The 72,089-nt window shown below is 43.2% G+C and overlaps 1 protein-coding gene across 2 annotated transcripts; it reads left to right on the top strand.

The window, feature by feature from the left end:
- The first annotated feature begins 31,153 nt into the window (after nucleotides 1-31,153).
- On the top strand, nucleotides 31,154-60,741 carry LOC112204096 (zinc finger protein 850-like). Of its 2 annotated transcripts, none has more exons than XM_054686313.2 (5): nucleotides 31,154-31,389; nucleotides 58,608-58,688; nucleotides 58,852-58,978; nucleotides 59,539-59,634; nucleotides 60,427-60,741. In XM_054686313.2, exons 2-5 carry the CDS (start codon nucleotides 58,677-58,679, stop codon nucleotides 60,567-60,569), a joined length of 378 nt encoding a protein of 125 aa, XP_054542288.1. In that variant the 5' UTR covers nucleotides 31,154-31,389; nucleotides 58,608-58,676; the 3' UTR covers nucleotides 60,570-60,741. The 2 variants fall into 2 exon arrangements, with proteins under 2 accessions (XP_054542288.1, XP_063653849.1); XM_063797779.1 differs by lacking the exon at nucleotides 31,154-31,389 and adding an exon at nucleotides 33,363-33,601.
- Nucleotides 60,742-72,089: the final 11,348 nt, after the last annotated feature.

The raw sequence follows: 72,089 nt of genomic DNA, 5'->3' as shown, positions 1-72,089 counted from the left end.
CTGTAATCTTTCTCTGATAAAGAGAGTAAGCCCATGAGCCAATATGCCTGACAAATGTGTAAAGGCAGGGGCAGTGCCCAGGTGTCACTGAGAAGTCTATCTCTGCCACTACTTTCTCAGGGCCATGGAGGGTACATATCTCATGCAAGCACACACTTGCACTCACATGTGTGTATGTTTACCCTCTGGATTAGCCCAATTCTCCATTCACCTTTAGTTTTGCCTCATATTTTGGGAGTTCAGATTAGAAAACTGATGTAATCCATCCACATTTCTGGCATCTCTAAGCTTATATGGTATCAATGACCTCATGATTCTTTAGATTTATTTTTAATATCTGAGTATTTACTTTCAAGGGTTAATTAACCTTGGTGAAATCTTAAAATCTTCAGCTAAAGATATACTACATGACAGGCATACAATTTTGGAACTGCTTTGTTATGAACCTATACAATGTAAATTGGCAGTGGTCACACATTAAAGTAGCTGCTTGAACAAACCTTAATGGCACAACTTCCATCTCAGGACTTATTAAGATCCAGTGGTTGCTTAAAGAGAAATTAGTTTGTTTGCTATAATTTGTTAAGGAAATCACCATAAAATATGCCATTAGAATGCGCATATTTCTTATAAAATACCTGTGGTAAAGCTCTTCCTGTCATCCTAAACTGGAGAACGTACTGAAATTAGCTTGCGTCATGAAAGTTTAGATGCAGCTGAAAATTCAGAGACAATTGTTTTATCTTAAAAGTTATTTTCACTTTTCCATTGCCACATTTAAAAGTTAAGGTTTATAGAGAAATATTCTCAAGTGATTATAGAACAAGTGCAGGAATATAGAAGAATAAAAATATGTATTTCAAGTCATCAATTCTAATTCTGCTTCTAAAAATAGTCAGTGTGCAAAGCTGCAGTTGCTGGGGGATTGCTTCAATGAAGCTGCATCGTCACCATCAACTACATTTTCAGGATCCACAATCTCCATATATATACTTTATTTTTTAATATTATAGAGGAAGAAAGTGTAATAATTTGGTGGGAACTTCCTCCTATGTATGATATAGGAAGGTAGACAAATTAGCATCTGCCCGTGCTATGATGATCACAGGAACAATCTTACAGCTGACAATGCCAAGAAATTACTGTCCATGAATAACGTCAAGCTTTAAATTTTTGATTACTGAAATTTCAGTATCAAATATTGCAATCAAAATTGAATTTCATAAAACTTTTGATTCATTCTACAATAGTAATATTCAGCTTCAGGTGAATAATGACATTGATACTCAGCCTTTCAGTGTTTGGCCAAATATTTATTTGGTGCATCTCTACTTTATATATATTTGCAGATTTTAAAATACATTTTTCTGCGTGTATCATCATAACTGATACACATACACAAACATACACACAAAATCTTATGGAAGGCAAATGCAAACATACACACAAAGAACATATTATAGGAAAATGTGAAAAAAGAAAACATTCAAAGCAGAGAGCATTACATAAGATGACAAAACTCAAACTAAACATATCTTCACTGTTATATGTAATGAAATAAAATTAATAATTAAAGTAAAAGACTTATATTGGACAAGAAAAAATGTGTCGATGATTCTGTTAGCTCCACCCAAATCCTTTATCTGACTTTCAGTACTCTGTTCTGTGCTCCAGGAGATGAACTCCTAAGACTGTATCATTCAGGTTCCTCTGCCAGCTAGCTCCTAGTTGAATTGGATTAATATAAGGCACTGGCAGTGGGTCAGATGGCAGAAGGAGAGAGAGAGAAATCCTGATATCTATTCCCTGCTTTCTTCCTAATTCTGCATGAATGTAGTTTCTACCAGATAACTCTTCTTCACAGCACCAGCTCTTCCTAGGCTTCAATAATGCAAATTATACACCTTGTCCCTTCAGGTCTAGGGACGGTAACAGCGTTTCACTGTTTCTGGTGTCTGAGTATTACCGCAACCTTTGCTGGGGTTTTAAATCCTGCTCTAACTGAGGTAAGTAGTCCATTCACCAAAGTCTCCATTGTGGACCATTGAAGCAGATTTCTTTTTCTTTTCATTCTTTCTTTTTTAATAACAGTAATGGGGTCTCCCTATGTTGCCCAGGATGGTCTCGAACTCCTAGGCTCAAGTGATCTCCTGCCTTGGCCTCCCAAAATGCTGGGATTACAGGTGTGAGCCACCATACCAAGCCTGAAGCAGATTTCTGTTTTATACAAGGGTCCTAATTAATGTAGACGCTATTACAAAATGGAGTATGTAAGAATATCTCTTTCTTAGGGAATAACGGGTAGCTATACCTTGTACTGCCTACAACACAGAAAGAGCAGAGTGACTGAGAGGCTTCTCTGGATTTTGGAAGTAACATAACTACAGTTGTGTGTATTCAAACCTATTACAGGCTAACTCACAAGTCTACCCATTTAGAACAAAGAGCTCTTTGCAGCAGGTTCAGTCTGTGCTGTAGGCTCCTTTGCTGCGTGGATATTTTGACTCCGTAGATCTAAGTATCTGGCTTAGAGTAATGCTGTTTGAAGCTTCTAAGTAACCCCAAGAAGAAAATCACAGTTCACCTAACTAATGATTTTGGAACAAAACTGTGTCCCCTTCTGCCAAATATTTTTATCTATTTAAGAAGTCTGGCTTGTCACCATGTATCTATGTGATTTGAAGTGTTCACCATCAACTGGTTGCTATCCAAGTTATCAAATCTTAAAACTGTGCTTGAAAATTAGCAGGTTATTATAAAATGGAATTGATATGGGTGACATGAAGGCTGAACAGGAAGGGGAGTCACAAGTATATTGAATGAGCAGGTGGTTCAGACCTTTATTAGCTATTCCTGCTTAGTTATCAAATTTTCCTCAATTCTCATTCATATTCAACAGGAGAATCCCCTAAAGAGAAGGTGCTCAACAATCAGGTAGATTAGGTGTCTGATCTTTCCTGTGGATATCTATCAAGCTTTCTCCCAGTGATACTGGTGCTTACTTAGTGGAACCATGCAAAAAGTAATCATAGTTGCATGGATGGTAAATATGCATGAACTCAACACAATGGACTACACTTTAGCAACCCTGATCTGTCTACTATCACTGAGTGTCCAACTTGTCAATATCAAGGGCCAATGTGTTCCTGATATGGCACCCATTTCATAGGGACACAGACCAGGCACCTGGTGCCAGGGTGATTACATTGAATCCTTTATATTGTGGAGTAAGCAACCATTTGTCCACATAAAACCAAGTACACATTCTAGAAATGGGTTTCTGTTCTCTGCCCTCAATGCTTCTACCAGTGTCACCATATGTCACCTTATAGAATGCCTTATTCATTGCCATAACATCCCATACTAGATTGCCTTTGACAAGGAAACACATTTTATAGCAAAACAATTGTTACAAAAGATCCATGCCCATGAAATTCATGTTTCCCCACATGTCCCATCATCAGTAAGCAGCTAGCCTGATAGAATGATGCAATGGCTTCCTAAAGCTCAGTTTCAATGCCAGGTGTGACACAATATTGTTTGAAATTGTGATGCTGGCCTAACAGATTAAACTATTAGCCAATACATAAGCCATATTTCCGAAAGCCAGAATACGTAGGATCAGGAACTAAGAAGTAGAATTATTTTACCTAATATTCCATTTACAGAATTATTTTTAATTTTTTTATTATACTTTAAGTTTTAGGGTACATGTGCATATTGTGCAGGTTAGTTACATACGTATACATATGCCATACTGGTGTGCTGCACCCACTAATTCGTCATCTAGCATTAGGTATATCTCCCAATGCTATCCCTCCCCCTCCCCCCACCCCACAACAGTCCCCAGAGTGTGATGTTCCCCTTCCTGTGTCCATGTGATCTCATTGTTCAATTCCCACCCATGAGTGAGAATATGCGGTGCTTGGTTTTTGTTCTTGCGATAGTTTACTGAGAATGATGATTTCCAATTTCATCCATGTCCCTACAAAGGACATGAACTCATCATTTTTTATGGCTGCATAGTATTCCATGGTGTATATGTGCCACATTTTCTTAATCCAGTCTATCATTGTTGGACATTTGGGTTGGCTCCAAGTCTTTGCTATTGTGAATAATGCCACAATAAACATACGTGTGCATGTGTCTTTATAGCAGCATGATTTATAGTCCTTTGGGTATATACCTAGTAATGGGATGGCTGGGTCAAATGGTATATCTAGTTCTAGATCCCTGAGGAATCGCCACACTGATTTCCACAATTGTTGAACTAGTTTACAGTCCCACCAACAGTGTAAAAGTGTTCCTATTTCTCCACATCCTCTCCAGCACCTGCGGTCTCCTGAATTTTTAATGATTGCCATTCTAACTGGTGTGAGATGGTATCTCATTGTGGTTTTGATTTGCATTTCTCTGATGGCCAGTGATGGTGAGCATTTTTTCATGTGTTTTTTGGCTGCATAAGTGTCTTCTTTTGCGAAGTGTCTGTTCATGTCCTTCGCCCACTTTTTGATGGGGTTGTTTGTTTTTTTTCTTGTAAATTTGTTTGAGTTCATTGTGGATTCTGGATATTAGCCCTTTGTCAGATGAGTAGGTTGTGAAAATTTTCTCCCATTTTGTAGGTTGCCTGTTCACTCTGATGGTAGTTTCTTTTGCTGTGCAGAAGCTCTTTAGTTTAATTAGATCCCATTTGTCAATTTTGGCTTTTGTTGCCATTGCTTTTGGTGTTTTAGACATGAAGTCCTTGCACATGCCTATGTCCTGAATGGTAATGCCTAGGTTTTCTTCTAAGGTTTTTATGGTTTTAGGTCTAACATTTAATTCTTTAATCCATCTTGAATTAATTTTTGTATAAGGTGTAAGGAAGGGATCCAGTTTCAGCTTTCTACATATGGCTAGCCAGTTTTCCCAGCACCATTTATTAAATAGGGAATCCTTTCCCCATTGCTTGTTTTTCTCAGGTTTGTCAAAGATCAGATGGTTGTAGATATGCAGCATTATTTCTGAGGGCTGTGTTCTGTTCCATTGATCTATATCTCTGTTTTGGTACCAGTACCATGCTGTTTTGGTTACCGTAGCCTTGTAGTATAGTTTGAAGTCAGGTAGTGTGGTGCCTCCAGCTTTGTTGTTTTGGCTTAGGATTGACTTGATGATGCTGGTTCTTTTTTGGTTCCATATGAACTTTAAAGTAGTTTTTTCCAATTCTGTGAAGAAAGTCATTGGTAGCTTGATGGGAATGGCATTGAATCTGTAAATTACCTTGGGCAGTATGGTCATTTTCACAATATTGATTCTTCCTACCCATGAGCATAGAATCTTCTTCCATTTGTTTGTATCCTCTTTTATTTCCTTGAGCAGTGGTTTGTAGTTCTCCTTGAAGAGGTCCTTCACATCCCTTGTAAGTTGGATTCCTAGGTATTTTATTCCCTTTGAAGCAATTGTGAATGGAAGTTCACTCATGATTTGGTTCTCTGTTTGTCTGTTGGTGTATAGGAATGCTTGTGATTTTTGTACATTGATTTTGTATCCTGAGACTTTGCTGAAGTTGCTTATCAGCTTAAGGAGATTTTGGGCTGAGACAATGAGGTTTTCTAGATATACAATCGTGTCATCTGCAAACAGGGACAATTTGACTTCCTCTTTTCCTAATTGAATACCCTTTATTTCCTTCTCCTGCCTAATTGCCCTGGCCAGAACTTCCAACACTATGTTGAATAGGAGTGGTGAGAGAGGGCATCCCTGTCTTGTGCCAGTTTTCAAAGGGAATGCTTCCAGTTTTTGCCCATTCAGTATGGTATTGGCTGTGGGTTTGTCATGGATAGCTCTTATTATTTTGAAATACGTCCAATCAATACCTAATTTATTGAGAGGTTTTAGCATGGAGGTTGTTGAATTTTGTCAAAGGCCTTTTCTGCATCTATTGAGATAATCATGTGGTTTTTGTCATTGGCTCTGTTTGTATGCTGGATTATATTTATTGATTTGCGTATATTGAACCAGCCTTGCATCCCAGGGATGAAGTCCACTTGATCATGGTGGATAAGCTTTTTGATGTGCTGCTGGATTTGGTTTGCCAGTATTTTATTGCGGATTTTTGCATCAATGTTCATCAAGGATATTAGTCTAAAATTCTCTTTTTTTGTTGTGTGTCTGCCTGGCTTTGGTATCAAGATGAAGCTGGCCTCATAAAATGAGTTAGGGAGGATTCCCTTCTTTTCTATTGATTGGAATAGTTTCGGAAGGAATGGTAACAGTTCCTCCTAGTACCTCTGGTAGAATTCGGCTGTGAATCCTTCTGGTCCTGGACCCTTTTTGTTGGCAAGCTATTGATTATTGCCACAATTTCAGCTCCTGTTATTGGTCTATTCAGAGATTCAACTTCTTCCTGGTTTAGTCTTGGGAGAGTGTGTCAAGGAATTTATCCATTTCTTCTAGATTTTCTAGTTTATTTGTGTAGAGGTGTTTGTAGTATTCTCTGATGGTAGTTTGTATTTCTGTGGGATCGGTGGTGATATCCCCTTTATCATTTTTTATTGCATCTATTTGATTCTTATCTCTTTTTTTATTTATTAGTCTTGCTAGTAGTCTATCAATTTTGTTGATCCTTTCAAAAAAGCAGCTCCTGGATTCATTAATTTTTTGAAGGGTTTTTTGTGTCTCTATTTCCTTCAGTTCTGCTCTGATTTTAGTTATTTCTTGCCTTCTGCTAGCTTTTGAATGTGCTTGCTCTTGCTTTTCTAGTTCTTTCAAATGTGATGTTAGGGTGTCAATTTTAGATCTTTCCTGCTTTCTCTTGTGGGCATTTAGTGCTATAAATTTCCCTCTACACACTGCTTTGAATGCGTCCCAGAGATTCTGGTATGTTGTGTCTTTGTTCTCGTTGGTTTCAAAGAACATCTTTATTTCTGCCTTCATTTCGTTATGTAACCAGTAGTCATTCAGGAGCAGGTTGTGCAGTTTACATGTAGTTGAGCAGTTTTGAATGAGATTCTTAATCCTGAGTTCTAGTTTGATTGCACTGTGGTCTGAGAGATAGTTTGTTATAATTTCTGTTCTTTTACATTTGCTGAGGAGAGCTTTACTTCCAAGTATGTGGTCAATTTTGGAATAGATGTGATGTGGTGCTGAAAAAAATATATATTCTGTTGATTTGGGGTGGAGAGTTCTACAGATGTCTATTAGGTCCGCTTGGTGCAGAGCTGAGTTCAATTCCTGGGTATCCTTGTTGACATTCTGTCTTGTTGATCTGTCTAATGTTGACAGTGGGGTGTTAAAGTCTCCCATTATTAATGTGTGGGAGTTTAAGTCTCTCTGTAGGTCACTCAGGACTTGCTTTATGAATCTGGGTGCTCCTGTATTGGGTGCATATATATTTAGAATAGTTAGCTGTTTTTGTTGAATTTATCCCTTTACCATTATGTAATGGCCTTCTTTGTCTCTTTTGATCTTTGTTGGTTTAACGTCTGTTTTATCAGAGACTAGGATTGCAACCCCTGCCTTTTTTTGTTTTCCATTTGCTTGGTAGATCTTTCTCCATCCTTTTATTTTGAGCCTATGTGTGTCTCTGCACATGAGATGGGTTTCCTGAATACAGCACACTGATGGGTCTTGACTCTTTATCCAATTTGCCAGTCTGTGTCTTTTAATTGGAGCATTCAGTCCATTTACTTTTAAAGTTAATATTGTTATGTGTGAATTTGATCCTGTCATTATGATGTTAGCTGGTTATTTTGCTCGTTAGTTGATGCAGTTTCTTCCTAGTCTTGATGGTCTTTACATTTTGGCATGATTTTGCAGCGGCTGGTACTGGTTGTTCCTTTCCATGTTTAGTGCTTCCTTCAGGAGCTCTTGTAGGGCAGGCCTGGTGGTGACAAAATCTCTCAGCATTTGCTTGTCTGTAAAGTATTTTATTTCTCCTTCCCTTATGAAGCTTAGTTTGGCTGGATATGAAATTCTGGGTTGAAAATTCTTTTCTTTAAGAATGTTGAATATTGGACCCCACTCTCTTCTGGCTTGTAGGGTTTCTGCCGAGAGATCTGCTGTTAGTCTGATGTGTTTCCCTTTGAGGCTAACCCAACCTTTCTCTCTGGCTGCCCTTAACATTTTTTCTTTCATTTCAACTTTGATGAATCTGACAATTATGTGTCTTGGAGTTGCTCTTCTCGAGGAGTATCTTTGTGGCATTCTGTGTATTTCCTGAATCTGAACGTTGGCTTGCCTTGCTAGATTGGGGAAGTTCTCCTGGATAATATCCTGCAGAGTGTTTTCCAACTTGGTTCCATTCTCCCCGTCACTTTCAGGTACACCAATTAGACGTAGATTTCGTCTTTTCACATAGTCCCATATTTGTTGGATGCTTTGCTCATTTCTTTTTACTCTTTTTTCTGTAAACTTCCCTTCTTGCTTCATTTCATTCATTTCATCTTCCATCAATGATACCCTTTCTTCCAGTTGATCACATTGGCTCCTGAGGCTTCTGCATTCTTCACATAGTTCTCAAGCCTTGGTTTTCAGCTCCATCAGCTCCTTTAAGCACTTCTCTGTATTGGTCATTCTAGTTATACATTCTTCTAATTTTTTTTTTAAAGTTTTTAACTTCTTTGCCTTTGGTTTGAATGTCCTCCCGTAGCTCAGAGTAATTTGAGTGTCTGAAGACTTCTTCTCTCACCTCGTCAAAGTCATTCTCAGTCCAGCTTTGTTCCATTGCTGGTGAGGAACTGCGTTCCTTTGGAGGAGGAGAGGCAATCTGCTTTTTAGAGTTTCCAGTTTTTCTGTTCTGTTTTTTCCCCATCTTTGTGGTTTTATCTACTTTTGGTCTTTGATGATGGTGATGTACAGATGGGTTTTTGGTGTGGATGTCCTTTCTGTTTGTTAGTTTTCCTTCTAACAGAGAGGACTCTCAGCTGCAGGTCTGTTGAAGTACGCTGCCATGTGAGGTGTCAGTGTGCCCCTGCTGGGGGTACCTCCCAGTTGGGCTGCTCAGGGGTCAGGTGTCAGGGACCCACTTGAGGAGGCAGTCTGCCTGTTCTCAGATCTCCAGCTGCGTACTGGGAGAACCACTGCTCTCTTCAAAGCTGTCAGACAGGGACATTTAAGTCTGTGGAGGTTAGTGCTGTCTTTTTGTTTGTCTGTGCCCTGCCCCCAGAGGTGGAGCCTACAGAGGCAGGCGGGCCTCCTTGAGCTGCGGTGGGCTCCATCCAGTTCGAGCTTCCCTGCTGCTTTGTTTACCTAAGCTAGCCTGGGCAATGGTGGGCGCCCCTCCCCCAGCCTCGCTGCCTCCTTGCAGTTTGATCTTAGACTGCTGTGCTAGCAATCAGTGAGACTCCCTGGGCGTAGGACTCTCTGAGCCAGGTGCGGGATATAATCTCGTGGTGCGCCGTTTTTTAAGCCCGTCTGAAAAGTGCAGTATTCGGGTGGGAGTGACCCGATTTTCCAGGTGCCATACGTCACCCCTTTCTTTGACTAGGAAAGGGAACTCCCTGACCCCTTGTGCTTCCCGAGTGAGGCAATGCCTCGCCCTGCTTCGGCTCATGCATGGTGCGCGCACCCACTGACCTGAGCCCACTGTCTGGCACTCCCTAGTGAGATGAACCCCGTACCTCAGATGGAAATGCAGAAATCACCTGTCTTCTGTGTCGCTCGCGCTGGGAGCTGTAGACCGGAGCTGTTCCTATTCAGCCATCTTGACTCGATCAGAAACAGTACTAATTGTGAATATTAAATACTTAATATTGAGTAAAAGTAGCCAGATGCAGCAGGATACAGACTTTTACTCCAATTATGTAAGGGAAAAACCAGGCAAAACCAGACTTTACTTTAGGCTTTTAAAAAATGCACAATAAGGCCACACACTGAGGTCAGGAGTTCGAGACTAGCCTGACCAACATATAAATCCCCGTCTCTACTAAAAATACTAAAATTAGCCAGGTGAGGTGGCACATAGCCCATGCCTGTAATACCAGCTATTTGGGAGGTTGAGGCATGAGAATCACTTGAATCCAGGAGTCGGAGGTTGCAATGAGTCAAGATCATGCCACTACACTTCAGCCTGGGCGACAGAGCAAGGCGTCATCTCTAAAAAAAAAGAAAGAAAGAAAGGAAAAAATACATAATAAAATTATAAAGAGAACCAAGGAGAGAATTGCAGATATCCACTGGTAATGTGGGTATCTGTTATATATGTTACTAATAAGGGAAGGAAGACTTTAGGATCAGTTAGGGGCATACAGAGGACTTCTTGGTGGTGATAGTGCTCTATTTCTTCACCTGGATAGGTATCACACAGATGTTTATTTAATAACTGATGTATCCATATGTTTCTTTGCATATTTCACAATAAGAATGAAATAGAGGAAGGGAAGGTGAATGGAAAAAGATTTCTCCATTCATCAAAATTTTAAAGTCATGTTTTTCCTCAGGTTCTTCTCCAAGTTCAGTCTGAAATCGTGAAACCAGCCAAGTGTGGTGGCTCACACCTATAATCTCAGCACTTTTGGGAGGTAACAGAGTGAGACTCTGCCTAAAAAAAAAAAAAATAAAGAACAACAGAGTGCTTATCAGGTAGAGAGGAAGGGAGGAAATAAGGACATGTGGGTCAGAGATACACAGTAGCAGATATGTAGAATGAACAATCCTATACATCTATATACAACATGAGGACTATAGGTAATAAAATTGTACTGTATATGGGATTCATGCTAAATAAGATTTTACCTTCCTTTGCCACACCAAAAAATGTGGGTATCTGCGATAGATATGGTAATTTGCTTCACTACAGTAACCTTTTTACTATGTATATGTATTCTATATCATTATATGTGTACCTTAAATATACACAATAAAATTTATTTTAAAGAGAAAAAAATAGCCAGGTGTGGTAGATCACGCTGGTAATCCCAAAACCTTGGGAGGCCAAGGTGGGCAGATCATGAGGTCAGGAGTTTGAGACCAGCCTGGCCAATATGGTGAAACCCCGTCTCCACTAAAAACACACACAAAAAATTAGCCAGGTATGGTGGCACGCACCTGTAATCTTAGCTACTCAGGCAGTTGAATTGCTTGAACATAGGAGGCAGATGTTGCAGTGAGATGAGATCTCACCATTACACTCCAGCCTGGTTGACAGGCTGAGACTCCACCTCAAAAATAAATAAATAAATAAATAAATAAATAAATAAATATATATATATATATAGAGAGAGAGAGAGAGAGAAAATTTATGAAAGTATGCACAACAAAATTAAAATGTTGACTCTAAAGTGAGCTACTAAGTGACTGGGGTGCATGAGAGAAAATGTTACTTAACATTTTTATACCTGTTGAATTGTATCCTATGTATGCATTATAAATTTAAATGTGCAATAATGCAGATAACTGAAATGTGGGTATGCTTTGATTAGGGCTTTGCATTTCCCATTTGCTCAAATTCATTATGATTCTAGATGCATATGAATAGAAATACAAAATGTAAGGAGACACGGGACTTCTGATAGCCCTTTCTTCCTTCCACATTTTGTGTCTCTGGCTGAAGTTTGCCATATGAGTCCATATGGCTAATGAGCAAAATATTTTTCAGATGGATACATGTGACCAAGCATTGCAAGTTAAAGATATTTCTGAATCTTGGACCTCTTATTTACAGTGAAGCCCCCTCCTGCATAGTAAAGCAGAGAGCAATGTAAAAGCTTGCTGCATCAATAATCAATTTCTGGTGAGCAATAATTATAGGTAATGTAAAATGAGACAATTATTGCTTTTCATCTTTTCTTGAAAGAGCTCTTACAGTCCATGATTTTGAAAAAAATAATCTAAGTTCACTCTTTTCTTTTCTATAACAAAAAGACATTATCCAGTAGAAGTTCAAGAGTAAAATCTGAAGGCAGCTTATCTGACCTGGCCACATGGTCTTGCCACTTGTTAAATATAACTTTCTAACACTAACTTCTCCAGACCTCAGATCTTCAAATCTCTAAAATGAAATCCTAGTAGTACTTGCCTCTAGAACAGCAGCTGAACTGAGCATTTTAGGGAAGGAACAAACATACACATGATATATGTATATATATATAGTCAGATTATGAACCCAGTATAGCCCAGAATGCAAAAATTTCTCAGTAACAGAGATCCCCAAGAGAAAAATGTGATTTAGCTTATCTCAGTGGCCTTTCATGTGGCAAATGAAAAGTTAAAATCCATAATGAGAAATATATGGGCAGCCAGTGACACCATCCATTCAATGTAGACTCTCAACATCTCTGACAGTCATTCCCTGTTGTACCCCAACCTGCTTATATAGTGGGGTGATATCACCTTTTGATCATAACATACATAAACCTCAAGCCTCAGTAAGAAATATTTATGGACAACCAGATATTTTGTGTTTCCAGTCAAAACTCAGGTAGATCACATTTTATGTGACAGGAGAAGGCACAGTCGATGCCCAGTTATCCCTGAGATCATCTCTGCCTGCAGCTTCCTATCATCATAGCAAGCTCTTTCCCTGCAGTCCACCATCTGTATCTGCCCTTTGCTATATAGATAGCAAAAATTAAGCATCTGAAAAGATGCTCAACACCATATGTCACTAGGGAGTTCAAATTAAAACAACGATGAGATACCACTAGGCTGGCTCAAATCCAAACACTGACACCACCAAGTGCTGATGAGGATATGGAGCAAAAGGAACTCTAATTGATTGCTGCTGGGAATGCAAAATGGTAAAGCCACTGTGGAAGGCAGTTTTGCAAATTCCTGCAAAACTAAACATATGCTTACCATATGATCTGGCAATTGCATTCTTTGGTATATACTCAAATGACCTGAAAACTTATATCCACTCAAATTCTGCACATGAATGTTTATAGCAGCTTATACATAACCAACAAAGATTGGAAGTAACCAAGGCATCCTACAATAGAGAAATGGATAAACTAACTGAAACATTCATACAATGGTATATTCTTCAGGAATAAAAAGAAGTGAACTACCAAGGCATGACAAGACATGGAGGAATCTTAAACATGTATTTCTAAGTGAAAGAAGCCAATGCAAAAAGGCCACATAGTCTAGAGTTCCAATTATATGGAATACTAGAAAAGGCAAAACTAGGCAGATGGTATTATAAAAAGTTCAGTGGTTCCCAGGGGCTAGAGCAGAGGGAAGGATGAATAGGTGGAACACAGAAGATTTTTAGGGCAGTGAAACTTTTCTGTGTGACCCTATAATGGTGGATATGTGTGCTTAAGCATTTGTCAAAGCCCATAAATGGTAGAACAAAAACAGTGAATCTTAATATAAGCCATGAACTTAATAATATCAATATTGGCTCATCAAGCATAACAAATGTACCACACTAACAAGATGATAATAGAGGAAGTGTGTGTACTGTGGTGTGAGGCAGATATTAGAGCTCAATATGCCTTCTGCTCTATTTTTCTGTACACCTACAACTGTTCTAAAAATTAAGTCAATTACTTATTTGTTAATTATTATTTTTTAATTTATTTTTCGAGATGGAGTCTCACTCTGTTGCCCAGGCTGGAGTGCAACAGCACGATCTTGGATTACTGCAAACTCTGCCTCCCAGGTTCAAGCGATTCTGCTGCCTCAGCCTCCCAAGTAGCTGGAATTACAGGCACCCGCCACCATGCCTGGCTAATTTTTTGTATTTTTAGTAGAGACGGGGTTTCACCGTGTTAGCCAGGATGGTCTTAATCTGCTTACCTTTTGATCCACCCATCTTGCACTCCCAAAGTGCTTGGATTACTGGCATGAGCCATTGCACCAGGTCTTATTTATCTTTTTGAGACAGGGTTTAGCTCTGTCACTCAGGCTGGAGTGCAGTGGTGAAATCATGGCTCAATGCAGCCCCAACCTCCAGGGCTCAAGTAACCCTCCCACCTCAGCTTCCTGAGTAGCTGGGACCACAAGCGTGTGCCACCATACCTGGCACATTTCTTAGACCTCTGAAAAGATGCTCAACACCATATGTCACTAGGAATATTCAGTATTCAACTAGAGGCTTCAATGGGCTCTGAAGTATCCCCTCTTGAACTCTATAAAAAGCGTATTTTCAACTGGCAGAATGATAACAAAGGTTTACATCTGTGAGATGAATTCACACATCAGAAAGCATTTTTATAGATAGATTTTCTCTAGTTTTTATTGAAGAATATTCGATTTCATGTTATAGGCCTCAATTTGCTCCAAAATTTCCCCTTGTAGATTCTACAAAAAGAATATTTCCAACCTGCTGAATCAAAACAAATGTTCAATTCTGCGAGATGATATGCAAAGCTTTTTCACAGATATCTTGTTTCTAATTTTTATCCTGGGGTATTTGGTTTTTCACTATAAGCATCAATGGGCTCTGAAATGTCCCTTTGCAGATTCTACAAAAAGAGTGTTTCCAACCTGTTGAATCAAAATAAAGTTTTAACTTTGTGAGATGAACGCACACATCGCAAAGCATTTTCACCCATAGCTTGTTTCTAATTTTTATCATGGGTTATTGGTTTTTCACTAAATGCCTCAATGGACTATGAATTGTTGCCTTGTAGATTGCACAACCAAAGAGTTTCCAACCTGCTGAAGCAAAACACAGGTTTAACTTTGTAAGATGAATCTGCACATTGCAAAGCATTTTTACAGATAGGTTGCTTTGAGTTTTTATCAAGAGATATTTGATTTTTCACTTTATGCTTTAATGGGTTATGAAATCTCCCCTTGGAGATTCTACAAAAAAAGTTTCCAAACTGATGAATCAAAAGAAAAGTTCAACTTTTGAGATGAAATCACACATCACAAAGTATTTTCAGAAATAGCTTCTTTACAGTACTTATCGCAGGATATTAGATTTTCCAATATTAGCCTCAACGAGCTCTGAAATGTCCCTTTGTAGATTGTACAAAATGAGTGTTTCCAAACTATGGAATAAAAAGGAAGGTTTAACTCTGTGAGATTAATCCACACATCACAAAACATCTTCACAGATGGCTTGTTTCTAATTTTTATTGTGGGATATTCTTTTTTTCACTAAAGGCCTCAAGCACTCCAAAATGTCCCTTTGTAGATTCTATAACAAGAGTGTTTTAAAACTGCCGAATCAAAACAAAACATGTAACTCTTTGAGAGGAATCCACACATCACAAAGCATATTTTCAGATCACTTGTTTCTAGTTTTTAAAGCATGATATTCGGTTTTTCACTATATGCCTCATCGGGCTCAGAAATATCTCATAGTAGATTTTACAAAAATAGTGTTTCCTACCTGCTGAATCAAAACAACAGTTTAAATCTGTGAGATGGCTCCAAACCTCGCAAAACATTTTCAGAGATAGTTTTTTCCTAGTTTTTATTGCAGGATATTCGGTTTTTCAGTATAGGCCTCAGTGAACTCTGAAATGTCCATTCATAGGTTCTATAAAAGTGTGTTCCCAACTCCCAGTATAAAAGGAAAGGTTTAACTCTGTGAAATGAATCTACACATTGGAAAGCACACAAATAGCTTGTTTCTAGCTTTTATGATGAGACATTTGATTTTTTACTATTGGCCTCAATGGGCTCAGAAATGTCTCTTTGCAGATTCTACAAAAAAAAAGTTTTTCATTTTTCTGAACAAAAATAAAGGTTTAATTCTTTGATATGAAATCACACATCAGAAAGAATTTTCACAGATAGCTTGTTTCTAGGGTTCATCACTGGATATTGGGTTTTTCACTATAGGCTTCAATGGAGTCTTAATTGTAACTCAATTCTACAAAAAGAGTGTCCCCCAACCTGCTGTTTGTAAATAAATGTTTACCTCTGTGAGGTAAATCTTCACATCATAAAGCATTTTCCCCGATAGCTTGTTTCTAGTTTTTATCTCGGGATATTGATTTTTCACTATAGGCTTCAATGGGATTTGAAAGATTCCTCTGTAGATTCTACAAAAAGAGTGTTTTAACCTGCTGAATCAAAATGTTTAACTTTTTGAGATAAATCCACACATTACAACGTATTTTCACATATAGGTTTTTTTTTTTTTTTTTTTTTTTTTTTTTTTTTTTTTTTTTAGATGGAGTCTCACTCAGTCCCCCAGGCTGGAGTGCAGTGGCACGATCTCAGCTTCCCAGTTTGATGCCATTCTCCTGCCTCAGCCTCCCGAGTAGCTGGGACTACAGGCGCCCGCCACCAAGCCAGGCTAATTTTTTTGTGTTTTTAGTAGGGACGGGGTTTCACCGTGTTAGCCAGGATGGTCTCGACCTCCTGACCTCGTGATCCACCCGCCTCAGCCTCCCAAAGTGCTGGGACTACAGACGTGAGCCATTGCACCTGGACAATAGCTTTTTTTACTTTTATTGTGAGATATTGGTTTTTCACTACAGGCTGATATTGGCTTCAAATTGTCCCCTCATGGATTCCACAAACAGTGAGTTTTCAAGCATCCGAAGCAAAATAAAGGTTTAACTTTGTAAGATGAATCTGCACATTATTGCTGGATATTCAGTTTTTCACTGTAGGCATGAATTTGCTCTGAAATGTCCTATTGAAGACTTTACCAAAAGAGTGTTTCCATCCTGCTGAATCAAAAGAATGGTTTAACTCTGTGAGATGAAATCACCCATCGTAAATCATTTTCAGAGACAGCTTCATATAGTTTCTATCTCAGAATATTTGGTTTTTCACTATAAGCCTCAATGGGGTTTGAAATGCCTCCTCATAAATTGTACACACACACAAAAAAAGGAGTTTCCAACCTGTTGAATCAAAACAAATATTTAATGTTGTGAGATAAATTCAAATATCACAAAGCATTTTCACGGATTTTTTTTCTAGTTTTTATCACGGAATATTTGGTTTTTCACTATAGTCTTCAGTGGGCTCAGAAATGCCCCTTGTAGATTCTACAAAAAGAATGTTTCTAACCTGCTGAACCAAAAAAAAACTTTAACTCTTTGAGGTGAATCCACACATTGCAAACATTTTCACAGGTAGCTTGTTTCTAGTTTTGATCACAGAATATTGGATATTTTACAGTAGGCCTCAATGGGATCAGAATTGTCCCCTCTTAGATTCTACTAAAAGAGTGTTTCCAAAATGCTGTATAAAAATGAAGGCTTAACACTGTGAGATGAATCGACACGTCACAAAGCATTTTCACGAGTAGCTTGTTTTTACTTTTTGTCATGAGATATTCAGTTTTTCAATATATTCCTCCATGGGCTCTGAAATTTCCCTTCATAGATTCTATGAAAAGACTGTATCCAACTGACTGAATCAAGACACAGGTATAACTCTGTGCAAGAAATCCACACATCACAAAGCATTTTCACTGTTAGCTTGTTTCTAGTTTTTATCACCGGATAATTGGTTTTTGACTATAGGCCTCAATGGGCTTCAAAATGTCCCTTCATAGATTGTACAAAAAGAGTGCTTCAATCCTGCTGAATCAAAGCAAAGGTTTAATTCTCTGAAATGAATCCACACATCACACATCATTTTCCAATATAGCTTGTTTCTAGTTTTTATTGTGGGATATTTGGTTTTTTACTTTAGACCTCAATGGGCTCTGAAATGTGCCTTCTTAGATTCTACAAAGAGTGTTTCTCACCTGATAAATCAAAACAATGGTTTAACTTTGTGAGATAAGTCCACACATTGCAAAACATTTTTACCAATAGCTTGTTTCTAATTTTTATCATGGGATATTCAGTTTTTTCAGTGTAGGCCTCAATGGTCTCTGAAATGTCCCCTCGTAGATTCTACAAATAGAGTTGTTGCAACCTGATAAATCAAACATTTAATTCTGTGAGATAAATCTATAAATCTACACATCTCAAAACATTTTCACAGATAACTTGTTTCTGGTTTTTATCATGGGATATTTGATTTTTCACCATAGACCTCAATAGGCTCTGAAATGTCCCCTCATAGAGTCTACAAAAAGAGTGTTTTCAACCTGCTGAATAAAAACAAAGTTTTAACTCTCTGACATAAAATAACAAATCATAAAACATTTTCACAGTTGGCTTGTTTCTAGTTTTTATCATGCAATGCTCAGTTTTTCATGACAGGGCACAATGGGCTCCAAAATGTCCCTTTGTACATTCTACAAAAACAGTGATTTTGGCCCACTGAATAAAAACAAAGGTTTTATACTGTGAGAGGAATCCACACATAGGAAGGAATTTTCACAGATAGCTTATGTCTAGCTTTCATTGCAGGATGTTCAGTTTTTTCATATACTTCTTGATGGGCTCTGAAATGTCCCTTCATAGACTCTACAAAGAGAGCATTTACAACCTGCTGAATAAAAACAAAGGTTTAACTCTGTGAGTTGAATCCAGACATTGCAAAGCATTCTCATATATAGCTTGTTTCTAGTTTTTTCTTGAGATATAACGTTTTTAACTTTAGACCTTAATGTTCTCTGAAATGTGCCATTTTAGTTTCTACAAAAAGAGTGTTTCAACCTGCTGAATTAAAACAAGGTTTAACTCTCTGATATGAACTGACACATCACAAAGTGTTTTCACAGATAGCTTTTTACTAGTTTTTGTCATGGGATTTTCAGTTTTTGCAAATGGCTTTCATGTACTCTGAAATGTCCCTATGTAGATTTTACAAAAGGAGTGTTTCCAACCTACTGAATCAAAACAAGTGTTTAAATCTGTGAGATATATCCATACATTGCAAAGCACTTTCACAGATTGCTAATTTCTAGCTTTTATCATGAGATACTTGGTTTTTCACTATAGACCTCAATAGGCTCCCAAATGACTCTCATAGATTGTACAAAAAGAGGGTTTTCAAAGTGCTGAATCAAAATAAAGATTTAACTCAGTGAGGTGAATCCACACATTGCAAAATATTTTCACAGATAGCTTGGTTTTGTTTGTTTGTTTGTTTGTTTTGTTTTTATCGTGGGATATTTCTTTTTTCATTATAGGCCTCAATGGGCACCAAAATGTCTTCTCCTAGATTCTACAAACTGACTGTTTCCAACTTGCTTAATCAAAACAAAAGTTTAACTCTGTGATATGAATACACACATCCCAAAGGATTTTTACAGATAGCTTGTTTCTAGTTTATATCTCCTCGTATTTTGTTTTTCACTGTAGGTTTCAATGGGCTTTGAAATGTTTCTTTGTAGATTGTGCAAAAAGAGATTTTCAAATCTGCCAAATTAAAATGGATGTTTAACTCTTTGAGATGAATTCACACACGGCAAAGCATTTTCACAGATAGCTTGTTTCTAGTTTTTATCATGGGATATTCGGTCTCTCACTGTAGTAGTCCTCAATGGACTCTGAAATGGCCCTTAGTAGATTCTACAAAAAGAGTGTTTCCAAGCTGCTGAATCAATACAAATGCTTAACTCTGGGAAAGGAATCCACACAATGCAAAGCATTTTCACAGATAGCTTGTTTGTAGTTTTTATTGCAGGATATTCAATGTTTTAATGTACTTGTCCATGGGCTCCGAAATGTCCCTTCATATATTCTACAAAAATAGTGTTTTCAACCTGCTGAAAAAATAACATATGTTTAACTCTGAGAGATGATTCCTCAAATCACAAGAACTTTTCACAGATAGCTTGTTTCTAGTTTTCACTGTGGGATATTTAACTTTTCACTATAGTTCTCAATGAGATTTGTAATGTCCTTTTGTACAATCTGCAAAAAGAGGGTTTCCAGCCTGCTGAATCAAAACAAAGGCTTAACTCTGTGAGATAGATCCACACATTGCAAAACATTTTCACAGATATCTTGTTTCTACATTTCATCGTAGGATACTCGCTTTTTCCAAATACTTCTCCAGGGGCTCCATATTGTCCCTTTGTAGATTCCACAAAAAGAGTGTTTCCAACTAGCTAAATCAAAACAAAGGTTTAACTCTGTGAGTTAAATCTACGCATTGCAAAGCATTTTCACAGATAGCCTGTTTCTCATTTTTATCACAGGATATTCAGTTTTTCACCGTAGGCCTCAATGGGCACTAAAATATCTTCTCATAGATTCTAAAAACAGACTGCTTTCAACCTGCTTAATCAAAAGAAAGCTTTAACTCCATGATATGAATCCACACATTGGAAAGCATTTTCACAGATAGTTTGTAGTTTTTTTCTCCACATATTTTGTTTTTCACTATAGGCTTCAATGGGCTTTGAAATATTTCTTTGTAGATTCTGCAAAAGGAGTTTTTCCAACCTGCATATTTAAAACACCAGTTTAACTCTGTGGCATGAATCCACAATGGCAAAGCATTTTCACAGATAGCTTTTTTCTTTTTTTTTTTTTTCCTGTGGGATATTTGCTCTTTAACTGTAGGTCTCAAAGGGCTCTGAAATGGCCCTTCATAGATTCTACACAAAGAGTGTTTCCAACCTGTTGAATCAAAATAAATATTTAACTCTGGAAGATGAATCCACACATCAGAAAGCGTTTTCAGATATAGACTTTTATTGTTTTTATTTTGTAATATTCTGTTTTTTACTATAGGCATCAATGGGTGTGAAATATCCCTTCATGTATTCTATAAAATAGTGCTTTCAACCTGCTGAATAAATGCAAAAGTTTAAATCTGTGAGATGCACCCGCACATTGCAAAGCATTTTCAAAGACAGCTTGTTTCTACTTTTATCATGAGATATTTGGTATTTCACTATGGGCCTCAATGGGCTTCAAACTGTCCCTTTGTAGCTTCTACACAAAGAGTGTTTCCAATCTGCTTAATTAAAAAATGATTAACTCTCTGAGATGAATCAACACATCACAAAGAATTTTTACTGATAGCTTGTTTCTGGATGTTATCGTGGGATAATCGGTTTTTCCTCAACCTGCTGAATCACAAGAAAGATTTAACTCTGTGAGATGAAATCACACATCGCATATAACTTTCAGACACAGCTTTTTCATAGTTTTTATCACAGGACATTAAGTTTTTCACTACAGCCTTCAATGGGCTTTGAAATGTCCTTGTGTAGATTGTAAAAAGAGAGTGTATACAACCTGCTGAATGAAAACAATGTTTAATTCTTTGAGATGAATCCACACATCCCAAAGCATTTTTACAGATAGGTTGTTTCCATTTTTTATCATGAGATATTAGGGTTTTCACTATAGGTTTCAATGGGCTCTGGAATGTTTCTTCGTACATTCTAGAAAAAGAGTGTTTCAATTCTGATTGAATTGAGTGTTCTGATTCTGCCGAATCAGAAGAAAGTTTTAACTCTGTGAGTTGGATCCACACATTGCAAAGCTTTTAGCTTGCTTCTAGTTTCTTTCATGGCATATTTGGTTTTTCACTATAGGCCTCAATGGGCTCTGAAATGTTTTTATGTAGAATCTACAAAAAGAGTGTTCCAAACTGCGGAATTAAAACAAAGGTTTAAATATGTGACATTATTTCACATATCACAAAGCATTTTCACAGATAACTTGTTTGTAGTTTTTATCACGGGATTTTCTGCTTCTCACTATAGGCCTCAGGGGTTCGAAATGTCTTTCCTTAGATTTACGAAAAACGTGTTTCTAGCCTGCTGAATGATAACAAATGTTTAACTCTGTGAGATGAATCCAGACACTGCCAGTCGTTTTCACAGATAGCTGTTTTCTAGTTGTGTGTGTGTGGGATATTCGCTTTTTTACAATATGCCTTAAAGGTCTCAGAAATCCCCATTCGTAGATTCAACAAAAAGAGTGTTTCCAAATTGCTGAATTAAAACAGAGGTTTAACTCTGTGAGATGAATCCAAACGTTGCAAAGCATTTGGACAGATATCATCTTTCTAGTTTTTATCACAGGATAATTGATTTTTCATTATGGGCCTCAAAGTCTTTGAAAATGCTCTTCATAGATTCTACAGTAAAAGTGTTTTCGACATGTTGAATCAAAGGTTTAACTCTAGGAGATGAATCAACACATCAGAAACCATTTTCACTGATAGTTTATTTCTAGTTTCTATCGCGGGATATTCAGTTTTTCACTATATGCCCCAAAGGGCTCCGAAATGACCCTTCATAGATTCTACAAAAGAGTGTTTCCAACATGCTAAATAAAAAAAAAAGTTTAACTCTGTGGGAAGAATCCACACATCACAAACCATTTTCACTGATAGCTTGTTTTTAGTTTTCATCCTGTAATTTTTTTTTTTTTTCCTGTAGGCCCCAATGAGCTCTGACATTTTCTCTTTTTAGATTCAACAAAAAGAGTGTTTCCAACTTATGGAATCAAAAGAAAGGTTTAAATTTGTAAGATGAATCCACATATCACAAAGCGTATTCACAGATAGCAAGCTTCTAGTTTTTTTCTGCAGGATATTCTGTTTTTCACTGTAGGCCTCAATGGGCTCTGAAATGTTTATTGGTAGATACTACAAAAAGACTGTTTTCAACCTGCTGAATCAAAAGAAAGGTATAACTCTTTGAGATGAGCCCATACATCCTAAAGCATTTTCATAAATATCTTACTTCTAGTTTTTATCGTGAGATATTCTGTTTTTCACTATAGACCTCCATGGGCTCCAAAATGTACCCTTGTAGATTCCACAAAAAGAGTGCTTCCAAATTGCTGAATTAAAACAAAGGTTTAACTGTGTGACATTATTTCACAGATCACAAAGCATTTTCACAGATAGCTTGTTTGTAGTTTTTATCGCAGCATATTTGGTTTTAAACTCCAGGCCTCGATGTGCTTCAAAATGTCTCATCTTAGATCCTACAAAAAACATGTTTCCAACGTGCTGAATCAAAACAAGAAGTTGGCTCTGTGAGATAATTCCATGCCTCACAAAGCATTTTGACAGATAGCTTGCATCAAGTTTTCATCGCGGGATATTCCATTTTTCTCTATCGGTATCAGTGGGCTCCAAAATGTCCCTTTATAGATTCTACAGTGAAAGTGTTTCTAAACTGCTAAATTAAAACAAAGATTTAGCTTTGTGAGATAAATCCAGAAGTTGCAAAGCATTTCACTGATAGTTTGTTTCTAGTTTTTATCAGAGGATAGTCAGTTTCTTACTATAGGCCTCAATTTGCTCTGTAATATCCCCTCTTAGATTCCAGAAAAGGAGAGTTTGCAGCCTACTGAATCATAAGAAATGTTTAACTCTGTGAGATAAAATCACACATTGGAAAGCATTTTCAGATGTAGCTTCTTTGTAGTTTTTAATTGCGGGATGTTTGGTGTTTCACTATAGGCCTCAATGGATTTTGAAATTTTCCCTCATAGGGACACAAAAGAAGTGTCTTTATCCTTCTGAATCAAAACAAAGTTTTAACTGTGAAAAGAAAATCCACACATAGCAAAGCATTTTTACCATATCTGCCAACAAGTAAACTCTATTTCTCCCACTTTTATCAGAGAGCTGCATGATTCCTATAGGATGAGAAGCAGGCAGTGGTGTCTGGATTTGCCTGGTCATCTAGGATCTGTTACAATCATCTGCATGTTCTTTTTCATTGTGGAGGGGATCTTTTATTGATCTGTTGCTAGAGGGGACTGCCTCTCTCTACAGATCTTTTGGCTGCCAGGGATTTCAGGGAGCAAAAAGTACTTTGGGTAGGCTGGCTGCACTCCAGGTTGTAAGTAGTAGTCTCACTGTGGGGGATTGGGGTGTTTGCAGGAGGCTTTTGGGTCCTCTGGCAGGAATCCTTGAACATGGCTTGGACTCTAGCACAGGCCCTCTCATTCTCCAAGGCAAGCATTGATTTTTCCATTGCTTTCATGAGGAGTCCATAGTACTCTTCATCAGCGCTCCTAAACACACTTTTTTGGCTTGCAATTGCCTCAGACAGCCACTGAGACACTCTCTGAACTGCATCTGCACCCGTGAGATCAGTTCAAAGTGTGAGACTCTGCTTCACCTTGAATTTGCCTTTGTCATGGTTCCTGCCTTTCCCAGAGATCCATGTCGAGAAGCAGGAGCCCCTGTGAGGCCCAGGATGAAGGGAGGCAGTGAGCTCAAAGGCCCTGCCATTTTCTGCTGACATCTGCCTCTGGGGTCTTGGGTATGATTTCATCACCTGGACACCCCTTAACATCTCAGCAGACTGTATCCCCTTCCCCCATGGGACCCAATTCTTGCACACAGCCTCTTTGGGGAATGGAATCAGAGGAACAGTTTCCAGCGCCCACATCAGAGTCTCCAAGTGCCTCCCCCTCCAGCAGGAACTGACCATGAAGACGGCCGAAGGGGCCTGCCTAGAGGGTGTGGGGGTGAGTCTTTTTGAAATTTGCCCCCCTCCGTGATGTCTAGGTACAGCCCACCTGTGTTCTCCAGGCTGCCATCTCCGAAGAGGAGCTTCCTGCAGAAACAGACAGCCTCTGAAGCTGCTGGGATGTGTGTTTCTGTGGGAGTGTTTCAAATTGTGGATATCTGCGTGTGAGTGTGGTCATGTGAGTGTGTATGTGTGTGTGTCTGTGTGTGGGGTAAGTGGAGTCTGCTGAAAGAAATGTGGCTAATACACTGCAGCAACGTTTTTTGTCACCCCACCTTCCGGTGGCCTGTCTCTGTGGCTCTGCTTGGGCTGAGGGTCTCCATGTTCTTCATTTTTCCATGGCTCCTGAATCCACAGTGAATTGGAAGAATGGCTGACAACGGCAGGGGTCAAAATCACCTCTCCTTGCCAAAAAGCCACATTTCTACAAAGAAGAGAAGCACACCACACCCCAAAACAGACAACTCCCTGTGCTTTATTGTTCTGTGGCAAACCCAGGGCCAGAGCCCAGCAGTCCTGTCACAGGGCTTCTTGAATTTACCTTGATTTTTGTTTGTAGCTGAGCAGGTGCTTCAGGTCATCAGGGAGGCATTCCTCCATTGTCTCGGAATTTTATTCTGGGACACAGAGTGTGAGCAACAATAAGGTCAGATAGGGGTGAGGATACAATCTGTTGAGGTGTGGATGGGATCTCGCACCTTCACCTGCAAAAAAGGTGCAGACAGATGACACAGAAGTTGCTTCCAACTGCATCCCCTCATTCCCTTCATTGCACAGTCAACAGCAGGGCCTGCTGCCCAGGTGGGATGACTCAATCGTGCAGGGAAATGTTGGATTGCAAACTGGGGCCCTTCTGGCCAGCTCCAGAATTGAGCTTTCATTCCCGGAGCCACATTGGAGTGAGATGGATTGATGCTGGTTTGGATGTGGCCTCCACACTGGTCTCCTCTTTTCCTGACTTCCATGTTCCTTGTGGACCTAGAGTTTCCTAGGTCTGGCTCAGTCTGACTTCCATGTTCCTCATGAACCTGGGGTTTTTCTGGGTCTGGCTCAAAGTCTTCCACACTAAAAGTTTCCCAGTTCATGGAGGATGATTCTCATGGGAATCCATTGCATGAGTGTTTTCTTATAAACACTGTCACATTTTAATGACTGGGCAGTTGTGATACTTTTGGAATCATAAATTTCGATTATATCCACCATCAAGGTAACTCTTGTTCTCCCACTTCTAAAGGACAGCTGCATGACTCCTGTAGTATGAGAAACAGGCAGCTTTGTCTGGCTTTTACCTGGCAATCTAGGCTCTGTTTCATGTCATCTGCACTTCCTTTCTCATTGTGGATGGGGTATTTCATTGGGCTGTTGGTGGGTGGGACTGAATTTCATTGTGGATATTTTGGTTGTCAGGAATATCAGAGAGCAAAAGGTATTTTTGGTAGGCTGGCTGCACACCAGGTTGTGGGTAGTGGTCTCATAGTGGTGGCTGGCATTATTTGCACTTTGCCAGAGGCTTTTAAGTCCTCTGGCAGGAATCCTTGAACATGGCTTGGACTCCTGCACAAGTCTGCTCATTCCCCCAGGAGAGCCTTGATTTTTCTTTGCTTTAATGGGGGGTCCACAGTGCCCATCAACAGCACTCCTGGACATTATTTTCAGGTTTCAAATTGCCCCAGACAGCCCCTGAGACACTCTCTCAACCTCATGTGCACCTGTGAGAGACCTGTTTTAGGTGTGAGAACACTGCTCCACCTTGGACTTGGCTTTGTCATGGTTCCTGTCTTTCCCAGAGGGCCGTGCTGAGAAGCAGGGGGCCCTGTGAGGCCCAGGATGAAGGAAGGCAGGGGGTTCAAGGGTCTGGCCATCTTCCACTGACACCTGCCTCTTGGATCTCAGATATTATTCCATCAACCAGAGACCTCTTAACAACTCATCAGACTTTATTCCATCCCCAGGAGACCCAATTCATGCACACAGCCTCTTTTGGGAATGGAGTCAGAAGAGCAGTCTCCAGAGCCCACCTCACAGTCTTCAAACTCCTCCTTCTCCTGTGGGACCCTACCATGGAGATGGCTCATGAAGTCCCTATGTTCGAGACTATTAGCGTGCTGCAGTGGGTTGCTGCAGGCAGCCTTTTTCTGGAGACTAGGCCAGCACTAGATGTAACATTTTCCTGAGCTTTTCCAGGCTTAAGCCCTGACAGCCAGGTGCCTGAGCCTGCTTGGTGAATGCACATGTGACAGTCAGGCCACCAGGCACCAGTGGTGAGCAGCAGCTCATGTCACAATGAAGCCACCATTGCCTCGTGACAAGTCCCTTCATCTTGGCAGAGAAGGAGTCCTCTGTGGATGTGTGTCAGCATTGAACTCTCACCTGTCTACTCTGAGGGCTCTATGGGATATTCCCACAATCCTAGGAGAGGGCAGTGGTGAGCCAGCCTGAAGAAACATCAAGTGGAGCCCCAGGAATAAACCACGAAATCCCTAAGGATCAGAAAGGATACCCACTATGAGTCAGGCCTGCCTAGACTGTGTGGGAGTGAGTCTTTTCGAAACTTCCCTCCCTGTGATTTCTAGGTACAGCCCGCCTCTGGTTTCCAGGGCTGCTCTCTCTCAGAAGGGGCTTTCTGCAGAACCATGCAGCCTCAGGAGCTGCCAGGCTGTGTGTTTCTGTGGGAGTGTTGTGAGTGTTTGAATGTCTGCGTGTGTGTGTGTGGCTGTATGTGAGTGTGTTTGTGTCTGTGTGTATGTGTGAGGGGCATCTGCTAAAAGGAATGTGTTTAATGAACTGCAGCACTTTTTTTTTCAAGTCCCTTCACCTTCTGGTGCACCTGTCTGTGTGGCTGTGCTTGGCATATGGGGCTGCATGTTCTTTGTTTTTCCATGATTCCTGAGTCCACGGTGAATTGGGGGGATGATTGAGGCTCACAGGTGTACAAATCACCTCCCCATACAAAGGAGCCACTCTTCTGGAAAGAAGAGGAGCACACCACTCTCAGGAGCAGACACCTGTCAGGGCCTCATTGTCCTGTGGCCAACCCAGGGCGGGACCCTAGCAGTCCTGTCCACAGGCCACTTGAATCCAATTCGAATTCAGTTTGCAGCCGAGCAGGTGCTTCACGTCATGAAGGGAGCACTCCTCCAACATCTTGGGATTTCATTCCAGAACTAGGAGTGTGAGCAGCAATAAGGTCAGATACAGGTGAGCATACAATCTGCTGAGGTGTGGATGGGGTCCTGCACCTTCATCTGCAAAAAAAGATGCAGGCAGATGACACAGGAAGTGCTTCCAACTCCATCCTTGCATTCCCTTCATTGCACAAGGTGTCCACAACATGGCCCTGTGGTCAGATGGGAAGACTCCAACTTGCGGGGAAAAAAAAAAAAAAAAGGTTTAACTGATACAAAAAGGTTTATCTCTGTAAGATGAATCCACACATCACAAATTATTTGCAAAGATAGCTTCTTTCTGGTTTTTATGCCGGGATATTACGTTTTTCAGTATAGTCCATGATAGGCTCTGAAATGTCCCTTCATAGATTTTACAAAAAGGTGTTTTCATCCTGTTGAATCAAAACAAAGGTTTAACTCTGTGAGATAAATCCATTCTTCACAAAGCATTTTCACAGATAGACAGTTTTTACCATGAAATATTTGGTGTTTTACTTTAGTCCTCAATGTTCACAAAAATGTCTTTTTTTTGTATATGCTACATAAGGAGTTTTGTCAACCTACTGAATGATAATAAAGGTTTAACTTTGTGAGATGAGTCCGCACATCACAAAGCATTTTCACTAATAGGATGTTGCTAGTATGTATCGTGGCATATTCAGTTTTTCAATATACTTGTCAGTGGGCTCCAAAATGTCCTTTCGTAGATTCTTTAAAAAGAGTGTTTCCAACGTGCTGAATCAATATAAAGGTTTGCCTCTGTGAGATAAATCCACCCACTGCCAAGCATTTTCAAATATTGCTTGTTTCTAGTTTTTATCTTGAAATACTCATTTTTCCACTATAGGCCTCAGTGAGCTCCAAAATGTCCCTTCATAGGTTGTACAAAAAGAGTGTTGCCAACCTGCTGAATCAAAACAAAGGTTTAAGTTTGTGAGACAAATCCACATATCAGAAAGCATTTTCACAGATAGCTTGCTGCTAGTTTTAATCACTGGTATTAGGTGTTTCAGTATAGCCTTCAATGTACTTTGAAACGTCCCTTTGTAGATTCTATTAAAAGAATGTTTTCAACCCGGTGAATCCAAACAAAGGTTTAACTCTGTAAGATGAACCCACACATGGCAAAGCATTTACACAGATAGCTTGTTTCTAGTTTTTATTGCAGAATATTCAATTTTCCACAGTAGGCCTCAATGGGCTCTGAAATATCCCTTTATAGATTCTACAAAGAGTTTTTCCAACCTGCTGAATCAAAAAAAAGTTTTATCTCTGATAGATGAATTCACACATCACAAAGCATTTTCACAGATAGCTAGTTTCTAGTTTTCATCGTGGGATATTCAGTTTTTTACTACAGGCCTCATTGGGTTTGAAATGTCCCCTTGCAGATTCTAGAAAAATAGTGTTTCCAACCTGCTAAGTCAAAATAAAGGTTAAACTCTGTGAGATGAAACCACACATTGCAAAACATTTTTACATATAGCTTGCTCTAGTTTTTATCATGGCATATATGGTTTTTCACTATAGGCCTCAATGAACTCCAAAATGTCCCTTCCTTTATTCTACAAAAAGAATGTTTCCAACCTGCACAATCAAAACAAGGTTTAACTCTGAGATGATTCTACACATTGCAAAACATTTTTACACATAGCTTGTTTCTAGTTTTTATGCTGGGATATTTGGTTTTTAGTATAGGCCTCTATGGGCTCCAAAATGTCCCTTCATAGATATTACAAAAAGAGTGTTTTCAACCTTCTGAATCAAAACAACGGTTTAACTCTGCAAGATAAATCCACACATCTCAAAGCATTTTCACAGATAATTTGTTGTCAGTTTTTATCAGGGATATATTTTTTTTTATAATAGGCCTCAAGGACTCAGAAATTTCATATTTTAGATTCTACTAAAAGAGTGTTTCCAAACTGCTGTATATAAACATAGGTATAACTCTATGAGATAAATCCACACATCACAAACATTTTCACAGATAGCTCATTTCTAGCTTTTATCACAAGATATTCAGTTTTCACTATAGGCTTCAGTGGGCTCTGAAATGTTCCTTTGTAGATTCTACAAAAGAGTGTTTGAAACCTGCAGAATGAAAACAAAAGTTTAACTCTGTGAGATGAATCCACACATCACAGAGCATTTTCACTAATAATTTGTTGCTAGTTTCTATGGTGGGATATTTAGTTTATCAATATATTCATCCATGGGCTTCAAAATATCCCTTCATTGATTCTTAAAAAAGAGGGTTTCCAAACTGCTAAGTCAAAACAAATGTTTAAATCTGAGGGATAACCCACGCATCACAAAGCATGTTCACAGATAGTCACTGGAACACTGGCCTTTCTGGAAAAGCCACCTTTTTGGCACCCCTCCCCTCATGCCCATGGCAGTGGCACAGTGCTGTATCCTGCCTGGTCTTTGGCCTCTGCTTTGTCCTTCCTCTTGCTCTGTCTCCCCTGTTTCTGAGGGGCCTAGATGTCTCTCGCTCTGGCTGAATATCTTCATCAATGATCACATCCCAGTCTGTCTGGAAGACACATCCTGGAGATCCCTGTCGTGATTGTTTCTCTCTTTCAACCTGTTTCTGCTTGATAGGGCAGGATTGAAGACCCTGGAGCTCTTGGCTTCCATACTTGTCTCAGACAGGGAAGCTTCCTTCCTCTCCGTGTTTCACCTCATGGGTGGGTGGATTGCCTGGAATGAGCACTAGGCGACCGTGACAGTCCTTGTCTTCTAGGACAGGTGGTGTCGCATTTCCTCTGCACTTCATGTCTCATTCGTGAGAGACATCTCTCCTCTGCTCCTGGGTGGACTGACTTCCTGGATCTTTTGACCGTAAAGAATGTCGGGGAAAGGAACCAAAGGGACTGGGCTGGGGCTGGGGCTGGGGCTGGTTGCAGGGGAGGTTGGGTCAGGGCTACCTGGGACGTGGAGGTTTGGGGGTGGGGTGAATTTTTCAGAAACCTCTTTAATCCTCTGGCAGGCATTTCAAAATGTGGCTTGGACTCAGGCACAGGCCCCCTCCTGGTTCCCAGGTGTTCTTTGATTTTCTTTGGCATAGATGGAAAGGTCATTTGATCCGCCCTTCCACCGGACACATGCCTGGACAGCATTGTTGGTTTCACCATCGCCCCATATGCCTCCGGTGACACACTTTCACACCATCTGCTCTGGGATGTGCCAGTGCCACGCTTGGTCACATGGGCCTCACCTCGGGAATCGCCTCTGTCTTTGTTTGCACGTGTCCTGGAAAGCAGTGTCGGTTTGGAGGAGCCCCAGGGCTTTTAGAAGCGGGGCAGGCCACTGCTCTTTCAAAGGGAGAGGGAGGCAGAGGGCTCAGGGATCAGTGAATTTTCAGCTGACACCATGCGTTGAGGCCCATGGGATCATTCTGTGCTGCAGGGAGGCCCTGCCTGCCTCATCAGATGTGGTGAACCCATCCTATCTCACTCGGAGGGGTCCAAAATCGGATCTGAAGGGGAGTCCTGAGAACCTAGCAGGCGTCCTGAAGCTCCCAGTCCATCGGTGGAAGTCGGCTCAAGGAGGTCCTGGAGGTTTGGCCCTGGGCCAGGACACCTGCGGCCCCTTTTCCCACGCGGCCCCAAACAGGACCCCATATCCAGCCACTGCCAAGGCTGCAGGAGGAGCCCCCCTGCCGCCGCACAGCCGCGGCCTTATTTAAAGGGGACTCAGCCCCAATGCCAGGAGCAGAGCATTAGTCGGCCCAGCCAATGCGCATGTGCGAGGCGCGAGCGGATTCTCCCGTCACAGTGCTTCCCACGGTTGTCTTAGAAACCAGTCCCTGAGGCTTGGCAAAGCCGGAGTCCTCCTTGGCAGCGCTTGGGTGTTGGGACTCCGAGGTTCCGGCCTGACCTCTCCACGGGGTCGACAGGAACGTCTCCAGATGCCAGGAGTCGCAAAGCGCTGACCAGGATGACGAGACCACTGGTGGAGTCCAGGGGAAGCAGCAAGGCATCCCAGCCTCCGGCCTGCCCGGACAGTGTTTGGGTGAGTCTCCCCAAAAGTCGTGCCCCCGGGATCTCAAGGACAGGTCGGCCCGTGTGCCCCTGGGCTGCTCTCTCAGCCAGGGTCGTTCTCATCCAGAGCAGAACCCCACAGCCGCAGGGGTTGCCTTGGGGGTGTGTGTTTCTGTGCCACTGCTGTATGACTCTGTGTGTGTGTGTGTGTGTGTGTGTTTGTGTGTGTCTCCCATTCTGTCTTCTCTCTCTGTCTCTCAGTCTCTGTGTGTTTCTTTCCCTCTCTCTGTTGGTTTGTGTGTGTGTGCCCGTGTGCGAGTGTGTCTTTGGACGAATGTGCCCTGTGCGCCACAAAGCGATTTCTCGCATGGCGGCCTGTCTTTGGTGAGCCTCTTTCTGCCTCTCTCCCTGGGTCCTGTGGCCGGCTGTCAATCGTTTTCGCCCCGGTACCACTTTGGCTGTGTGAAGGCTTTGGCCGCGTGAGGAGATGCGTCGGTCCCGGAGCAATTGAAATCTCATCCCCATCTTGAGCGGCCTCTTTTTTAGGATCAAGATGACCACACTGCAGCCAAGGACAAAAGCCCCACAGGAGCTCATTGTACTGCAGGAGAGGAGTGGACCCACGTCAGAAATGAGGTTGTATCTTTTCCAGGCTCTTCTGTGAGCAATGAAGCCACATCACGATAGAGTCTTGAAGAGGAATCCAGGAATGGGAGTTGGCAACAATCCCTGTCACTGGAACGCTGGCCTCTCTGGACAAGCCACACTTCTGGCCTCCCTCCCCTTATGCTCATGGAGGTGGCACGGTGCTGTATCCTGCCTGAGCTCTGGCCTCTGCCCTGCCTTCCCTCTCGCTCTGTCTCCCCTGTTTCTCAGGCGACTAGATGCCTCTCACTCTGGCTGAATGTCTTCAACAAAGATCATTTCCCAGTCTGTCAGGGAGATGCTTCCTGGAGATCCGTGTCATGATTGTTTCTCTCTCCAAACCTGTTTCTGCTTGATTGGGCAGGTTTGATGTCCCTGGATCTCTTGGCTTCCATGCGTGTCTCAGACAGGGAAGCTACCTTGGTCTCCATTTTTCACCTCATGTGTAGGTGGATTGCCTAGAAGCAACGGTAAGCCACCATGATTGGCCTTGTCTTCTAGGACAGGCACGGTGTCACATGTCCTCTGCATCTCCTGTCTCATTCTTGAGGGACATCCTCTCCTCTGCTCCTGGGTGGACTGACTCCCCGAATCTTTTGGCCCCCTCCTGGATCCCGGGTGTTCTTTGATTTTGGTTGGCATTGATGGAAAGGTCACTTGTGCCCCTCTTCAGCCGGTCACATGCCTGGACACCATTGCTTGTTTCGCCATCGCCCCATATGCCCTCGGTGACACACATCCATACCATCTGCTCTGGTATACGCCAGTGCCACATGTGGTCGCCTTGGCTCCACCTGGGAATCGCCTCTGTCCCTGTTTGCACTTGTCCTGGAAAGCGGTATCAGCTTGTAGGAACCCCAGGGCTTTCAGAAGCGGGGTGGGCCACTGCTCTTGCAATGGAGGAGGGAGACAGACAGCTCACGGGTCAGTGAATTTTCAGCTGACACCATGCTTTGAGGCCCGTGGGAACATTCTGTGTTGCAGTGAGGCCCTGCCTGCCTTAGCAGATGTGGTGATCCCATCCTTTCTCACCTGGAGGGGTCCAAGATGTGATTCAAAGAGGAGTCCTGAGACCCCAGCAGGCGCCCTCGAGCTCTCCCTCCATCGGTGGAAGTCGGCTCAAGCAGGTCCTGAAGACAGGACTCCTGAGGGTTTGGCCTTAGGTCGCCCGCGGACCTCTCTCCCAAGCCGCCCCCTACTGGGTCCTGGATCCAGCCGCTGCGGAGGCTGCAGCAGGAGCCCCCCTGCCGCCGCGCAGCTGCCATTGTTTCAAGGGGACTCCGCCTGACTGCCAGGAGCAGAGCGCGAGTCCGCCCAGCCAATGCGCATGCGCGAGGCACGAGCCGCTTCTCCCATCACAGTGATTCCCACGGTTGTCTTGGAAACCAGTCCAGGAGGCTTGGCAAAGCAGGAGCCCTCCGTGGCAGTACTTGGGCGTCGGGGCTCCGAGGCTCCGGCCTGACCTCTGCACGGGGTCGACAGGAACGTCTCTGGTTGCCAAGAGTCGCTAGGGGCCGACCAGGATGAAGAAACCCCCGGTGGACTCCATGGGAAGCACCACGGCAGCCTAGCCTCAGGCCTGCCTAGATGGTGTTCGGGTGAGTCTCCCCAAAAGTCGTGCCTCCGTGATCTCTAGGACAGGCCTGCCTGTGTGCCCTTGGGCTGCTCTGTCACCGGAGGGTCGTTCTCGTCGAGAGCAGAACCCCCCAGCCTCAGGGGTGGCATTCGGGCTGAGGAGGGTGTGTTTCCATGCCACTGCCGTGTGACGGGGTGTGTGTGTGTGTGTGTGTGTGTGTGTGTGTCTCCCATTCTCTCCTCTCTCGCTGTCTCTCTGTTTCTTTCCCTCTCTCTGTCGGTGTGTGTGTGTGTTTGTGTGTGCGTGCCGTGGTGTGTGTGTGTGTTTGGACGTATGTGCCTGTGAGCCAGAAAGCGATTTCTTGCATGTTGGCCGGTCTTTGGTGAGCCTCTTTCTGCATCTCTGCCTAGATCATGTGGCCAGCTGTCAGTCGTTTTCCTGGCCGTTCCACTTTGGGTTTGTGAAGGCCTCGACCACGTGAGGAGACGCGTTGGTCCCGGAGCAATTGAACTATCATCCCCATCCTGAGTGGCCTCTTTTCTAGGGTCAAGATGACCACACTCCACCCAAGGACAAAAGCCCCACAGGAGCTCACTCTCCTGCAGGAGAGGGGCAGACCCACGTCCAAGAAGATGATTGTTTCTTTTCATGGCTCTTCTCTGAGAAATGAAGCCACACCACGATACGGTCTTGAAGAGGAAGCCAGGAATGGGAGATGGCAACAATCCCTGTCACGGGAACGCTGGCCTCTCTGGACAGGCCACCCATTCGGCACCCCTCCCCTTGTGCCTGTGGAGGTGGCAAAGTGCTGCATTCTACCTGGGCTCTGGCCCCTGTTCTGTCCTCCCTCTTGCTCTGTCTCCCCTGTTTCTGAGGGGCCTAGATGCATCTAGGTCTGGCTGAATGTCTTCAACAAAGATCACTTTCAAGTCCATCAGGGAGACACTTGGTGGACATGCACATCACAATTTTTTCTCTCTCCCAACTTGTTTCTGCTTGATTGGGATGGTTGGATGACCCTGAAGAGCTTGACTTCCATAGGTGTCTCAGACAGACAAGCTACCTTGGTCTCCATGTTTCACCTCATCGGTTAGTGGAATGCCTAGAATGAGTGGTAGGCCACTGTGACCAGCCTAGTATTCTAAGACAGGCAGTGTCACATTTCATCTGCACTTCCAGTCTCATTATTGAGAAACATTCTCTCCTCTGCTACTGGGTGGACTGACTCCCTGAATCTTTTGGCCCCCTCCTGGATCCAGGTGTTCTTTGATTTTCCTTGGCATGGATGGAAAGGTCACTTGTTCCCCGCTTCCACCTGGCACATGCATGAACACCATCTTGTGTTTCACCATTACCCCATATGCCTTCGGTGACACACATTCACACCATCTGCTCTGGGATACGCCAGTGCCATGCATGTTGGAATTGACTCCACTTTGGAATTGCCCTTGTCCCTGTTTGCATGTGTCCTGGAAAGAGGTATCAGCTTGCAAGCGCCCCAGAGCTTTTACAAGTGGGGCAGGCGACTGCTTTTTCAAAGGAGGAGGGAGGCAGAGGGCTCATGAGTCAGTGATTTTTCTGCTGACACCACACCTTGAAGCCCATGTGATCATTCTTCCCTGCAACGAGGCCCTTCCTTTCTCAGCAAATGTGGTGAGCCCATCCTTCTTCACCCGGAGGGGTCCAAAATCGGATCTTAAGAGGGGTCTTGAGATGCCAGCAGGTGCCCTGAAGCTCTCCCTCCACCGCTGGAAGTCAGCTCAAGGAAGTCTTTAAGACAGGACTCCTCGGTATTTGGCCGTGGAACCCCCGCAGCCCTCTCTCCCCTGCCGCCCCCTACTGGAACCTGCATCCCGCCATCGTCGCGGCTGCAGCAGGATTCCCCCTGCCATTGTTTAATGGGCAGGGGCATTGTTTAAACAAGTGCCGTCGCCATTGTTTAAAGGGGCCACAGCCTGTCTTCCAGGAGCGCAACGCGAGTCGGCCCAGCAAATGCCTATCCGCGAGGCTCTAGCTGGTTCTCCCATCACATTGATTTCCATGTTTGTCTTAGAATCCAGTCCCTGAGGCTTGGCAAAGCAGGAGTTCTCTGTGGCCCTGCTTCGTTGTTGGGGCTCTGAGCCTCCAGCCTGACTCCCAAGGGTTTTAATACCCTTCCCATCCTCAGCTGCCTCTTTGCTAGGATCAAGATGACCACAACCCAGCCAAGGACAAAGGCCTCACAGGTGCTCAATGTCCACCCCCAGGAGGGTGCCCACAGACCTTCAGGAAGACAGTTTTCACTCCTCTTGCACTCTGCCCTCATACAGAAATCCAGGAACAGCTCAACACAGCGATGGAAAAGGAAGCCGGCAACGGGATGCGGCAAGCATTTCTGTCACCCAAACGCTGGCCTTCCTGGCCAAGTCACCCGCTTGACACTTTTTCCCGGATGCCCATGATGGTGGCATTGTGCCGTATCCTGCCTGGGTGCTGGCCTCTAGTCTGTCCTCCCTCTTGCTCTGTCTGCCCAGGTTCTGGGAATCCTAAAGGCTTCTTAGTCTGGCTCAACGTCTTCAACAAAGAACACTTCCCAGTTCATCAGGGAGAAATTTCTTTGGGGTCCGTTTCATGATTGCTTCCCTCTCCAAACCTATTTCTGGATGATTGGGCAGGTGTGATGATCCTGGAGCTCTGGGCTTCCATACCTGTCTTGGACAGCGAAGCTCCCTTGGTCTCCATGTCCAAAGTGATGGCTGCGTAGTGGGTCCAGGAAGAGCGGGAGGCGACCCGACCGTGGCTGACCTTTGTTTTCTAGGAAAGGAGGTGTTGCATCCCACCTGTACTTCCTCTTTCATTCCTGAGGGCCATCCGATTGCTCTGCTCCTGGGGAGAGTGCCTTCAAGCACTGAATTTTTGGCTGCCATGGATGTCAGGGAACCAAGAGGACTGGGTTTTGCTGGGTGCAGGGGAGTTGGCTTCAGAGGTACCTACCCGCTGGCAGGATTGGGGTCGGATGTACTTTGTCGAAACCTCTGGGCCCCTCTGGCAGGCATCCCTGAATGTGTCTTGGACTCGGGCACAGGCCCTGTCTCGCAGGTTTTTAGGTGTGCTTGGCTTTTCTTCAGCTTTGTGTGGGAGGTCCCAGTGGCCCATGGACACACACCTGGACATCACTGTCTGTCTCGGTGTCGCCCCATATGGCCTCAGAGACACACGCTCATTCCGTCTGCTCTTGGGTGACGTCAGTGCCACGTGTGGTCACATTGGCTCCATCTCGGACTCGCCTCTGTCTCTCTTTGCATATGTGGTGGAAAGCAGTTTCGGGATGGCAGAGCCCCAGGCCTTGGAGATAAAGGCAGGCCACTGCTCCACCCAGGAAGGAGGGAGGCAGTGGGCTCATGGGTCAGTGCATTTTCAGCCTACAGTACGCCTTACGGCCTTGGGATCTTTCTGTGACCCAGCGAGACATTTCCCGCCTCACTACATTGTAACCCCATTCCTGATCACGCGTTCGGATCCATAATCAGATCCGAAGAGGAGTCCAGAGAGCCCAGCGGCACCCTGAAGCTCCTCCTCCACCAGGAACTGAAGCAGAAGACGGATCCAGAAGGTCCTGACGACAGGATTCCTATGGGTCCAACCCTGGGTCTCCTGCAGGACCCCTCCTAGTACCCTTCCCACCCGCCACCTCGGACTGTACCGCTGCTCCAGTACCCGCAGTCAGCTGTGTTGCAGCCATTTTTTAAAGAGTCCGCAACCTGACTCTCCAGAGGAAGGGCGGAGTTGGCCTCGCCAGTGCGCATGAGCGAGGTCCGAGCCACGGCTTTGGTAGCAGTGTCCTACACTGCTGCCCAGAAATAGGTCCCTGAGACTTGGCAAAGTAGGAGCCTTGGGTGATAGTGCATCAGAGTCGAGGCTGAGAGCAGTCCTGGCCAGGGTGTTAACAGGATGGTCTCTGGAGACCGGTATTCTTGGAGGGTCAACAACCGGGAAGAAACCTCAGGAGCACTTGTTTCTTAAATCCCTGCGCTAATCTCGCCTTCTGCTCCTACGTAGCCCAGGCATTTGCCGCATGCTGGTCCTTTCTTTCCTGACAGGCCGGCAATCTCTCTCCAGCTTCTGGGAGGACAGTTCAAATTATGGAGGAGGGGGCGGGTGCAGGGCAGCAGTGCCCAGGGGAGTATGGGGGAGTTGGGGGAGCAGGGGCTCATTTTTCTTTGTAGCTCAGATTCCCAAGCCTGTGACTTTGAGAATCTTTGTCTTCCTTGCAACGTTTCAATCTGAGGCTCTTGGGGAGAGGGCAGAGTTGGAGCCAGGTGGAAGAGTGGCGGGGAGGGGAGTGGGTGGAGGGAACATGGAGAATGTTTCACGCGGTGTCTTTATTCCTGGCACCTTACATTGCCTACTGGAGTTTCCCAGTCTGTTCCAGATGCACTCTCTAGACCCTGAGGGGGCCTGAGGAGGCATGTTAGTTGCCAGTGTGGTGGAGATGGAGTGCTGGGAGGTGGAGGTTGCAGTGAGCCGAGATCACGCCACTGCACTCCAGGCTGGGTGACACAGCGAGATTCTGTCTCAATAAATAAATAAACAAATAAATAAACAAACAAATGGAAGGAAAAAACACAATATGAAAACCAAGTGATTCTAAAAGTAACAATATATCATAATGCCTAAATATGTGTAATTGGTGGGGCATGGTGGCTCCGATGTATCATAATGCCTAAATTTGTGGGATTGGTGGGGAGTGATGGCTCCCACCTGTAATCCCAGCACGTTGAGAGGCCAAGGCCAGTGGATCACCTGAAGTCAGGAGTTTGAGACCAGCCTGACCAACATTGTGAAACCTTGTCCCTACTAAAAATAGAAAAAAATTAGCCAGGTGTTGTGGCGGACACCTGAGGTCCGAGCTACTAGGGAGGCTGAGGCAGGAGAATCGCTCGAACCCAGGAGGCAGAGGTTGCAGTGAGCCAAGATTGCCCCATTGCACTCCACCCTGGGTGACAGTGCGAGACTCCCTCAAAAACAAAAAGTTTGTGGGACAAATTCCAATCGAGTCCGGGGGTCTCGATTGGCCAAGGCAGTCTCAAACTTCTGACCCCAAGTGATCTGCCTGCCTCAGCCTCCCAAAGTGCTGGGATTATAGGCATGAGCCACCGTGCCTGGCCTCCCCTCCTTTTCATTCATTTTAAATGTTTTATTTGCTCCATCTGTTATGTATGATTGCCTGATGATTTCAGCTTGAATTAAAATTACATATTTTTGCCTGTGTTTACCAATATTTAAACATTAAAATAATACATGTTCATAATGAAAATGAAACATTACAAATAAATACACAGGAAAGGCAGTATTCCCCTTCCAGTTCCACTCTTGAAATAACCAGTTAGCAGATGATGAACATCTTTCCATGATGTTCTCCAAGATTCATATAATTATTTGCAATCATACAATGGCATATACAGCTCAGGTGCGGTGGCTCACGCATGTAATCCCGGCACTTTGGGAGACTGAACCGGGTACATCATTTGAGGTCAGGAGTTCAAGACTAGCCTGGCCAACATAGTGAAACCCCATCGCTACATAAAACACAAAAATTATTTGGGCATGGTGGCGGGCGCCTGTATTCCCAGCTACTTGGGAGGGGGAGGCACGAGAATCGCTTGAACCTGGGAGATGAAGGTTACAGGGAGCCAATATCGCATTACTTCACTCCCACCTGGGCGACAGAGTGAGATTCCATCTCAATAAATAAATAAATAAAAAGAAAGAAAGAAAGAAAAAAACAAAGATGAAATAAAGAAGAAAGGAAGAAAGAGAGAGAGAAAGAGCCAGAGAAAGGAAGCAAGCAAGCAAGCAAGCAAGCAACCAAGAAAGAAAGAAAGACAGAAAGAAAAAAAAAATAGAAAGAAAAAGAAGTTGTGTACTCAGGTTGCTAAGATCGATGGTAAGAACAAATCCTCTAGCAGTGAAAATGTAAGAAGGAGAAAGAAATTTCTGTTAGTCTTGTTTGTTGTACCCCAAGCTCTAAAAAGTACAGCCACATATGTGATAAGTACTTAGTTAAGATGAAAAAGGCATTAAATTTGTGCGTGGAAATCATAAACAGAAATGCGCTCTGATTGACAGCAATTGGGTCAATGCTATCCAAGGTTCAGGCATCCACTGCCAGTCTTAGATCACATCTCCTGCAGATAAGGGAGGGCTACTATATAACTTTTCTTTCTTTTTTTCTTTGATTATAAAGCATTCTACTTTTTTATATAACAATTTGCCATTGATATCACTTTAGGTATAAAGATATTAGGATATCTTTATAGTAGATAAATAGCTAACTCATTCTTTGTAAGAGTTAAAGTATCTTCATTATATGAGCATTTAAAATGCTAAAGTACTTTTGCCACCAAAAATAGTGCTTCTGTAAATATTCTTTTACTTATACCTTTATTAATTTTTACTTCTGCTGAAACAAATTGCATGAGGAAACAAATGTATGTGTATAAAATGTAATATATGTATATATATTTAATATGTGTATATACAACTTAATATATACACATACATGCAATAACATACCCAATTTTTTGGTTGTTTTTTGAGATGGAGTTTTGCTCTGTCACCCAGGTTGGAGTGCAGTGGTGTGATCTCAGCTCACTGCAACCTCCACATCTTGGATTCAAGTGATTCTCCTGCCTCAGCCTTCTGAGTAGCTGGGAATACAGGCATCTGCCACTAAGTCCAGCTATCTTTGTCTTTTTAGTGGAGATGGATTTTCACTATGTTGGCCAGCCTACTCTCGAACTCCTGACCTCAAGTGGTCCACTGACCTTGCCCTCCCAAGGTGCTGGAATTACACAGGTGAGCCACCGTGCCCGGCCTAACATATACAATTTAATGTATATACAAATATAGGTTGGGTACAGTGGCTCACTCCTGTAATCCTAGCACATTGGGGAGCTGAAGTAGGGGATTGTTTGAATTCAGGAGTTTGAAACCAGCCTGGGCATCATGGTGAAACCCTGTCTGTACAAAAAATACAAAAATTAGTTGGGTGGGGTGGCACATGCCTGTGCTCCCAGCTACTCAGGAGACTCAGCTATCCTCCTGTGGGAGGATAGCTGGAGCCCAGGTGGTCGAGGCTACAGTGAGTTGTGGTCATGCCGCTGCACCCCAGTGTGGGTGACAGAGTGAGACCCTGTCTTAGACAAAAACAAATCAAACCAAATATAATGTTTATGCACTACACACTTGATTTCTTTCCAAAGGGTTATATAACACTGTACTTTTACCAGCAATATATGTGACTACTCATTTCCTACATACTCACTATCACTTGTGTGCAGTCAAGGAAACTTAGTAGGCCTGAATTGCCCAAACCTGGCATACTCCAAAGAATGGTGTGACTCTAGCCCAGCTCCTGGGAAATAACCTCTAAGTCCTTGGAATCTCCTGCCTATCTGGGAGTTAACAATGTGATTTACTGTGGGGACCTTGGACCATGCAGTGTCAGCTTGATCTTGGGAAGGGTGGAGACAGAGAAACTAAGGTCATCCAAATGGGTGCTCTTGTCCATGAGACCAACCTCCAGTAAAACCCTCAACCCCAAGGCTCCGGTAAGCTTCTTGTTGGGGAGTATTTTCTGTACTTTCTGCCACATATCGCTGGGTGAATTAAGCACTGTTCACATGATGCCACTGGGAGAGGACAATTGGAATCTTGTGCTTGGTTTCTCCTGGACTCTGCCCTATGCACCTTTTTCTGCTGCTGATTTTAATCTGTATCCTTTTGTTGTAATAAACTATAACTATGAGTATAACAGCTTGACTCAGTTTTGTGAGTCCTTCTAATCAATCACTGAACTTTTGGGACCCCAAAACACAATGTTGTTTCTTAATTGAATTTTCCATGTTATGTAAGAAACCTATGTGCATAATTGAAAATCCCACACTAAGAAAGAGCTTTCCATGCAGTGTATTCCCCACCCTGCTTCCCCAATGCTCCCAAGTCTACTTTCTGAATAATCAAATATTTAAATTTCCTTAACTATTTATAATCTATATATCTGAGTGCTTATCTCTGTTATATAATAGGTAGATCCTTGTCCTTCTGTTTTTTTTTTTTTTTTTTTTTTTTTCTGAGACAGAGTCTTGCTATGTCACTCAGGCTGGAGTGCAGTGAGATGATCTTGGCTCTCTGCAAGCTCCACCTCCCAGGTTCACTCCATTCTGCTGCCTCAGCCTCCCCAGCAGCTGGGACTACAGGCATCTGCCGCCATGCCTGGCTACTTTTTTTGTATTTTTAGTAGAGACGGTGTTTCACCGTGTTAGCCAGGATGGTCTTGATCTCCTCACTTCGTGATTCACCTGCCTTGGCCTCCCAAAGTGCTTGGATTACAGACATGAGCCACCTCGCCCAGCCCCTCCTTCTTAATATATCAACTTGATATATTATGTGATGGCTTCGTGTTCTGATAGCTGATGACGTGGCTGACACTCACCCCTTACACAGTGCCTGAACCACTTTCCTTATATGGTGCTCTCACTATTTTCTTTTTCTTTTCTTTTCTTTCTTTTTTTTTTTTTTTTTTGAGACAGAGTCTTGCTCTGTCGCCCAGGCTAGAGTGCAGTGGTGCAATCTCAGCTCACTGCAACCTCTGCCTCCCAGGTTCAAGTGATTCTCCTGCCTCAGCCTCATGAGTAACTGGGATTACAGGCACGAGCCACCATGCCCAGCTAATTTTTGTATTTTTAGTAGAAGCGGGGTTTTGCCATCTTGGCCAGGCTGGTCTCAAACTCCTGATCTTGTGATCTACCCACCTTGGCCTCCAAAAGTGTTGGGATTATAGACGTGAGCCACTGACCCGGCCACTCTCACTATTTTCAATGACTCTGTTGGTTACCATTCACAACATTCAACAATTAGACTTATACCTCATTTATTTATTTTTAATTTTTTCTGTTTTTAGGTTTAAGGGATACATGTGCAGGCTTGTTACATGGGTAAATTGCATGTCACTGGGGTTTGGTGTACAAATGATATTGTCACCCAGGTAGTAACCACAGTAACCCAATAGTTTTTTGACCCATAGCCTCATGCCACCCTCCCAACTCAAGCAGGCCCCAGTGTCTATTGATCCCATCTGTGTCCATTTGTACTCAATGTTTAGCTCCCACTTATAAGTGAGACCATGGGGTATTTGGTTACCTGATGCTGCATTAATTAGTTTAGGATAATGACCTCCAGCTGCATCCATGTTGCTTCAAGGGACATGGGTTTCTTTTTCTACGGCTATGTAGTATTCCATGGTGTATAATTACCACATTTTTGTTATCTAATCCACTGCTGATGGGCATCATATATGCCACTTCAAACTATACTACTAGGCTACAGTAACCAAAATAGCATAGTAGTGGTACAAATACACATAGACTAGTGGAATAGGTTAGAGAACCCAGAAATAAATTCACACACCTACAACCATGTGATCTTTGACAAAGTCAACAAAAGCGAGCAATGAGGAAAGGACTCCCTATTCAACAAATGATTCTGGGATAATTGGCTACCCACATGCAGAAGACTGAGTCTGGGCCCCCTACATTTCACCATATACAAACATTAACTCCAAATGGATTAAAGATTTAAATATAAGATATCAAACTATAAAAATCCTGGAAGACAACCTAGGAAACACTCTTCTCAACATCGGCCTTGGCAAATAATTTTTGGCTAAGATTCCAAAAAAGCAATTGCAGCAAAAACAAAAATAGACAAGTGGTACCTAATTAAACCAGAAGCTGGGAGGCCGGGTTAGGTAGATCACAAGGTCAGGAGTTTGAGACCAGCCTGACCAACATGGTGAAAACCTGTCTCTAATAAAAATACAAAAATTAGGTGGTGGTGGCACACACCTGTAATCCCAGCTATTCAGGAGGCTGAGGCAGGAGAATTGCTTGAACCTAGGAGGCGGACGTTGCAGTGAGCCGAGATTGCACCACTGCACTCCAGCCTGGGTGACAGAGCGAGACTGCCTCAAAAAAAAATTAAAGTAAAATAAAAGCATAAACGCAACAAGACAAACTCTCAACAGAGTAAACAAACTACAGAATGGGAGAAGATACTCACAAATGATGTAACCAACAAAAGCCTAATAATATCCAGAATCTATAGACAACTTAAACAAACGGAACCCTTACTCTGTAGCAAGTTCTGTATGCATAAGCCTCTCTTTTTTCTTATTTTGGTGGCCACTGTTTATTTACACAAAGAGAAAGAACTGCTATTCCCATAAACCACGGCTTTGAAAATGGTCACAGTTCACTGGGCGTGCTTGCTCATGCCTGTAATCCCACCATTTTGAGAGGCCAAGGCAGGGAGATCACGAGGTCAGGAGATCGAGGCCATCCTGGCCAACACAGTGAAACCCCATCTCTACCAAAAATACAAAAAAATTAGCCGTGATTGGTGGCATGCACCTATAATCCTAGCTACTCAGGAGGCTGAGGCAGGAGAATTACCTGAATCTGGGGGGCAGAGGTTCCAGTGAGCTGAGATCATGCCACTGCACTCCAGACTGGATGACAGAGTAAGACTGTGTCAAAAAACCCAAACTGGTCAGGCTCGGTGGCTAACGCCTGTAATCCCAGCACTTTGGGAGGCTGAGGCAGGTGGATCATGAGGTCAAGAATTCAACACCAGCCTGGCCAAGATGGCGAATCCCCAACTCTACTAAAAAATACAAAAATTAGCCAGTCGCGGTGGCAGGCACCTGTGATCCTAGCTACTGGGGAGGCTGAGGCAGGAGAATCGCTTGAACCCAGGAGGCAGAGGTTGCAGCAAGCTGAGATCTCACCACCACACTCCAGCCTGGGCAATAGAGTGAGAATCTGTCTCAAAAAAAAAAAAAAAAAAACATGGAGAAACTCCATCTCTACCAAAAATACAAAATTAGCCAGGCATGGTGGCACATGCCTGTAATCCCAGCTACTTGAGAGGCTGAGGCAAGAGAATCGCTTGAACCTGGGAGGCAGAGGTTTTGGGGAGGTGGAGGTTGAGGTGAGCCAAGATCGTGGCATTGCACTACAGCCTGGGCAACAAGAGTAAAACTCTGTCTAAAAAAACAAATAAACAAAACAAAACAAAGAAAAATACACACAACTTATTTCCTGGTTTGTGATAATCTGTGAAATATATTTTGAAATGAATTGGAATTCAGTACAGTACTATTCACACCCCAAATACTCCTAATATTTCCTTTCCCAGATGATGACCTGGTACTCTTCCTAGGGCTTGACTTCTCCCTATGGGTCCCCAGTACAAGTATTTGTGATTCTGAGTCAATTCATTGTCTACATGTGTGACAATGCAATGCTCTTGTTGTAGAGTACCAAGATGAGTCAGGTCCAAACTGCACCTTTGTAGAGAACATAGTATATGTGCAATTGAACATGTATGTGGTTGTGATACTGAAAACAATACGAACATAGGCCAGGCACAATGGCTGATGCCTGTAGTCTTAGCACTTTGGGAGGCCGAGGCATGGAGATCACCTGAGGTCAGGAGTTTGAGACCAGCCTGGCCAACCTGCTGAAACCCCGTCTCTACTAAAAGCACAAAAAATCAGCTGGGTGTGGTGGCAGGCACCTGCAATTCCACCTACTTGGGAGGCTGAGGCAGGAGAATTGCTTGAACCCAGGAGGTAGAGGTTGCAGTGAGCCAAGATCACACCACTGCATTCCAGCTTGGGTGACAAGAGTGAAACTGCATCAAGAAGAACAAACAAACAAACAAAATTGGCCTTGGGCGTTCCTTTAGGTTGGCTCCTGTGTTCTATTTATAGCATGCCTTTATCAGGGGGTTGGGGTGTGGGACTAATTCCCAACTTTCTGGCACCATAAAGTGTTTTGATTCATCTGGTATTTTCCCTGACCCAGACGTGGAATAAACCATTTATTTAAAGATCCTTTGTTTCTTTTATTGAAAAGTATTACTTACAAAGCACCAAAATCTTGGGCTGGGTGAGGTGGCTCAGGTCTGTAATCTCAACAGTTTGGGAGGCTGAGGCAGGAGGATCCCTTGAGGCTAAGAGTTTGAGACAAGCTTGGGCAACGCAGTGAGACCCCCATCTCTATTTTTTAAATCCAAACAAAAACAAAATCGCCAAGATCGGGGTGACACGTGTGCTCATTGCTATGGATGTGTCATTGCTTCTAGGCCCTCTTAGTGGGCAGAACTAGGAAATATATTGTACGTATACTAACACACATGACACATGCCTAATTTGTATATTTATTTAGCCTTACTGGAAGCATTCTTTTTTTCTTTTTTTTTTTGAGACAGGGTCTCACTCTGTCACCTAGGCTGGAAAGAAGTGGCATAATCTCAGCTCAATGCAACCTCCACCTCCCAGGTTCAAGTGATTCTCCTGCTTCAACCTCCTGAGTAGCTGGGACTACAGGTGCATGCCACCATGCCTGGCTAATTTTTGTGTTTTTAGTTGAGACAGGGTTTCACCATGTTGGCCAGGCTGGTCTGGAACTCCTGACCTCAGCAGATCTGCCCCCCTTGGCCTCCCAAAGTGCTGGAATTACAGGCATGCGCCTCTGTGCCTGGCCAAACATTCTTAATGGGAGTGATATTGCCCCTAAGAGGGTGAACATTGGTTATTGAAGGTAAAATGAATTATAGTTGTTGCAATGGTTTGTGGCCTTCCACAATTTTTTTTTTTTTTTTTTTTTTTTGGAGATGGAGGCTTGCTCTGTCGCCCAGGCTGGAGTGCGGTGGTGCAACCTCTGCTCACTGCAACCTCCACCTCCTGCGTTCAAGTGATTCTCCCGCCTCAGTCTCCCAAGTAGCTGGGATTACTGGCATACACCACCACGCTCAGCTAATTTTTGTATTTTTTGTAGAGATGGAGTTTCACCATGTTGGCCAGGCTGGTCTAGAACTACTGATCTCAAGTGATCTGCCTGCCTTGGCCTCCCAAAGTGCTGGGATTACAAGTATGAGCCACCATGCCTGGCCTATTGCACAAAAGTTTACCCCTTGGTATTTAATTTCTCTCAAATATTATGGGCAGCATTAATCATTTTATGGAAGATAAAAAATCCATGCAAGATCAGGCCATGCACAGTGGCTCACACCCATAATCCCAGCACTTTGGGAGGCCAAGGAAGGTGGATCACTGAAATTCAGGAGTTCAAGACCAGCCTGGCCAACATAGTAAAACACTGTGTCAACTAAAAATACAAAAAAATTACCCAGAAGTGGTGGCACCTGCCTGTAATCCCAGCTACATGGGAGGCTGAAGCAGGAAAATCGCTTGAACCCAGGAGGCAGAGGGTGCAGTGAGTGGATTGTGCCACCGCCCTTCATCCTGGGTGACAGAGTGAGCCTCCACCTCAAAAAAAAAAAAAAAAATCTTTGCAAGATCAGTGCTACAAAATGATGGCAAATTGATGGCTATACCTGGAAGACTTTTTCTTGATTGAATGCTCTATCCCAAAGTTATATGAGAGGTGGTCTGTGTGTGTCTATTGGCTGCCTTGTGGATAGTATTTATGATTGATCCTCAGTGCTTTGGGAATTATGTAAAATAGTTTATATTATGAAAGTAATTCAACCTAGCTTTAATTGTGTTAAGTGTTGAAAATGAAAAGTGTTGACTACATCTGAATGAATGAATATCTGGCCAACTGCTTTTGTTTTTTTTGTTTGTTTGTTTGTTTTTATTTTTAGAGATGGAGACTCACTCTGTTGCCCAGGCAGGAATGCAGTGGCATGATCTTGGCTCACTGCAACCTCCACCTCCTGGGTTCTAGCAAGTCTCCAGTCTTAGCCTCCTGTGTAGGGGACTACAGGTACATGCCGCCTCACCCAGCCAATTTTTTGTATTTTAGTAAAGACGAGGTTTCACCCGGTTGCCCAGGCTGGTCTCGAAATCCTGAGTTCAGGCAATCCACCCACCTCAGCCTCCCAAAGTGCTAGGATTACAGGCGTGAGCCACCGCGCCCAGCCTAGCTTACGGTTTTATTGAAAACCCCATTTAACTCAAAACAGCTTGTTCCTTATGAACAATAGTTTTTGTTTGTTTTATGTTTGTTTTTACAAACAGCTACGAAATCATCAAGATTTGTGGATCATCAAAAAAAGAAACATCCTGATAAAGTCGAGAAACAGAATATTTTAAACGTTTAAAATAGAATTTTGAACTGTAACACTATTCCTTCTTATTTAAGAGGGACAAGCCGCGGGGTGAGGTGGCTCACACCTGTAATCCCAACACTTTGGGAGGCTGAGGTGGGTGTATCACGTGAGCCCAAGAGTTGGAGACCAGCCTGGGTAATATGGCGAAACCTTGTCTCTACTAAAAACAAAAAAACTAGCTGGGCATGGTGTGTGCACCTGTAATTCGAGGTACTCGGGAGGCTGAGGCAGGAGACTCGCTTCAACCTGAGGGGTGGAGGATGCAGTGAGCCGAGATTGCAGCACCATGCTCAAGCCTGGACTATAGAGCAACACTTGGTCTCAAAAAAAAAAAAAAAAAAAAAAAGAATAAGCAAACAAATTATGATGAAATAATTGCCTTATAAAATTGCAGAAATAGGCCAGGCGTGGTGACTCATGCCTGTAATCCCAGCAATTTGGGAGGCCGAGTCAGGCGCATCACCTGAGGTTGGGAGTTTGAGACCAGTCTGGCCAACATGTGAAACCCGGTCTCTACTAAAAATACAAAGTTAGCCGGGCGTGGTGGCACACGCCTGTAATCCCAGCTACTCGGGAGGCTGAGGCAGGAGAATCACTTGAGCCCCGGAGACGGAGCTTGCAGTGAGTTGATATCATGCCACTGCACTCCAGCCTGGCTAACAGAGCGAGACTCTGTCTCAAAAAAAAAAAAAAAAAAAAAAAAAAAAAGAAAGAAAGAAAAGATTACAGAAATCATTGTAAAACCCCATAGTGCTTTATACTTGCTGAAACTGTCATAGGACTCACATTAGAGATGGTTACTTCAATAGTGATGTAACACATTGCCACTATTTCACAATCACTCCTATTGAGCAATAATTCAATTCAAAGATGCATTAATGAGATGTCAGGTAATACCAAAGAGTAGGTGATTAATCAAGTAAGTTTCCTATTCAGATCAATGAAATCAGTTACTGAGAGTAAGATCTGACAATAGGACATGTTTGTTATTTCAATAATGACCGCAAACTAGAAGAAGAGATATTGTTTGTAAAATCTTTAGATGCTGACCCTACCAGAACATCTATTCTTGCTGCTAAAAAAACTTAGTTTGGGGCTGGGTGCAGTGGCTCACGCCTGTAATCTCAGCACTATCATTTTCTCATATGAATCGGAAAATGCCGACCTCTGCATCCTAAATCTAAATTAATTTCCTACTCACTTGCTAAGCTTCAGTCACACCAGGCTGCTTTCTGTTTCCGGAACGCTCCAAGCGCTCTCTGATTTTTCAGAGTCTTCAGTGTAGCTGTGCCTCTGTTTGGAATACCCTTCCACACTGCTGGCTCCTCACCACCAAAGCTCGAGGGTTATCTCTCAGACACCAGTCCCATCAATGCTACGGGAAGTATCCCTCAAGTTACTGCTTATACCACCTATTGATTTATTTCATAGTATTTATCACAATATAAAATTACTTCATTTTCCCCTTTTAATTTAAAATCTTTTTTTTTCTCCAGACTAGAATGTAAACCTCATGTGGGCAGCAGACATGTCTGCTTACTTTTTTTTTTTGAGACGGAGTCTCCCTCTGTCACCCAGGCTGGAGTGCAACGGCGCAGTCCCGGCTCACTGCAGCCTCCACCTCCCAGGTTCAAGCGATTCTGCTGCCCCAGCCTTCCAAGAAGCTGAGATTACAGGCGCCCACCAGGCCCGGCTAATTTTTGTATTTTTAGTAGGGGAGCAGTCGGACTCTGGACTACATTTCCCAGAGGATTCTGCAGGCCAATATCACGTCTCGCGAGATTTCGGCTTCCTCTTAGCCAGGTGGCAGAATCTTTCGCTGTGCGCAATTAGCTGCTGCCATGCCTTGGAGTCCGGAGCAACTTGGCCAGGCTGGCCCCGAGAGGAACTAGAGAAAGCTGAGGATGAGGAATCCGGCTCCGGTCCTTTTGTGTGTGGAGGGCTGAGGAGAGGAGTTTGCGTGTGTGATTGCGATGGTTGCCGTGGGTCTTCATGGTCTATGACTGTGGCTGTGTGGTGCTGACTCTGTGTGATCAGGTGGGCGCTTGTGACTGTCCGCACTCGGAGTGGATGTGTGTGTCCTGGACGAGCCCCGTTGTTTGTGCGGATGTGGACAACCGGTGACTGTGTGGTTGGGGCTGCGTGTCCCAGGGTGGGTGTGTGACTTTGCGTGTGTGTGCAGTACTGTGTGTGCGTGAGTTGCAGGTATGTGGCTGTGCAGGTGCAACTTGTGTGGCCCCGTGGTCTGTGTGAGAGAGGAGAGTGTGATTGGCTGTGAGGCAGAGGGTAAGTGGATATAGGGAGGCCTGTGTGCGATTGGAACTTTGTGTGTCCCCTTGAGAGAAAAAAGCCTTTAGGGAGTTAGGGCAGGTCCTTGGTAAAACACCTTTAAACAGAGAAACAGCCTGAAAAATCAGGCTGCAGGCACAGAGAAGGAAAACTAGCAAAGGGTGTTGTCCTAAGGGCATTCCTCAGCTGCATTGATAAGGGACCGAGGCCCAACATAGAAATGCCTTTGTCCTTTGTGTGACCAGCCGGCTTCCAGGAAATAGTGGCTTTTTTGTGGGCAGGTATACGGTGGGCTCTGTTAGATTTTGAAAGGAAGGTAAAGGTTAAAGAAAGAGAGTGAGTTGGCGGCTCTATGGAGGGGACAAACTGAAGCGGCAGAGCCCACTGCCGCTTACAGGCTGGAGTAATTATAGGCCTGGGCAGGAGGGGTCTGGGCAGTATGGCTTGTTGCCTGGGAGAATGTTGATAAGGATGTTTCTTGGGCCTTTCCCCAGCAGGATGTGATAAGGAAGTCAGGCGGTTGGGGAGGATGTTTCTCGAAGCCCAAACCCCAGTGGAATGTTTCCCTCTGACCAGGGTCTGTGAAATGGTGGGGGCTTACAAATCGGTGCAGCTTGGACTAACAGGCTCCGGTTGCCACTTTCCTTTTCTGGACATGCTTTGGACTGTGAGCCAAGCCTCTGTGAATCATCACTTCAGCCCCTGATTGGTCCTGGGCCAAACTTTCACTTCAACCCCTGATTGGTCTTGGGCCAAAATTTCACTTCAGCTTCTGGTTCATCCCAGGCTAAGGTCCCAGGCCAAGCGAAGTAGTGCTTTCTTCAAGACAGCTCACAGACCAGTGAGTACATTCTTCCCCTTCCCAGTTCACGAAACCCCCAGATTCAGCCTCCTAGTTGGCAACCCTCTTTCGGGTCCCCTCTCCGCTGGGGAGAGCTTTCTTCTTTTGCTTATTAAACTTCTGTTCCAACCTCATCCTTTGTGTCCACGTTCCTTAATATTCTTGGCTGTGAGAGAAAGAAGGCAAAGACAAAAGCCTTTATCCTAACAACTCAATTGCTGGAGAGAAGATTCATGCATGTTCTATGTGGCATCACACGCCATAGCCCTGGGATTGAAAGCCATGCAGTTTAAGGGATGGTGTTAATCTCAGTCCAAATAGGTAATAAGATCTTTCACTTTGCTATATTTTAGGGGTAGGAATGAGATTGGGGGTTTGATCAATAGTTTGTACCCATAGGACCAGGGATTTGCCCAGTCACCTGTGAGTAAATGCTTGGGCCAGTTTCCATGTCTGTATTGAATTAAATACTCATACGGTGGTTCTGTGATTTTGTCAAATACAGATTTGGTCTTTGTCCCTATTTCCTGGCATACAACTCCTAAAATCCTTGGAATGCCCTAAGGGCTTGCTTTTTTTTTTTTTTTTTTCTTTTCTTTTCTTTTTTTTTTTTTGAAATGGAGTCTTGCTCAGTAACCCAGGCTGAAGTGCAGTGGTGCAATCTCCACTCACTGCAACCTCTGCCTCCTGGGTTCAAGCAATTCTTCTGCCTCAGCCTCCCGAGTAGACTACAGGCATGTGCCACCATGCCCGGCTAATTTTTGTCGTTGTTTTCTTTTTTAGTAGAGACGGGGTTTCACCATATTGGCCAGTCTGGTCTCGAACTCCTGACCTCAAGTGATCTGCCGGCCTCGGGCTTCCAAAGTGTTGGGATTACAGGCATGAGCCACCGCACCCAGGCTTTGTTTTTTTATATGTTAGTGATTGACCGATAGCCTCAGGATGCGGGCTGGTCATCAGAAAGGCCAAGGCAAGATTAGAGGGTTGGGACTTTCAGCCCCTACCCTCCCACCCCTGGGGAGTGGAGGGGACTGAGGATTAAGGTGATGGCAAGTGGCCAATGGTTTAATCAATCATGCCTATGTAATGAAGCCTCCTTACAAAGCCAAAAGGAGTGGATTTGGAGAGCTTCCAGAGAGCTGAACACATGGAGGTTCCTGGAGGGTCGTGCCCAGGGAAGGGATGGAAGCTCTGTGCCCCTTCCCCCATACCTCGTGTTAGGCCTCTCTTCATCTATATCCTTTGGAATATCCTTATAATCAAACAGCAAATGTGTTTCCCTGAGGTTTGTGAGCCATTTTATTCTAGCAAATTAATCAAACCGAAAGAGGGGGTCGTAGGAACCCCAAATTAAACCCATCAGTCAGAAGTTCCAGAGGCCGGGACTTGTGATTGCTGTCTGAAAGGGGGGCAGTTTTGGGGGCTGAGCCCTCAATCTGTGGGGTGACACTATCTCATGGTAGGTAGTGTCAGAATCGAATTGGTGGACACCCAGCTGGTGTCTGCTGCAGAACTGATTCCTTGCTTGCTGATAGGGAGAAATCTCCTCATATTTTGAGGCCACAGAAGTCTTCTAGGTTGATTGTTGTGGTTTTGGTGTGAAGCAGAGGAAGAACACAGGTTGAGTTTTTTCCAAACGGGTTCACATTGGGGGTCCTCAATCTCAAATCCATCAACTCCATCGCTGAATTTTTATTTGTGTATTTATTTTTATTTTTAAGGTAGAGTCTCACTCTGTCTCCCAGGCTGGAGTGCAGTGGCATGATCTCAGCTCATTGCAGCCTTGATCTCCTGTGCTCAAGCGATCCTTCTACCTCAGCCTGCCAAAGAAGCTGAAACCAGAGGCACACACTAGCACTGTGGCATAATTAAAAATAATTTTCAGCAGAGAAGAAGACTCACTATGTTGTCTGGGCTGGTCTTGAACTCCTGAGTTCAAGTGATCCTCCCCCTCTGCCTCCAAAGTGCTATGATTACAGGCATGAGCTGCCTCACCTATCACTGATTTTCTTTTTCTTTCTTTCTTTTTCTTTTTTCTTTCTTTCTTTCTTTTTTTGTTTTGACAGAGTCTCACTCAGCCTTGCCCAGGCTGAACAGCAGTGGTGCAATTTTGGCTCACTGCAGCCTCCGCCTCCCGGGTTCAAGTGATTCTCCTGTCTCAGCCTCCTGAATAGTTGGGATTACAGGTACCTGCCACCACACCAGACCAATTTTTGTATTTTTAGTAGAGACAGGGTTTCACCATATTGGCCAGGCTGGTCACGAACTCCTGATCTCAGGTGATCCACCTGCCTCAGCCTCCAAAAGTGCAGTGGCAGGATCAGGGCATACTGCAGCCTTGACCTCCAGGACTGAAGGGATCCTCCTTCCTCAGCCTCCCAAGTAGCTGGATTATAGGCATATGGCACCATGCCGGGCTAATATTTGTAATTTTTGCACAGACGGGGTTTTGCCATGTTGCCCAGTCTGGTCTTGAACTCCTGAGCTCCAGCAATCTTCCCACCTGAGCCTCCCAAAGTGCTGGGATTACAGGGAAGAGCCACTGCACCCAGCCTGTCACTGCACTTTTAAAGGGAAGGAGGACTATAGTGAGATTCACTAAGGCTTAGAGAAAAGGTAGAACCCTAGATAGATTAAAAGACAGAAATTATAATATCCTTGAGATGATAATATCCAAATTTAGCTTTCATAGATAGGGAAATTTGAAGTACATGAGACTATAAGGTGGCATTTTGTGCAACTAATTAAAACTATGTTTGAAAGAGAGCAATTGCATTTTCATTACTAATATTAAGCAACAATGAAAATAAATAGAAATAACCAAGAAATTGTTATATTTAAATCCTCCCTCCTTTTTTTGAAAGAGAAGTGTTGATATTTTTAGATTCTAATCAAAACTTCTCTTTTAAAATAATTGATGATTCTATGGAGATAGGGAGGGAATAACCTATGTTTCTTGAACACCTAATATTCCACTTACCCGAAAGTAATTTATTCTATATTCTAGTTTTTTTGTTGAGACAGGGTCTTGCTAGGTTACCCAGCCTAGAGTGCAGTGTGGTGGTCACAGCTCACAGATCTATACCACCATGCCTGGCTTTTTATTTTATTATTTTATTTTAATTTACTTTATTTTATTTTATTTTATTTTTTGTTATTTTTGCAGAGACGGTGTCTCCCTATATTTCCCAGGCTTGACTTGAACTTCTGGGCTCAAGCGATCCTCCTGCCTTGGCATCCCAAAGTGCTGGGATTATAGGCATAAGCCACTGTGCTCAGCCAATATTATAGTCTTGATAGTAGAAGTGTCTCAGTGTACTGGAAAACTTTGTCTAAATTTTGAAAAAATATTTAAAAACATGTTGGTTTTATTTGGCCAATACTGATTTCTTTGCTCCATCATTATTTATTGGCATTATCAGTCAGTTGACTTTCAATTTCCTTACATCCCTTTCACTCCATTTCTTTTATTTTGTACCCCAAATAGAAATTATTATTATTTTTTAGATGGATTCTCGCTCTTGGCTCTTGTGACCCAGGCTGGAGTGCCGTGGTGCAGTCTCAGCTCACTGTAATCTTCACCTTCCAGGTTCAGACGATTCTCCTGCCTCAGCCTCCTGAGTAGCCTAGATTACAGGCATGCGCCACTACAGCCCGCTAATTTTTTTATTCTTTTTTCTTTTCTTTTCTTTTTTTTTTTTTTGAGATGGAGTTTTGCTCTTGTTGCCCAGCCTGGAGTGCAATGGCATGAACTCTGCTCACTGCAACTTCTGCCTCCCAGGTTCAAGAGATTCTCCTGCCTCAGCCTCCCAAGTAGCTGGGATTACAGAGTGAGCCAACACACCTGACTAATTTTTGTATTTTTAGTAGAGACACGGTTTTGCCATGTTGGCCAGGTTGGTCTGAAACTCCTGATGTCAAGTCATTCACCTGCCTCGGCCTCTCAAAGTGCTGGGATTACAGGCATGAGCCACTGTGCCCAGCTTATTTGTATTTTTATATTTATTTACCTTTTGATAGACAGTCTCGCTCTGTTGCCCAGGCTGGAGTGCAGTGGCACAGTCTGGGCTCACTGCAACCTCCACCTCCCAGGCTGAAGTGATTCTCCTGCCTCTGCCTCCTGAGTAGCTGGTATTACAGGCACCTGCCACCACGCCTGGCTACCTTTTGTATTTTAATTAGAGACAAGGTTTCACCGTGTTGGCCAGGCTGGTCTTGAACTCCTGACCTCAGGTGATCTGCCCACCTTGGCCTCCCAAAGTGGCCTTTTTGAGGCCAGGAGTTTGAGACCAGCCTGGCCCACATGGTGAAAGCTGCTCTCTACCAAAAATACAAAAAAAAAAAAAAAAAAAAGAAATTAGCTGGGTATGGTGGTGTGTGCCTGTATTCCAAGCTACTTTGATGGCTGAGTCACAAAAATCACTTGAACCCAGGAGGCAGAGGTTGCAGTGAGCTGTGATCACCTCACTGCACTGTAGCCTGGGTAACAGATTGAGACTTGTCTCAAAAAAAAAAAAATTCTTGGCAGACGTGGTGGCTCACACCTGTAATCCCAGCACTTTGGGAGGCCAACATGGGTGGATCACCTGAGGTCAGGAGTTTGAGACCAGCCTGACTAACATGGAGAAACTCCATCTCTCCTAAAAATACAAAATTAGCTGGGTGTGGTGGTGCATGCCTGTAATCCCAGCTACTCAGGAGGGTGAGGCAGAAGAATAGCTTGAACCCAGGAGGCAGAGGTCGCAGTGAGCTGAGATCACACCACTGCACTCCAGCCTGGGCAACAAGAGTGAAACTCCGTCTCAAAAAAAGAAAAAAAAAATGTTTACTTTGGATAAATACTTAGAAATGAAATTTCCAGGTCAGCCTTTAGATATTATTAATGGATTTAATATGAAAAACCTTTACTTGAGGATGTATAAAGCTTTAAAAGACAGGGTCCCTATTCTTAAGTTATAAATAAAGCAGCATTTGTAAGGTAATATTCAGAAAACATCAGATAATATCCTATAAAGTCCTCCTGTTCATGCTGATGACAATGGATGGCCAGTTAAGGATGACACTTCATTCTGTCCCCTGCAACCATGGTCTTGACATGTCTAAATGATACTGGCCCTATGAGAACACTGTGGATGTGAAAGCATTTCCTCAAGTTATCTTTTTGGCCTGCTGGTTTTAATCTAATGATGGGATATCCAAAGTGAATCTAAAGGAGTGACATGATTGTGCATCTGTTGGGGGGAATCAGAGACAGCTAGAGCAAGGGCAGACACATGCTGAACTCCTCTGTCTTAAGAGCTGAAGCAAGCAGCAGTGTTGCTAGCAGAGCTACTGCACATCTGTACATGAGGCTCCAATGGCTCTGACCTGTTTTTTTCCCAGTATGAACATAATACTTGAGGCAAGTTAGATAATCAGAGTTGGCCAGGCATGGTGGCTCAGGCCTGTAATCCTGGTACTTTGGGAGCCAACGTGGGTGGATCACTTGAGGCCACGAGTTTAAGAACAGCCTCAGCAACACAGTGAAACCCCATCTTTACCAAAAATACAAAAATTAGCTGGGTGTGGTGGCAGGCACCTGTAATCCCAGCTATGGGAGGCTGAGGTTGCAGTGAGCCAAGATCAGGCCACTGCACTTCAGCCTGGATGACAGAGCAAGACTGTTTCAAGAAAAAAAAAGGGAAAGGAAAGGAAAGAAAATCACAGCTTGTTAGCCACTTGCAGGTAAACACATATGCACAAAAGTTATTCAGTAAAAGAAAAACAGTTTTGGTGTATCTTGAGATTTTGTTTTATATCCAAAGGAAGACTATATCTTTTATCTTTGAACTACTCTTTGGAAAATGCCTTCTATATAACAAATGTTATAGTTTTCTTCTAATTGGGTCTTGAGGTCTCTCAGGAGAATGGCTATAAACTCTATCTCACTCTAATGGGGCTCTAGGGGAGGGGCCCGTGGGTCTTTAGAGTAGCCTTTCACCAGAATTTTCTTTTTCCTGGACCACAGCCTAATGCTCAAGTATCTGACCCATGACCAGGTGTCTCACAGGAAATTTGTTTATACTGGCAGATGCCCTTGTAACTTTTGTTTGACCTGTGTGCAGTTTATTCCTACCATGACGCCCACTCTTTTTTTTTTTTTTTTTTTTTTTTTTGAGATGCAGTCTCGATCTGTTACCAGGCTGGAGTGTAGTGGCACGACATTGGCTCACTGCAAACTCTACCATCTGGGTTCAAGAAATTCTCCTGCCTCAGCCTCCTGAGTAGCTGGGACTACATGCGTGCACCACCATGCCCAGCTAATTTTTGTATTTTTAGTAGAGTCAGAGTTTCACCATGTTGGCCAGGATGGTTTTGATCCCTTGACCTCATGATCTGCCCTACTCAGCCTCCCAAAGTTCTGGGATTACAGGCATGAGCCACCGCACCTGGCCTTTTTTTTGGGGGGGTGGTGGGGGACAGGATCTTGCTCTGGTGCCTTGGCTGGAGTGCAGTGGCAGGATCAAAGCTCACTGCAGCCTTGACCTCCTAGTCTCAAGCAATCCTCCCACCTCAGCCTCCCAAGTAGCTGGGACTAGAGTCATGTCCCACTACATCTGGATAATTTGTATATGATATCTATTTTTGTAGAGATAGAGTTTTGCCATGTTGCCCAGGTTGATCTTGAACTCCTGAGCTCAAGCAATTCACCTGCCTTTGCCTCCTAAAGTGCTGTGATAACAGGTGTGGGTTACCACACCCAGCCAATGTACATTTAATTATCAAAGTACTATCTATACTATTTTATGGAAGTACTAATTATCAAAGTGCAATAGAGGTTTTGTTGTTGTTGTTGTTGTTTTTCTTTTGAGACAGAGTTTCACTCTTATTGCCCAGGCTGGAGTGCAGTGGTGCAATCTCGGCTCACTGCAACCTCCACCTCCCGGGTTCAAGTGATTCTCCTGCCTCAGTCTCCCAAGTAGCTGGGATTACAGACATGTGCCACCACACCCAGCTAACTTTATATTTTTAGTAGAGACTAAAATGGTCTCTCCGTGTTGGTCAGGCTGGTCTCGAACTCCTGATCTCAGGTGATCCATCTGTCTTGGCCTCCCAAAGTGCTGGGTTTACAGGTGTGAGCCACTGTGCCCGGCCAATAGAGGTTTTTAAACTTTTTGTAGATATTTTTGAAAGATCCTGTCTTCCTTTAAGAAAAGAGACAAGGCTGGGTGTGGTGGCTCATGCCTGTAATCCCAGCACTTTGGGAGGCCAAATCATATGGATTGCTTGAGCTCAGGAGTTTGAGAGTAGCCTGGCCAAATGGCAAAACCTTGTTTCTACTAAAAATACAAAAAAAAATTAGCTGCGCATGGTGGCACATGCCTATAGTCAAAGCTAATACAGAGGCTGAGGTGGGAGGATCACCTGAGCCTGGGAGGTTGAGAGTGCAGTGAGCTGTGATTGTGCCACTGCACTCCAGCCTGGGCAACAGAATGAGACCCTGTCTCAAAGTGAAAACAAAAACAAAAAAATGAAACAAGATAAAAGAAAAAAAAAAAACAAGAAAGAAAATGGTAAGGGGGAAGAGCCTATTTATTAAGCTTTTGTTGTAAATAGTAACTTGCATATCAGATGTTTATTCTTGAAGCTTTGCCAGGCCTACAGCTTGCTGTGTGCTTTTCAACTCTATTTCATTTATTTGGGAAATAATATGTCAATGTACTTTATTCATTCCCAGCTCTAACCATGGAATACTGGGAAAGTCCCATTCTATGAAGGAGGTTTGCTGGCCACAACAGGAATATTCATGAACATGGAGGTACTTTGTTGAAGTTGCACTAATTTTTTACTCTTCCCCACTCTCAGCCTAGCCAGTCTGCTCACTATATTCTCTCCATCCTTCAGCACCCTTCCATCTCTTCCTTTCATCTTAAAAACCTTTCCTTTAATTTCAACAGTGCTGCCTGGGTTTGTCATTTCAGGGGTTGGGCATGTTCCAGGATCTGTCTATAGACTTCCCTCAGGAGGAATGGGAGTGCCTGGACACTGCTCAGAAGGACTTATACAGAGATGTAATGATGGAGAACTATAGCAGCCTGGTCTCACTAGGTAAGGATGTCTATCCCCAAATAACTCATGAATCTTGGGTGTAGCTTTCACTTGTCTGGGTGACTTTTCACCTGATGCTTAGGGAATTGTGGGGTCCCTCCATCTTCTCCATGCTTCAGACCTTTACACCTTTCTCTAGTCCTTCATGAGTACTAAGGGACTAACTTTGAATTCAGGAACAGCACAATTATGTCTTACTTCTTTTTTCTTTCTTTCTTTCTTTCTCTTTCTTTCTTTCTTTCTTATTTTTTTTTTGAGATGGAGTCTCACTCTATCGCCCAGGCTGGGGTGCAATGGCTTGATCTTGGTTCACTCCAACCTTCATCTCGGGTTCAAGCGATTCTCATGTTTCAACCTCCTGAGTAGCTGTGATTACAGGCACCGGCCACCACACCTGGCCAATTTTTGTGTTTTTAGTAGAGACGGGGTTTCACCATGTCTGTCAGTCTGGTCTTGAACTCCTGACCTCAAGCAATCCACCTGTTTTGGCCTCCCAAAGTGCTGGGATTACAGGAGTGAGCCACTATGCCTGGCCATCTTACTTCTTTTCTTATAAACAGGTCTCTGTATCCCAAAGCCTGATGTGATTTCCTTACTGGAGCAAGGGAAAGAGCCCTGGATGGTTTCAAGGGATGTACCGGGAGGATGGTGCCCAGGTGAGTAAGGACTGAGCAGATGGGGAAGGCACTGTTGTTTAGAACCCAGCTCATCAGGGAGGCAGCACCGTAAAGGTATTGGTTGAGGAATCTCTTCCGCAAGGTCCCATGTAAGACTTGTGGCCTAAGACACATGGAGAAAAGTCAAGATACCCCCACCACACACATTTTTTTTAATTTTTTTTTAATTTGAGAGAGAGTCTTGCTCAGTCACCCAGGCTGGAAAACAGTGATGCAATCTTGGCTCACTGCAAACTCCGCCCCCAGCTTGAAGCGATTCTCCTGCCTCAGCCTCTAAAGGAACTGGCATTGTAGACACCTGCCACCATGCCCAGCTACTTTTTGTATTTTTAGTAGAGAAGGCGTTTCACCATGTTGGCTAGGCTGGCCTCGAACTCCTGACCTCAGGTGATCCACTTGCCTTGGCCTCTGAGTGTGCTCGTATTACAGGTGTGAGCCACTGTGTCTGGCCAAGAACCCCATTTTACCTCCACCTCTTCAGTCTGTGCTACCCTCTTGTCATAATTTCTTTCCATTTCAAAGAACAACGTTCTCTTCTTCAGAAGCCATCCTGTTTCCTCTATCTTGGAGCTACTTCTTTAACTTTAAAATTTAAACCCGTGTTGTTGCTTTAAAAACAAATCTTTTAAAATGCATTTATTTTTCATACTGATCCTTGACTTTTCTTGCCTTGTCTTTTCTTGGCTAGTTTTCCTTTAATGCAGCCATTTCATGCATCAATGGATATTCATTCACTATTTTTTGTTTGTTTGTTTGTTTGTTTGGATACAGAGTCTCACCCTGTAGCCTGGGCTGGAGTGCTGTGGCGTGATCTCGTCTCACTGCAAGCCAATAAGAAGCGCTTGGGGATGACCTCCCTACAAGCACAACAAAACCTTTCCTGCGCATTTCTGCGCTGGAACGCCTACCCTTAGTGCCATTTCCTGCACTTTCTTGCAGATTTGTACCAGGCGCTGGAGACCCTCCCACCTGGTCCATGCCCACCTCCCGGTGAGCACCGATACCCAACCTTGTGCACCGCCAGTCTTGTTATCAACAAACAGGCTAGTAAATTATAAAAAATAAAATAAAGGAAATGTAGCTGGGCGTGGTGGCGTGCGCCTGTAATCCCAGTTACTCCGGAGGCTGATGCAGCAGAATCGCTTGAACCCAGGAGGTGAAGGTTGCAGCGAGCCAAGATCGCGCCACTGCACTCCAGCCTGGATGGCAAGAGCGAAACTCCTTCTCGAAATAATAAATAAAATAAAGGAAATGGGGCCGGGCATGGTGGCTCACGCCTGTAATTCCAGCACTTTTGGTGGCCGAGGCGGACGGATCACTGGAGGTCAGAAGTTCGAGACCAGTCTGGCCAACATGGTGAAACCCCGTCTCTATTAAAAATAAACAATTAGCCAGGCATGGTGGCGGGTGCCTGTAATCCCAGCTATTTGTGAGGCGGAGGCACAAGAATCGCGTGAATCCCGGAGACAGAGGTTGCAGTGAGCCGAGCTCGTGCCACTGCGCTCCAGCCTGGGTGACAGAGCGAGACTCCATCTTAAAATAAAATAGGCCGGCCGAGGGTGCTGATACCTGTAATCACAGCACTTTGGACGCCGAGGCGGGTGGATTGCCTGAGCTCAGGAGTTCAAGACCATCCTGGCCTACATGGTGAAACCCCATCTCTACTAAAAATGCAAAAATTAGCCGGGCATGGCGGCGCATGCCTGTAATTCTAGCTACTTGGGAGGCTGAGGCAGGAGAACCGTTTCAACCCAGGAGGCGGAAGTTGCAGTGAGCCGAGACCGCCACATTGCACTCCAGTTGGGCAAGAGGATTGAAACTCCGTCTCAAAAAAAAACAAAAAAAAAAAAACAAATAAATAAATATAAAAGAAATAGACAAAGCAAACCTTAATGCATGAAGTCAAACAAATGCTTTCACTGCCAGGCTCCATATTTGCAAAACTGAACCTAAGACAATGTGCACGTTTCTAACTAGCAATTCTGGAGGACAGATCAGGGAGGCAGCCTTAGCTTGCTTTTCTGCAATTTAATTGACTGGTCAGTAAAATCAGTGTTTGCAGGCACTTTCAATGTTCTGTAGTGGGCTTCAGTGCCTGTGGCAGGCCAGGTTTCCAATAGCAACCAGAACAGTTTCTACTAACCCTTTACTATAATTTTGGTGAATGCATAAGTTAACGTTAAAGAAATGGAGAAACTGGTGCCTGAGTATCAGGGATGGAATGTGAAAACAAACCCATTGAGACCCCGCCTGGGTTTTCTCAGACCCTAAAGTCTGATCGAATAATGATAGCATTCGTACACATTCACCTCGGCCTGTCTTAAGATTCAGAAACCTTCCAAGACTCTAGAGAAATCTTTCCAGACACTAGACCCGAGTTAAAGATTAGATGTTCATTGAATGAAACACTCCTGCTTGTAGGTGAAATCCCACATGGAGCTTAAGCTCTATATAAGCACCAGAAAAAAAAAAAAAAAAAAAAAAAAAAAAAAAAAAACACTTGTAACTTTGAGTTGATCTGGTGGTTACCTGGGGCTTCTCCCTGTAAGTGGCTGCAGAAATAAACTTCCTTCTTTCCCAGTCTGTCTGTATCTTATTATTGAACAATTGCGATGGACCTGCCCAGCAAAGTCCTCTTTTGTGTGGTTATCTGGGACTCCTCTTGGAGGGAATATTTTAAATTTTCCATTTCAAAGCATTCTGTTGGCACTCTTACACTGTTTTTCTCTGCCTGCCCTGGGACCTGAGTTCTCCTGGACGCGAATCTCCAGCCACAGAGCCTAGGAGCCCATTCCTCCACATTCTGTGACTGTTACCCAAACACAGGGAGAATTTGCAGAAAATAAGCCTAAAAATCTTGCCATTCTTTGCAATAAGACCCCACATTACAAACTGCTGAAAACAGGATTTTAGCCTGAATAGTTTTTTCCTCTATTTGAAACCAATCATTTCCCTTTACAATTTTGGAGGGAAGTTTCAAAATCAATCAGTAAGCACCCCCCACCCCAGGTTTATGCTTATGTAAAGTGCCCCCTCTGCACATGCAAGATTGAATAAACCTTGAAAATATAATTCTAAGTGAAAGAAACCAGTCACAAAGGACCACATGTTATGTAATTCCATTTAAATAAAATGTCCAAAATAGACAAATACATAGAAACAGAAAGTAGATTAGTGGTGGCCCAGGGTTAGGGGAGTTGGGGAAAAATGGAGGGATATGGGGTTTACTTCAGGGTAATGAAAATGATCTAAAATTTATTGTGGTGATGTTTGCATAACAGTGTAAATATACTGAAAACCATTGAATTTTACACTTTAAATCGGTGGCTTCTGTGGTATGTTATCAATATTTCTCAATAAAACTTCAAAAAATAGTGCCTATGTGTCTCTTTATGTATTAATCCTCCAGAGTCCAGTCCATATTTTTTACATTTGATAAAGAAATTAAGATTTTGTTTCTTCTTCTTCTTTTTTTTTTTTTTTTTTTTTTTTTTTTTGAGACAGAATCTCCCTCTGTTGCCCAGACTGGAGTGTATTGGCACAATCTTGGCTCAGTGCAACCTCCAGGCTACTTTTTGTATTTTTAGTAGAGACAGTGTTTCACCATGGTGGCTAGACTAGTCTCAAACTTCTGACCTCAAGTGAGTCCCCCACCTTGGTCTCCAAAATTGCTGGGATAACAGGCGTGAGCCACCGCACCCAGCCCAAGATTTAGTTTCCGTTGTTTTGATGCCCTAGGGCCATCTTATTCTACCTTAATTTCTGACCCATCATCTCAGTGGAAATTTTACATTGGGTCCCAAAGTATTTTACTGTTTTTAAGATTTTATCAGATGAGTACAGTGGCTCAAACCTGTAATCTCAACACTTTGGGAGGCCAAGTGGTGAGGATCAGTTGAGCCCAGGAGTTCAAGACCAGTCTCTGAAACATAGTGAGACACACATATCTACAAAAAAAATTTTAATTAAGTGGGCATATTGGTGCATTCCTGTGGTCTCAGCTACTACGTAGGCTGAGGAGGGAGGATCACTTGAGCTCAGGAGGTTGAGGCTACAGTGGCCATGATTATACCACTGCACTCCAGCCTGGGTGACAGAGTGATACCCTGTCTTAAAAAAAAATTAATTGGAATTTTTTTTAGAAAACAAAGTATACACTTAGTGACTTGATACAAATGGATGAATTTTATAATCTACAGAAACCAAAATAAATAAATAAATAAATAAAAACCCAAAGCCATTCTTCTTATGTGAATCTCTGGTGTCTCTGAATTTTAAGAATTGTGAATTATGATTAATAACAAATATGCATGACAAGGACTCAATAAGGGATAAGCATTAATAAACTGCCATGCACACTTACTGGTGTAAGGCCTTTAAAGATGTACAAGAAAAAGAAAGAAAAGGCATTGAAAAATTGCATTGCCTACCAAAACACTAAAGTTTACCTAAGTCCATTAATCAGCACACACACACACACATGCATTGGGTGTGTAAAATGGTCAACACGGTCTCCTATGAATGTATCCTTTTATTAATAGGTCTGTGGGGGTAAGAGATGAGGTTCTGTAGATCCTGGAATCAGGGATGGGGAATCTGTGGGGTCCCTGGGGTGAGAGATGACAATCTGTAGATTAGTGATGGGTGGTCTTTGGGATAGTGATGAGGTCCATGGAATCAATTCTTGTGGGTATGTAGGGTCAGTGATGAGGGAATCTGGTGTCAGTGATGGGATGTGTGTGGAATCAATCTTTGAAAGCCAGATTTGTGGTGTCATCTCTCAGGCTGACACATCCTAATCTGTGTGTCCGTGGTGGAAATTTTATGGGGTCAGAGTGTGACAGTCAGGTCCCTGACACTGTGTGTTCTGGGTCTGGCCAAGTGCACAGATTCCCTTGCCTGGTCCTGGCTGGAGAGGCCCTTCTCAAGGACTCCTCACATGAAAGGTGGGTTGGCAGTGCATTTTGTTTTTGTTTTTGTTTTGTGGTGGAGGTGGGGGTGGGTTGGCTTTTTCTTTAGGGTTTAGTTTTGACTCTTAGAGACCACAGACACATGCAGCTTTTAGGAAGAAATTTTTGTCTGGGTGGTTGCTAGGTCATTTGGGCCAAGCCATCTAATGGGAGTAAAGCTGACCGTTCCCTCAGCGGGTTCAGATCTAGGTGGTCATTTTAAGGTGTCCTCAAGGTGGCGTGCAAGTGGGTTGTGTCTTTGAGTGGCAGATGTGCGGGAAGAAACAACTAAGAAGACCCAGGAGCGCTCCTAGGCTGGATCTGTCACAGCTGGAAGAACAGCCTAAGCCATCAGGCGCCAATGGGAGGTACCTCTGGGCTGTGAGAGGCTGGTGAAGGCGGGACCTCCAGACCCAGAGATTCTGGGCACAGAAGCCTGTTACTGCCAGACGCTGAGGCATTGCCATGGGATCCAAGGTCGTTTCGGGTCAGATCAGAGCCTTTCTCAGATAATTATTTCGGTAACTGGGGAGCTCTTGTCCAGCACACGCCCCTATGAAGGCTTAATGTGTCATCTCCCGCAGAGTCTTCTTTGGTCTGACAGCCACTTGTTTCTTACTTCCCTGTGCTGAACTCACCATCTGCTCCTACATACCCCAGGCATTTGCCACATGCTGGTCCTCTCTTTCCTGACAGCCAGGCCATCTCTTCAGCTTCTGTGAGGACAGTTCAAATTATGGAGGAGGGGGCAGGTGCAGGGCAGCAGTGCTGAGGGGAGTACCGGGCAGTTGGGGGAGCAGGGGCTCATTTTTCTTTGTAGCTCAGATTCCTAAGCCTGTGACTTTGAGTATCGGTGTCTTCCTCGCAATATTTCAATCTGAGTTTCTTGGGGAGAGTGCAGAATTGGAACCCGATGGAAGCCTGGTGGGGAGAGGGGTGGGTGGAGGGAACATGGAGAATGTGTCAGGTGGTGTCTATTCCTGGCACCTTACTTTGCCTGCTGGAGTTTCCAAGTTTGTTCCAGATGCACTCTCTTGACCCTGAAGGGAACTGAGGGGGGATGTTGGTCGCCAGTGTGTGTGCCCCTGGACTCGACTAGAATTGGTTCCACAGAGTGTTATTTATTTATTTATTTATTTATTTATTTGGAGGGAGTCTCGCTCTGTCATCCCAGGCTGGAGTGCAGTGGGGCAATCTCAGCTCACTGCAACCTCTGATTCCCAGGTTCAAGTGATTCTCCTGCTTCAGCCTCCCTAGTAGCTGGGACTACAGGTGTCTGCCACCACACCTTGCTAGATTTTTTTATTTTTAGTAGAGACAGGGTTTCACAATGTTGGTCAGGCTGGTCTCGAACTCCTGACCAGGTGATCGACCCACCTTGGCCTCTCAAAGTGCTGGGATTACAGGCGGGAGCCATCACACCCTGCCAGTCCCACAAATTTAGGCATTATGGTACATTGCTACTTTTGAATCACTTATTTTTTACTTGTGTTTTTCCCCCTCCTTTTATTGATTGATTGACACAGAGTCTCGCTGTGTCACCCAGGCTGAACCGCAGTGGCACAATCTCAGTTCATTGCAACCTCTGCCTCCCGGATTCAAGCGATTCTCCCACCTCAACCTTCCAAGTAGCTGGGATTACAGGCACATGCCATCACGCCTGGCTAATTTTTGTATTTTCAGTAGAGACAGGGTTTCACCATATTGGCTAAAGTGGTCTCCAACTTCTGAGCCCAAGAGATCTGCCTGCCTTGGCCTCCCAAAGTGCTGACATAGGCATGAGCCTCCTTGCCCGGACTTCCCTCCTTTTCCTTCAGGGATTTTAAATGTTTTCTTTCCTCCATTTATTAAATTATATGTGATTGCCTTGAGGATTTCAACTTGAATTAAAATTACATATATTTACCTGTCTTTATTAATATTTAAACATACTAAAATAATACATGTTCATAATGAAAATGAAACATTACAAATAAATACACAGGAAAGGCAGTATTCCTCCTCCAGTTCCATTCTTGAAATAACCAGTTAACAAGATGATGAGCATCTTTCCATGATGTTCTCTAAAATTCATATAAGTATTGGCCAGCAAACAACAGAATATACAGGTCAGGCATGGTGGCTCATGCCTGTAATCCGAGCACTTTGGGAGACTGAAGCGGGTGGATCTTTTGAGGTTAGGAGTTCGAGACTAACCTGGCCAACATGGTGAAACCCCATCGCTACAAAAAATGCAAAAATTATTTGGGCGTGGTGGCGAACACCTTAATCCCAGCTACTTGGGAGGCAGAGGCACGAGAATCTCTTGAACCCGGGAGAAGAATGTTGCAGTGAGCCAATATCGCATTACTGCACTCCAAACTGGGTGACAGACTGAGATTCCATCTCAATAAATAAGTAAATACATAAAATAAAGAGATAAAAAGAAAGATGAAAGAAAGAAGAAGAAAGACAGACAGACAGAAAGAAAGAAAGGAAAAAGAAAGAAAGAACGAGAAAGAAAGGAAGAAAGAAAGAAAAGGAGAGAAGTCATGTGCTCAGGTTGCTAAGATCGATGGTAAGAACAAATCCTCTAGCGGTGAAAATGTAAGAAGGAAAAAGAAATTTCTGTTAGTCTTGTTTGTTGCACCCCAAGCTCTAAAAAGTACAGTCACCTGTGTGATAAGTGCTTAGTTAAGATGAAAAAGGCATTAAATTTGTGCATGGAAATCATAAACAGAAATGTGTTTTGATTGACAGCAATTGGGTCAATGCTACACAAGTTTCAGGCATCCACTGCAGGTCTTAGAGCACGTCTCCTGCAGATAAGGGAGGGCTACTATATAACATTTCTTTCTTTTTTCTTTAATTATAAAGCATTCTCCTTTTTTAATATAACAGTTTGCCACATATATCACTTTAGGTATAAAGATATTAGTATACCTGTATAGTAGATAAAAAGCTAACTCATTCTTTGTAAGAGTTAAAGTATCTTTCATTATATGAGCATTTAAGATATTAAAGTACTTTTGCCACCAAAAATAGTGCTTCTGTAAATATTCTTTTACTTATTTCTTTATTAATTTTTACTTCTGCTGAAACAAATTGCATGAGGAAACAAGTGTGTGTGTATAAAGTGTAATATATGTATATATATATTTAATATGTGTATATACAACTTAATATATACACATACATACAATAACATATACAATTTTTTTGTTTTGTTTTTTGAGATGGAGTTTTGCTCTCTCATCCAGGCTGGAGTGCGGTGGCGTGATCTTGGCTCACTGCAACTTCCACTGCTTGGTTCAAGTGATTCTCCTGCCTCAGCCTCCTGAGTAGCTGGGAATACAGGCATCTGCCACCATGTCCAGCTAACTTTGTTTTTTTAGTCGAGATGGGTTTTCACCATGTTGGCCAGGCTGCTCTCAAACTCCTGACCTCAAGTGATCTGCCCACCTTGGCCTCCCAAAATGCTGGAATTACAGGCATGAGCCATGGTGCCCGGCCTAACATATACAATTTAATGTATATACAAATATAGGTTGGGGGCAGTGGCTCACTCTTGTAATCCTAGCACTTTGGGGAGCTGAGGTAGGGGATTGTTTGAACCCAGGAGTTTGAAATCAGCCTGGGCAACATGGTGAAACCCTATCTATACAAAAAACACAAAAATTAGCTGGGTGTACTTGCAGGTGCCTGTGCTCCCAGCTACTCAGGAGACTGAGGTGGGAGGATAGCTGGAGCCTGGGAGGTCGAGGCTGCAGTGAGTTGTGATCATGCCGCTGCACCCCATTGTGGGTGACAGAGTGAGACCCTGTCTCAGACAAAAACGAAAACAAACTAAATATAATGTTTATATGCTACACCCTTGATTTCTTTCCAAAGGGTTATATAACACTGTACTTTCACCAGCAATATATGTGACTACTCATTTCCTATATACTTAGTAGGCCTGAATTGCCCAAACCTGGCATAGTCCAAAGAAAGGTTCGACTCTATCCTAGCTCCTGGGAAATAACCTCTAAGTCCTTGGAATCTCCTGCCTACCTGGGAGTTAACAACGTGATTTATTATGGGGACCTTAGACCACGCAGTGTCAGCTTGATCTTGGGAAGGGTGGAGACAGAGAAACTAAGGTCATCCAAATGGGTGTTCTTGTCCATGTGACCAACCTCCAGTAAAATGCTCAACACCAAGGCTCAGGTAAGCTTTTCGTTGGGGAGTATATTCTGTACTTTTTGCCACATATTGCTGTGTGAATTAAGCACTGTCCACACGATGTCACTGGGAGAGGACAACTGGAAGCTTGTGCTTGGTCTCTCCTGGACTCTGTCCTATGCATCTTTTTCTGCTGCTGATTTTAATCTGTCTTTTTGTTGTAATAAACTATGAGTATAACAGCTTCACTCGGTTTTGTGAGTCTTTCTAATATTTGGGACCTCAGAACACAATGTTGTTTCTTTTTAATTGAATTTTCCATGTTATGTAAGAAACCTATGTGCATAATTGAAAAATCACAAACTAAGAAAGAGTTTTCCATGCAGTCTACTCCCCCACCCTGTTTCTCCAATGCTCCCAGGTCTACTTCCTGAATAATCAAATGTTTAAATTTTCTAAACAATTTCTAATCTATATATCTGAATGCTTATCTCTATATTATATAATAGGTAGATCCTGCTCCTTCTCAATATATCAACTTGATATAGTACCTGATGGATTCCTGTTCTGATAGCTGATGACTTGGCTTACACTCACCCCTTACCCCAGTGCCTGGACCACTTTTCAAACATGGTGCTCTCACCATTTTCATTTTCTTTTTCTTTTCTTTTCTTTTTTTTTTTTTTGAGACAGAATATTGCTCTGTCACCCAGGCTAGAGTGAAGTGGCATGATCTGGCCTCACTGCAACCTCCACCTCCCAGATTCAAGTAATTCTCCTGCCTCAGCCTCCGGAGTAGCTGGGATTACAGGGACACACCACCACGCCTGGCTAATTTTTGTATTTTTAGTAGAGATGGGGTTTCACCCTCTCAGCCAGGTTGGTCTCGAATGTCTGACCTCATGATCCACCCATCTCAGCCTCCCAAAGTCCTGGGACCGCACTCGGCCACTCTCACTATTTTCAATGGCTCTCTTGGTCACCTTTAACTCGAGAGAGTAGCTGAGGCAGTAGAATCACTTGAACCCGGGAGGTGGAGGTTGCAATGAGCTGAGATGGTGCCATTGCACTGCAGCCTGGGCAACAAGAGTGAAACTCTGTCTAAAAAAATAAATATATAAATAAATAAAACAGGAAAGGAAAGAAAAAAAGCTCTTCCTCCATATACCTGTAAGGATCATTGTCTTAATTTTTTTCATGTTTTAACATGATTCTTGCCTTGTCAGAGATCATCCTATCTGAAATTGAAACTATTTACTGCTTCCCTTTTTTTCCATAGCACTTAAAATTTTTTTTTTTTTTTTTTTTGAGATGGAGTCTCACTCTGTCACCCAGGCTGGAGTGCATTAGTGTGATCTCGGCTCACTGCAACCTCCACCTCCCAGGTTCAAGCGGTTCTCCTGCCTCAGCCTCCCAAGTAGCTGGGATTACAGGCATCTGCCACCACGCCTGGCTAACATTTATTTTTTTTTTTTGTATTTTAGTAGAGACGGGGTTACACCATGTTGACCAGGTTGGCCTTGAACCCCTTACCTCAGGTGATCCAAACTACCTAGGACTCCTAAAGTGTTGGGATTACAGGGGTGAGCCACCACACTCAGACCTGGCTAATTTTTGTATTTTTAGTGGAGACAGGGTTTCACCATATTGGCCAGGCTCCTGACCAAACTCCTGACCTCAAGTGATCTCCCTGCCTCGGCCTCCCAAAGTGTTGGGATTACAGGCATGAGCCACTGTGCCCGGACTGCTTTTTGACAAATCATCTCTGTTCTTATATTATGTCCACTAGAATGTAAACTTGATGAGAGCAGGAGATATTGTCAATTTTGTTCAATGCTATTTATCCCTAGAGCCTAGAACTGTACCATGCACACGGTAAGGAGACAAATATTTGTTGAATGAATATATTGAGCAGCTGCTCTCAGACTTTTTGGTCTCAGAAACTCTTTACTCTCTGTTTCTTTACTCCCGACCTCAGGTGATCTGCCCACCTTGGCCTCCCAAAGTGCTAGGATTATAGCAGTGAGCCAAAACACCCAGCCACCCAACTAATTTTTGTATGGTAGTAGGCAAGGGGTTTTGCCATATTGTCCAGGCTGGTCTTGAACTTCTGACCTCAAGTGATCCCCCACCTCAGCCTCCAAAAGTGCTGAGATTACAGACGTGAGCCACCGCATCAGAATAAATAAACCAAAAACTTCAGATAAGTGAATTTGGAGGAAATATTTATAACAGATAAAATGGACAAACAGATAATTCTAATGTACTGTCTCTCTGGCTTAATAAAATATTAGTCAATACCCTAAGAAGAAAGGAACAATATCTAAAAATTCACCATTCACAAACACAAATAGTCGGAAAACAAAGTCAAAACCTAAGAACTTGTTAACCACTTATCTCTCCTCTGAAATCAGCTCTTGAATGTGTTGAACTAGGATAGACTTCAGATTAGGAAATTTTTAAAATATTTTTTAAAGTTTCACTTTTTGGAATTTAAAATTAATCCAAATTATGTAATATATAACATTTGGAATTTACCAATCAATACTCTATCATTTTATTTTTCACTCTTCAAATAATTCCTTGTTCAAGAGTTAAAAACATTTTTAAAATTAATAGATTCTGCAGGCTATAGTCTGTGGAGACTGTCTCTACAAAAAATAAAAATATACATACTTTTAAAATATGTATAAAATATATATTTTTAGTGCTATAAATTTCCCTCTACACACTGCTTTGAATGCGTCCCAGAGATTCTGGTATGTTGTGTCTTCTCGTTGGTTTCAAAGAAAATCTTTATTTCTGCCTTCATTTCATTATGTACCCAGTAGTCATTCAGGAGCAGGTTGTTCAGTTTCCATGTAGTTGAGTGGTTTTGAGTGAGATTCTTAATCCTGAGTTCTAGTTTGATTGCACTGTGGTCTGAGAGATAGTTTGTTATCATTTCTGTTCTTTTACATTTGCTGAGGAGAGCTTTACTTCCAAGTATGTGGTCAATTTTGGAATAGGTGTGTTGTGGCGCTGAAAAAAATGTATATTCTGTTGATTTGGGGTGGAGAGTTCTGTAGATGTCTATTAGGTCTGCTTGGTGCAGAGCTGAGTTCAATTCCTGGGTATCCTTGTTGACTTTCTGTCTCGTTGATCTGTCTAATGTTGACAGTGGGGTGTTAAAGTCTCCCATTATTAATTTGTGGGAGTCTAAGTCTCTTTGTAGGTCACTCAGGACTTGCTTTATGAATCTGGGTGCTCCTGTATTGGGTGCATATATATTTAGGATAGTTAGCTCTTCTTGTTGAATTGATCCCTTTACCATTGTGTAATGGCCTTCTTTGTCTCTTTTGA

The sequence above is a fragment of the Pan troglodytes genome, chromosome 1 (genome assembly GCF_028858775.2).
Source record: "Pan troglodytes isolate AG18354 chromosome 1, NHGRI_mPanTro3-v2.0_pri, whole genome shotgun sequence".
NCBI lineage: Eukaryota > Metazoa > Chordata > Mammalia > Primates > Hominidae > Pan > Pan troglodytes.
Note: the sequence above shows the minus strand (reverse complement) of the source record. Positions and strands in the feature narration are given on the sequence as shown.

Bases quoted from the DNA above. Each gene is read 5' to 3' on its own strand.
- LOC112204096 (XM_054686313.2), top strand. The intron at 58,979-59,538 runs GTAAGGATGTCT...TCTTATAAACAG, and splicing joins TAGCAGCCTGGTCTCACTAG to GTCTCTGTATCCCAAAGCCT. The intron at 59,635-60,426 runs GTGAGTAAGGAC...GTTTGGATACAG, and splicing joins ACCGGGAGGATGGTGCCCAG to AGTCTCACCCTGTAGCCTGG.